At 33.0% G+C, this 72,089-nt stretch overlaps 5 protein-coding genes and 1 non-coding gene across 7 annotated transcripts; 2 read left to right on the top strand and 4 right to left on the bottom strand.

The window, feature by feature from the left end:
- Positions 1–5,737: 5,737 nt before the first annotated feature.
- Positions 5,738–8,099, bottom strand: LOC137926970 (uncharacterized protein PF3D7_1120000-like). The gene has a single exon (XM_068770730.1). It carries the CDS (start codon positions 7,962–7,964, stop codon positions 6,255–6,257), a length of 1,710 nt encoding a protein of 569 aa, XP_068626831.1. The 5' UTR covers positions 7,965–8,099; the 3' UTR covers positions 5,738–6,254.
- A 14,839-nt stretch (positions 8,100–22,938) lies between these two features.
- On the bottom strand, positions 22,939–24,464 carry LOC137926637 (heterogeneous nuclear ribonucleoprotein A3 homolog 1-like). The gene is made up of 2 exons (XM_068770304.1): positions 24,449–24,464; positions 22,939–23,309 (listed from the first exon to the last, which is right to left on the bottom strand). Exons 1-2 carry the CDS (start codon positions 24,462–24,464, stop codon positions 22,939–22,941), a joined length of 387 nt encoding a protein of 128 aa, XP_068626405.1.
- Positions 24,465–26,927: 2,463 nt separating this feature from the next.
- LOC137926636 (ATP-binding cassette sub-family A member 17-like) lies at positions 26,928–59,908 on the top strand. Its single transcript, XM_068770303.1, has 32 exons — positions 26,928–27,013; positions 27,901–28,133; positions 30,046–30,152; positions 30,952–31,125; positions 32,376–32,531; positions 34,146–34,362; positions 35,543–35,722; positions 36,897–37,060; positions 37,457–37,567; positions 37,946–38,069; positions 38,705–38,865; positions 39,357–39,530; positions 40,554–40,619; positions 40,806–40,941; positions 41,237–41,492; positions 42,903–42,991; positions 43,724–43,839; positions 45,524–45,628; positions 45,996–46,081; positions 46,963–47,038; positions 47,970–48,077; positions 48,806–48,958; positions 50,182–50,295; positions 51,401–51,557; positions 52,385–52,507; positions 53,245–53,439; positions 54,021–54,296; positions 54,801–55,051; positions 56,343–56,490; positions 57,049–57,259; positions 57,832–58,033; positions 59,579–59,908. Exons 1-32 carry the CDS (start codon positions 26,928–26,930, stop codon positions 59,906–59,908), a joined length of 5,085 nt encoding a protein of 1,694 aa, XP_068626404.1.
- On the bottom strand, positions 31,507–31,579 carry TRNAF-GAA (transfer RNA phenylalanine (anticodon GAA)). The gene has a single exon. It is a non-coding gene; the product is annotated as a tRNA-Phe (tRNA).
- Positions 59,909–61,737: 1,829 nt separating the features above from the next.
- On the bottom strand, positions 61,738–62,861 carry LOC137927016 (BLOC-1-related complex subunit 8 homolog). The gene is made up of 3 exons (XM_068770784.1): positions 62,697–62,861; positions 62,432–62,609; positions 61,738–62,147 (listed from the first exon to the last, which is right to left on the bottom strand). Exons 1-3 carry the CDS (start codon positions 62,746–62,748, stop codon positions 61,862–61,864), a joined length of 516 nt encoding a protein of 171 aa, XP_068626885.1. The 5' UTR covers positions 62,749–62,861; the 3' UTR covers positions 61,738–61,861.
- Positions 62,862–63,293: 432 nt separating this feature from the next.
- Positions 63,294–67,225, top strand: LOC137926883 (epidermal retinol dehydrogenase 2-like). Of its 2 annotated transcripts, none has more exons than XM_068770618.1 (5): positions 63,294–63,465; positions 63,681–63,884; positions 64,750–65,079; positions 65,488–65,732; positions 66,389–67,225. In XM_068770618.1, exons 2-5 carry the CDS (start codon positions 63,693–63,695, stop codon positions 66,579–66,581), a joined length of 960 nt encoding a protein of 319 aa, XP_068626719.1. In that variant the 5' UTR covers positions 63,294–63,465; positions 63,681–63,692; the 3' UTR covers positions 66,582–67,225. The 2 variants fall into 2 exon arrangements, with proteins under 2 accessions (XP_068626719.1, XP_068626718.1); XM_068770617.1 differs by having other exon boundaries at positions 63,461–63,543.
- The last annotated feature ends 4,864 nt before the right edge of the window (positions 67,226–72,089 follow it).

Below are 72,089 nucleotides of genomic sequence, written 5' to 3'. Positions count from 1 at the left end.
ATCAATGACCGATAAAGGGCTGTAGACTAATGCTAAATTCTAAATAATTAATTAAAATATTGTTTGCAACTGTTAGCGTTTTGCTCGTGGAAGGACGGCGTCACAGCAATGGAAGTACTCATAAAAAGTAATAAAACAGTTGTACGATTTATCAAAATGATAGCTAATGATGACACGGCATACATCTTTAATCTCAGTGTGTAATATTGAATATGTCTCTATTGTACATGTCTATATAGCTTTCTCGTTTTTATTATTTAAATTAAATTATACCACTAAATACCATCACGCTGTTTTAAGTGGTTTTCTGATTCCTACTGAATCACTATATACCAACGACGCTATACAAAACTAAACAGTTTTATATCTACTTTAAAAAGGCGGAATAAGTTAATTTAAATAATTGTAAAATTAATAAATGGGTTTACCTTATTTAATTGATGCAAAATTAATTAGTTTATATGTGTAAATAAAATAAAATAAAATAGAGAGAGAATTTTTATTTTATAAATTGTGCAGAAGTCGGCTGGAAAAATTACTTTTCGTTGTTAATAGACCATAATCTCCTAACGATGTCAATATCTACAAATGATCCGTATTTTTTTAATTGAAAATTCTGACCACAAAGAATTTTATTTTAGAACGAATTGTCGGAAAACTTCTTTTTCCCTGCTTATTATTTAATACAGCAACGAACGCATTTCCATCTGAGCTAACGTACAATAAACGTTTACCCTCATATCATATGCATGTCAAATATATATTTAATATTATATACATAGTCCGGCCTTAAATACTGTTACAATTTAATTAAAACTCTATTTTACATATTTCTTATATGAATTTATGTTGCTAAACATTTTCACGGCAAAGTAGGTTCAATATTTCTGTAATATAAACATGGACTAAGAAGATAAAATTAACCGAATAGCTGTAATAGAATTACACGAGAGACGTGAATATTCTGTGAGCTTCCCAAGCAACATCGTTTGAACTCTAGCTTTGAACGCGCAAAGATACTAGTTCAAATTTATATCAAAAGAAAGTGCGTTGTACAAAAGAAAAGTCAAGTTATCAGATAAATATGTAGTGTAACAATTATGTATCTATCTGCAAGTTAAAATCAACAAACTCGTTTTATTAACACCCATTATTTTTATTATTCGTAAACATTTTTATTCATAATCATTAGAATCTGGGCTTGGAACCATGCTGTGTAGTTTTACAGCATGGAGGTCTAAGAGTATCTGACGATGACGTCGAGTGGTTTTGTTGAGCCGGTACGTTTATTGAAGGTCCTGGAGGTCCTGGAGGTCTAATGGGATTGTAATTCAAAGGGAATGGCGGAGGCTGAGGAAAACCCGTGTCATTTGTCGACGCCACCGGAATGCCTAAAAATTTCAAAAATAATTAATTTCATTTGTTTTTCCGTCAGGATTCCTAATCTTTCAAATTGCATTAGTAATTATAGGATAAAAAAAAGTATTATAAAGTATGAAGTTGGAAATCGTCTGTCTACAACAAAATATAGAAATTAAAATATACGATGCACGCTATACCGTCTTATCTAGAGTTTAGATTGTTGTTGATACTTTGTCCTTGTCTTTGTCTTCTTATTATTCGGACACAAGCCTCGTTTGATCACCCACACGTGGGTCCAGTACGGATCTGATGATGTTACATAACTCTTGGGTTTTCATTCTAGGATTTGATTTTAAGTAGATGCAATATAATAGATATAAAGAACAACTTCACTTCATCACTATCTTCAATCTTCAAGCTGACACTGTTCACCATCATCATCATTTCAGCTACAGGACGTCCATTGATAGACATAGGCCTCCCTAAAGATTTGCAATAGGAAAGGTCGACAAGCTTAAAAATATATTTTTTTTTTTATTAAAAGCAAACTATGGCTTGCTACCAACCTGCGGTGAGATCAACAGCAACTGCCATAAGTATACCAAAAACAATACACTTTAAAAACATCTTGCCTTAGTTAGTTTTACGACTGTATTGCCGATAAATTTACATAAAACCATTTTTATACCTCGCCCCGACTGTTCTAAAACAGGTTAACAAAAAAATACTCTTTTAGAAGTCATGGTACAATCCATTTTACCAAGATCCGTAAATATGTTTGCGCCGTCTTAATTTCATTATTCATAAAGCATGTTATTGTTTGGCAAATGGTTTGAGGAAAAATTTTTATATTTATAAAGTTCATCAATGATTCTGTCGAATTGATATATATGCGACAATTGTCAATCGTATTCCATGTTTGATTATCGTGACTCTCTAGGTGTAGAATATACTATTTGTTTTTATAAGTACTCAAAGGGAAAATTGAAAATATAGTAATAGTATACATTTTTACTGATAATATTAAGCGCTTTTCTTGAAGAATATTGCGCACCGTTGGATACAAGTTAACAATAAGAGCTCTTCGACTGTCTAAAACTGTAGGAAAGATGTGCGTTCTTAAATGCGTTCAATTTTCTTTTCCTATTTGACCATTTTATGTTGTTGCTTATAATAAATTTTTAACGTCGTGTGACTTATAAAGGAACACATAGCTAAACTATTGTTTATATATTTCACGTATTCGTTTCTTTTTACATATAACAAGATTAGCGGTTTCTAACTTAGGTGACGGAATGAGTAAATACTCCTTTTAAATCGACCGACTGACACCACAGGCTATCACTGTTATCCCTGTAAAAACGAATGAAAATCTAAGCGACATAAAATCAAAGCAAGTCATATGAACGCTCGGTATTTTTTAATAATAAACTTAATTTTTCAGTAAGCATTGCTTCAATTATATTGTTATCAAGCGTTTTTTTCCTTGACAGATAACACCGGCTTTTGAAAACTAATCATAAAAACGAACAAAAAACGTTTATAAATAATCTCGTGTCAAGCAAATATAGGTTCTATTGCGCAAAACTTAAGGTTCTCTTGTCTAGTTTGTTTATATAACTATTAACGGTCGGTATGTAAGGAAAGCCAAGACAAGTGTTGGTTATTAGCGCGCGATAAGTCGAGCGATCACTATGCCGTCCAAAAGCTTCGCACTCGGTCTGCTCCTGCTCTGCTTGCTCCAGCTGACGACCAGTAAGTGTTCACTGACTACACGCTCACTGTCTGTCTTGTTTATCGAAGATAAATACCGCAAGCCTAATTTATTGAGGAATTGAGTCGTTTTTGGTACATATTATTGAATTACTAATAATTGAACTCACTACAAAATTTACCTAACAGTTCGAATACTGAATATATTTATAGGATTTATCGTTAAATGTGACGACACTAAATTTTCACTGCACATCTTGCATCCAACCTCTTCTAGGAGGGGGTATAAGATCCATCTCTCTCATGCGGGTTCAATACGTATATATTTATATACGTATATATTACATACGTATATATTATAAAGTTAATACCGAGAGAGAAAAAAAATATTATTATAAATCTTTTTATTTTACCTGTTAGCACACCAACATTGTAAACATTCCAAAAAACTAAGTACTTGTTGTGTGGAAAACCATGCAATACATGTGTTATCAATAATTTAAAAAAATTGTTCCCAGGCGCTCGTATATATCGATACAACGCAACCGGTCGAGCTAAAACCTCACCAGGTGAACCATTTCCATACGTTGCTGAGTACGGAGATCCCTATTTCGGGAAATCAATCCTAGGAGATCAAATCCCTACGTTTGTTAGGCCTGGATTTGGACCACCCGGAGCTGGCCACCAGGCGTTCGGAAGACCTGGATATGGTCATCCTGGATTTGGCGGGCCTGGGTTAGATAAACCTGTATAGGCTCCAGAGGTGGCTCAGCCAAATCTAATGCTCAATCTTCATCCGGTCAACAACAGTTGCAGTACATATTCTCTTAAATGAAATATTGCTTTAGATTTTATGTGATAATTAAAATGGTATAGAAATACGCACAGCGGGTACTTTATTTATTAATCTTTCCCCTTTGATTACACAAAATGAAACAATACTTTAGTTACATAAGAATTTTCTTACATCATTCCCATATAATTTAATTAAGGAAAACAAAATAATGAAACAAAGAGTAGTGCATAAAACGCGGTTCGTCGACAGACTATTTCGAAATCCGTCAACGAACTGAGGTTAGTGTTGGCTCATAGGTGCCGTAGTGCACGTATTAAAACCGATTGCACCGATTTCACAGGGATTGAAAATAGGTCTCGACGTCTCGCCGCACAAATGCGACGTGACTAGTAGAGTCACATTATTTAGATACTCTTGAATTCCAGAACTCCATAGCGGGCATATCTTGCCGGATTCGGCTAAGCTGGGATCAGCATTAGAGGCATTTAGGCGCTCACCCGGGAATGGTAGCTTCACACCAGCAGCCGCTCAAGTCCATGAACCAAATGTCCAATACTGCGGATTTCTTCGTACTCAGCAGTTTTATTATAGCAATCGGCCATCAATAGAATAACACTAACCTGCCTCACGACATTATAAATTAATGTCAAAATCTAATAACATATATAAAATTCTCGTGTCACGGTGTTCGAACTTGAACTCCGAAACGGCTTGACCGATTTTTACCAAATTTTACATGCGTTTTCAGTATGTCTGAGAATCGGCTACTATCTATTTTCCATACCCCTAAGTGATAAGGGTGGTCCACCCCTAAATTTTATTTTTAATTTTTTGGACAATTTTTTTGGTTTTTATTTTATTATGATACAGCATACAAAAATACATACAAACCTAAATTTTCACTTCTCTACGATCAACCCTTATCTTACATTTGTTAATTAAAAACTTTAATTTTTTTTGCAAAACAACGTTTGCGGGATCATTTAGTAATATATATTATTAGGTAGTAATAAGTAAATCACAAGAATATTTTATTAACATAAAGTTATCAATGAACAACATATCTCGGAGTGAGTGCTTTATCATATTGCTTATTGGGTGAAAACTGATTATAAATAAATAAAAAATTTAAAAAACTCCTTATTGTTACAAATTCATGCAGTGCTCGTTTTTCTAAAGTTTCACCTCTGATGGGCGCCCGAGAGGTCCAAACCTCAACTTGGTCGGTTGATATTACTTACCTAACATTACTACCACTCCTGAAGCGTTACAGTTCACCGAAATTAAAAAGAAATTAAATAATAGTTGTTTATTATTGTTTTTTTTTTTTTTATAATATTCGAGCTAATTGGCAAATGGGGAAAATCCTCATGGACACCTGGGAATGTTGCCCAGGTAGTGTCGGACTCTAACCGACTAAAAACCCCATTTGCCAATCTCCCCTCTTTTCAAGTTAGTCCATCGACATGGAGGTCGATGCCTTTTTTCTAGATCCTTCTATGTGTACATCTCCAGGTCAAGGTGTCTCCTCAAATCTTTACTTATTTGTTATACCTTACTTCTAGTATTAGCTGTGCTGGCCTTTGTTTTTTTTTTTTTTTTTTTTATTTCTTTTTTTTTTATTAAGTTTTATGACTATGGTTACGATAGTCGTTTTCCTTAGTTTTTGTTATAAATGTTATTTATATTGGTTCTTTTTTTTTTCTTTTTATTTATTTATTTATTTTTCTGGCCTTCTTTTTATTTTATTTTTTTATTAATATTATTTTTTTTTCTTATACTTATTACGTTTTGCTTATCACTAATCTGGTATATGTCACCTGTATATATTCTAATATATACAATTTACATATCTTTCTTGCTCATTTTAATTTCTACGCACAGCGTCCTCCACCACCCGGACGCAGTATTCGGTAAAATCTCTTCGTGTTGTTTCGCCTTATGGCCAATCTTTAAGCAAAATAAATGGATTACATTTTCCTCCGCGTCCGGGTCGCAGATACACGTTGGGTCTGTTTTACATCTAAGCCTACTTATATAGTAAGAGGAGAAACCACCTTGACCTGTCAACATTTGGACCAATGAAAGGTCCAATTTTAAATTTTTAACAGCTTTTTTCGTTTTTCTAGCGTTCGAGAGAAAATTTTTTGTTGATGTTTCCCTTTCCTCATTATCACCAGGGTAGAATTTTTTAGCGAGCAGCTTCCCTGACTCTTTCGAGCTCAATTGACTGCCGTTCGCTACAAGCATTTGGTCCCTTTCTAATTTATGTGTTTTATTAAGTGCCCTGTAAATTTCGTCGCATATGCTTTCCCGTTCTAGTTTCGTGCAGAACTCCATGTTGGCTTGTGTTATAATATACTTTATTTCCATTTGGACGCCTTTAACAGTAAGCTACACTACTCCTCGCCACCGCGTCCCATCTCTTCTTCACTGGACATTCAGAGTCGAACGCATTATGGTTACTGGTGTCCATCTTTGCTAAGCAACAGTTTCTACAACTGGGTCCATCACCTGATATCCAAGATGGACATTCTGACCTTAGGTGTGGACCAGAACAATGGCTACACAGACTCTCCGTAGATGTGCATATCTTTTTGCCATGGCCGAAACCGAGGCACTTTGTGCATTGGATCAGAGGAGACTGATCCTTGACTGTTCTTTTCTGAATGTCTATGTAGACGACGCCGGCAGCTATCAGATTTTGGTGGACTTTTGGCGAGACCTGCAAGACCACATGGTTCTCGTGAAGGTTTCTAGCTTTGCGTCTGTACTTTACAGTTGCTCTGTACTCCTCTTCCGGTATATGCGCAAGAGTGTCGCTGTTCTGTTTTTTTAGCGCTGTTATAATATCATCATCTGTGTTGTAAGCCAGGAGGTCTCTTATAATTACTAATGGATCTTTATTTTGGGCTTTTTGTGCTTGAAGGCTCTCGTTACTTTGCAATTTTTGGGTGACTTTTTTAAGATTTTGTTCCGAATTGCAGCTAACGACCACCTTTCCGTTTCTCGCTTTTCTCATGCGATCTATTTGGATTGCTTCTCCTTTGGCATTCACTGCTTTTCTTATCTTTTCCAATACTTCCTCACTGGTGTCTTTTCCTTCTGTGGAAGACACTATTATCGTGTGTTTGGGGTTTTGGGAAGGAGTATGCTGTGCGGCACTTTTACCAGCAAGGACTTCCGCATATGATACCGTTTTATTTCTCGTGGTGTTTATATCTTTGCGTATCTCTTCCTGGATATTCGTAAATTCTCTAATCTGGGACTTGATTTCCCTCAGCTGACTATTACATTCTCCCGAGCTTTCGTTTGTAGATAGCTTTTGTTCATTTTGGATTTTTTCCTGTATGGAAAGCATCTGTGTCATCTGTGTTTTCATTTCGTCAAGCCGTTTGCTTGTAGCTTCGGTCATACGCTTTTGTTGCTCGAACTCATGCCGCTGAATCTGTATAACTTCATCCAACTTCCTGTTGGTATTTTTTATTAGATCCTGGTGTTCTTCTGGTTCGAGGCTGTGGTCTTCCTCTACTTTATCGCCTCTGATCGGCTGATTTGAGGTCTTTTCTTTTTCTTTGGCAGAAGCACCACGCTCCGATTCCGCTTCCCTGACTAACTGCACAAGTCTTTCAACCGCATTCAGTACTTCTGCAACGATCTCTCTTTTTGTATTTCTAGAAGCTCCCAGCTGCATTTTTGCTTTTAAAGCACAGGCACGCGCTTCTGAGATTCTGCTTATATACTTTGTGCTAGGTTGTTTCGGTGAATTTCCTGTTTCTGCCGAAGGTCTTCTCCCTCCTATGCTTTTAGCCTGCGAGAGCGTTGTTTTTGATTTCACTTTAGAAGGATCTGAAGGAAAAGATTTCTCCGGGGAGTATGTTTGTTTGGCATCTGGAACTCCCGCTTCCCAGTCATTTATACTTTTCCTCACCTTTGTTGGTTTGTGGCTTTCAAGGTCAGTTTTACCCCTGGTTCTTTCAGTCACAACACCAAAGTCATATGTTTCGTCTAACTTCGACGGTCCTGCCGTCTCCGTCTGATTTGACTGGTCTGCAGATGCCACTTTATCCATTTTGCACGGTGTGCGATACATTTAGTCTAATCACTTAAAAGTGCTGTGTTAGACAATAGTACGAGCTCACTAGAGTCTCTTACTGTCGCTTTATATTTGGCTCAAAAAAGCCAGTCTTAACTAAAATAATTTGTCTGTGTTATAAAACACCTGTGTATAAAATGAGTCTTACAAATAGTAGCCTACCCAATTCTTACTTAAGATTATAGTATAACGTCAACAATATTCACTCTACCTGGAGTCGTTCAATTATGTACTTATTTTACACTAACCCTTTCAGGTAATAATTTTTTTTTTTTTTTACAACCAATCAATTTCTAAGACAATGTGTACTAAACTTCGATGACTCTATCTAGTAGCGCTCCCTAAGTTCTCTCCAACGAGCCCCAACACGATCCTTCAGACTAAAAGGTTCCGAGAATAACCCGGTTTTTAATTTCTGGTTTCAATCGGAGATTGCCGCCAAAAATGGTTAAAAAGCTATATCCCCCGAACCACCAGTCCGATTTCAACGTTCTTGGGCTCCTCGGATTGCCCCTCGTAAGCGCCCTAGAGATCTGTATGACTATCCGTTACCGAGATGTCCAATTTTTTATTTATTTTTTTTTTTTTTTTCACAAAAAAAAAAAAAAAACTTTTAGATGGCGGTTCAAATGTCAAATATAATCGTAGGTACTGTACGGGACTGAAACCCCAGCTTTCTATACGAAATAATTCCAGAGTTATCAAGGGTTGAACTTTGCAGTCTTGTAACCAAAATTGGTTTCAGTCACAACTTCGTCAATTTTTTAACTTAGGAGACCAAAATTAATGCCTGTTCCTATTAAATACTATTCTATAAAGTGAACTATTGCGTCTAATTTATTTTATTTACCTTTATTTGTAATTTATAGGAAAATGTGTTCAGATCTTAATATCTCCGGAACCTTACACCAAAAAATTTTGAAAATTTTTTCAAAAATAACTTAATTGTGTACTTTAACATAAATTAAAGAAAAATCTTAAAGTTATATTGGAATCTAAGAAATAATCTAAGTTTTTGATTTTTTCCGCTGGGGGGGTACTTTTCTTGATGAGAAAAATCTGTAATTTTGTATCTCTAATCTTCGGCGGAGCGCGCAGCTAAATTCACTTTAAAAACTGGGTGTCCTCGATCTAGTTTTCGAGTTATGACCCTCCAAATTTTAACAATTTAATAATTAATTTTTCCAAAACTATAAGTCCAAAAATTTTTTTTTATTATTAAAAATTGATGTATACACCTAGGTGTATTGTCATGTAAAATTTGACCGTCGACAAACTCTTCCTTCTGCTACCACGTGTTTTTTGTTGTTCGGTTTTCTGATCTTTGTGACGTCATCCAACGAGTTGCAAATTCCGAATTTCTTGCTTATTAAAAAGCTTCTTGAGACCTCCCGAACGGTGAACAAATAAGGAGTCTCCGAGTTCTGAGGCCCGAGTTATCACCGAAATAGTAAAAACTAACCTCAAAATTTCGCTTTAAACGTTCAAATCAATCCAAAAAATTGTGTCACGTTCTTGCACCAAACACCAACACTTAGATTGCGTTAAGATGCACACACGGACACTTGATTCGTCAAAATCGGATGACTAGAACCCGATATTTCGATTTTTTTAACGCGGAGCAGTTATTATTCGCTGCTAACGCCTCGAGATTTGGCGAGATACTAGTTGTTTATTATTAACAAAATAAATTTATAAATAAAGTGATCACTGTGAAATATATAATTTATTTTATGCATTTTTTGTTTATACCACGACGGGCAAGTATTTTTAGCAGAAAGTCAACAAAATATACTTGCCTAGTGAGAAAATTTGGGTTGCAATCCTTACATTTTAATAACAATAATATCGGTTTCATTACATGTTTTCGACTTCTGTTCTAACATCCGTTCTAAATTTAAACAGAGCACTCCCTGTTGAATTTTTTTCGTAACGGCTTTTTTACCCATTTTCAATCACTTTGTGTAAAGTGATCAATTTGTCGTAAGTTATATTCCTTTAATCCTATTTCTATTGTAATGCGATAAGCCAATAACTTTTGGTAGCACAAAGCTTGCAGGGATAGACAGTACACAATAATTAAATTAAATTTTGTAGTGATCTGAATTTTTAAAATATTTTAGTATGTTATCATAACATAATTTATTATTCACATATATATATATGTTGATGGTGATGGTTCAGTCACCTCAGCAACGGCATTTAAACTCTCGCTTAGAATGCAAACCGATTTTTGGTCATCGTATTATCGACAGGGAGCGTCTCCAAGAGAACGAAGGGTTGTATTGCGAAGGAGAAATGAGTGAAGTAAAAAAATGTGTATTTGATATAATCATATTTGTGTATTAATTACGGATTAGTTGAAGTAATTAATACTCCTATTTCAATGTTATTCTTCATTTGTCTTTTCGTGTAAATTTATATCAATATTTAGTTTTTATTAAAAACTTTACAACATGGAGGTCGAAGATTATCTGACGCTGACGACGAGTGGTGGTGAACAGCTTGTCCACCTTGTGAAGATCCCGAGGGTCCTAGGAATCCTGCAGGGTAGCTCGGTTCAGGGTGAAAACCAGAGTCAGCGGGCATCGCCACGGGAACGCCTCAAAAGGAAATGTCAATATTATTTAAAAATTATACGTGTAAATTGAACGTATTGAAAAGGTTGCCAATGTTTAATTAAAAAAGACAAAAAGTGAAATATGTCACGAAGTTAATAACTAGAATTCGCTTACTAATTCTACTTCAAATCAAGGACATAAAAAAGGTACTTTTAAAACCGCATTGTGTCTAAAGAGTGTCGAAATGATCTAATGTAAGCGGCACAGTGCGGATGCCGGAGTTTCAACTGTCCACGGGATGTGCCTTGGCAGACTTCCTGCGAGTTCCGTAAAAGGACAACAACCAAAGGGGTCCTACTCACTATAAGTTAGGATTACTACACAACTTTGATTTCCCGTCAAATCATTAACAAAAGTTAACGGCAGATAAATACCATTTATTCAACGCGGAAGACTACTTATTTTGTTGCATTGTTATGACGTTGTTCTTGTCTTTCTACTAGTCGGCACAAGTCACGTCTAGGAGACAGGATTCAGGCTCTTACTAAAACGTGCGTAGAGAAATATGCGAATAGAGAATGTAACATATTTCTCAAATTCGTCGTCCTAGGAAATAAGGGCTTCCTTACGGTTTAGAGAGAGTAGTCGATATAAAAAAAAAAGTACGCGTATTAAAAACAAGGCTAGCAACCTACCAGCGTTGAGTTCAATCATGCACACCATAAGAATACCAAGAACAACACACTTTAAAAACATCTTGACTTTTAAAGTTTTCCGTCTGTATTAGCGGCTTATTGACGTAAAACACATTTTAAACCTCGTCCAAATTGTTCCAAGTCACGTGATCAAAACAAATACACTTCTGGCAGTCACGGTCAAGTACACTAGACTATTTAATAAATTAGCAGTCTTAATACTATACGGTATAAGGTAGGTTATTGTTTGGCTTACGGCTAAAAGAAAATGTTTAATATTTATATAGTTCATCAACAATTTTGTCAAATTCGTACATAGTAACTAATTGCCAATGATATTTGATACTTGATTATTACGACATAGTGTAAGTTTACATTTTTTCTTTATAAGTAGATAAGGAAAAATATGAAATTCGTAGTGCTTTGATTATAATAATACTTGAAATACAATTAAAATCACTTGAAAAGACGAGAGAACAAAAGCTCGCGTAAATCTACGAGGACAATGTAATAATAATTTTTGATGATACATTTTTAAGTGCAATCACTTTCTTCTTTGTATTTAACTTTTTTATGTTGTATGTAATAAATTTTAAATGTTTATTTACCTAAAAATAAACACATAACAGAGCCTTCATCTATGTATTTCTCCTGTTCGTTTATTGGTGACAAAATGCGTAAATACACCTTCAAAATCGACCGATCAACAGGTTGCCACTTTTATTTGTGTAAAAACAGTTGAAACATAAACGCTCTGGATTTTTAATAGCAAATTCAAATTTTCAACAAGCCTTGCTCTAATTATATTGTTGTCAAGTGTCTTTTCCTTGCCTACCTGTCAAGGAAGATCAGCTTTTGAGAAGCACTTATAAAAACCAACTAAAATTTTTAATAGATAATCTCGTGTCACGCAAATATAAGTTCTATTGCACAAAAGTTAAAGTTCACTTATCTAGTTTGTTTACATAATTATTAACGCTCGGTATATAAGGCAAGACATTACAACTGTTGGTTATTAGCGCGCGATAAGTCGAGCGATCACTATGCTGTCCAAAAGCTTCGCACTCGGTTTGGTGCTGCTCTGCTTGCTCCAGCAGACGACCAGTAAGTGCTCACTTACACGCTCACTGTCCATCTAGTTCATCGCCAGTTATTACTGCATGCTTCATTTATTGCAGAATTGAGTCGTTTGTCGATAAATATTACTTATTAAAACATATTACAGACTATATCTAACAAGCCTAGTATTGAAAATATTTATAGATTTTTTCTTTAAATGTTACCTCAGTAAATTTTCACTGCACATATTTCGAACGTTGTTTGCAATAAGTGACTAACTTATATCAAAACAAACAAGATTTACATTTTTAATAAGTACATTACCCAAGTTTTCATTACATATAATCATAGGTCGAGAAACTTTAAAGTGATGAACGTATAGCTTATTATCAGAAAAAAGCTTCAACGCTTTTACAGCGATAGCTAATCGGCAAATTTTTATTTATACATATTTATTATCTGAAACTTGTTACCGCGTTCGTATGGTAAGTTTTCTAAATAATTAGACGAGAGTAGATTTATACGATATTTATTGAAAGTAGTTTTAAGAATAAGCCACAAGCGTATGTCATTAATCAGAATGGATTTAGAATTTCGAAATCTAGAATAATAATCACAGTTCTCTTCTCCTGTATTTTTCTTAAAAAAAAGATTTTTTATAAAAATGAATATTTTATGTGAAAATTAATATAAATTGCAGGCGTTCCAGTGTCTGACGGGTCATCGGGTGCAGACGCAACAAGTGACACTGACTACCAGCCCTCTCTTCCTTCTAACGATCCCAGCGCTGCGCAAACTCCAAATCCTTATGTCCCACCTAACGGCTACGAACCACCATGTTGTAAACCATGATTAAATTAGCTTAAGAAAACTGTTCTTTTTTACTATTTTATTTATCTCTAATAATCCTGAAATATACGTATTTCATTTATAGTATACAACCATTTATGTAAATATAGACATTTTTATACCAATCATCATAGTAATTGTCAAGAATTAGAGGTTATGTTTAAAGTGATGTAAATCTATATATATTGTACAGTAACGGGGTATCGGCAGTATTATCGTGGCGTGCCATGTATAACCGTGACCTTGGAACAATGCGATCAATGTGTTAATTAAACTATTTTTAGAAGTATCCATAAAAGTTTTTAATTGAGCATTTTACCATTACGAGATCTTCGGGTTTCTAAAACTGTAAAGCAGATATTTTCTTTTAACTGGAATCACTTTTTTCTTTGTATTTTATTTTTCTTATAATATTAGCTGCTTAATCTTTACACTGACCAAGTTCAGACCTGCATGAAGTACACCTTTTGGGCGGTGCAGCCAAATATCATCTGGAAGCTTTGGACTCAGTTAACTGAAGATTCCGTAGAATAATAAACAAGGAAAAGGTCTCAAATGGCAGACTGCACACCCTTGAGCATCGTCGTCGAGTTTCGAGCTTATCGGTTTTTTACAGGATGCACTTAGGAGAGTACTCGAAGGCTCCTTTAGAACTGACTGAGCCATCTATATTCATTTATCGGACTACTAGGTGCAGGCAAAAGTTTTATCCATGCCTTATTGTCATACCCAAAAGTCGAACATAACGGTTTAACAGGTCATTTTTGGTTAGAGTCGCCAAGATTTGGAATGACCTGCCTGGGTCTATTTTTCCTGATGAGTTGAACTCTAGAGCCTTTAAGAGTAGAGTGAACCGGTTTATTTTTGGTGGGCGTGTCCCACCTTCGTTTTGATCTACACTTTCCATCAGGTGAGATGGAATACAAACGTCTATTCTATTATAATTACATAAAAAATGTTTATTAGAAAATATATTACTGTACATAAAAATTCGCATCTACACGGCGTTTATTTAGTTATTTCCATAAGTAAAGAGAATAATATGATACATGGCGTTCCTAATAAAATGTGGTTTAACAGTCTTCAATTGAATTATGAAGCAGCCCTACTTATTAGCTAATATGAGATTTCTCATTTTTTACATTGCCTTTGGCCAGTTGGTTGGTTACTTGCAAATAAACCACACAAATAAAATTTAATTTAACTTTTGTTTACTATCTGTCTCTGATTTTGTACTACGAAAAGTTACTGACCTGTCGCATTCTAATAATTTGTCTATTATTAATCAGTATGACAAATCTCAGAGTGATCTATTTATACAGGATGATTGCAAGCTTCAACACTTTTTGTAGACAAATGAACTGTATATTTACCTCTTCAAATCTTTAACACCTATAACCAACCGTCCTATATATAAAATAACACATAATATTAATAAGTGAAATACGTTATTTCTATTTACGATAACTTTAGCGGATGTATACTAATCCAGCCTATAACTTTGGTATGACGAATGCAAAGTGAGGTATTTCATCTCAACAAATCCAAACATCGCTAATACTGATCTACCTAAAGTAGCAAATCAGAACCTAGGTGCAGTAGTCAAATGCCTCCCATATTTGAGTCACTTAGACCAGAAGTCGTCCAACCTTCAGTCGGAAACCTCGTGCGGCAGTCTACCTGATTTTATACGGCCTTTGTATTATATTTAGAACAGAACATAAGTTTAATTTTTCTTAGATTTAGACTACTTTAACTATCCAAGAAAATTTTAGAACAATATTCACATTAGACTTCATTGAAATTTTATGCAGGACACCTAATATGTATATATATTCCGGTGTTGGTTGTCGCTAAACATTTATAGATAAATTCTAATAATACATTAAATAAAAATCTTATGTTTCATATGTTAGTATCTTTTTACATATAACAAGTTTAGCGTTTGTTAACTTAGGTGATGAAATAAGTGAATACACGTTCTAAATCGACTGACTGACGGAAATTGAGATCGCCGAATGAAGTCATAGTCAGGACCAATAGGTTACTACTGTTATCCCTGTAAAAACAGATGAAACTCTATGCAATATAAAATCAAAGCAAGTTACATAAACGTTCTACGTTTTTTTAATAATAAATTTCAATTGTCGGTAAACATTAGCGGAATTATGTTGTTAACAAGTTTTTTTCCTTAACAGATAACTTCAACTTTTGGGAAGTAGTAAAAAAAAAAACTAAAACAAAAAATATTAATCCATAATCTCGTGTCACGCAAATATAGGTTCTATTGCACAAAAGTTAAAGTCCACTTATCAAGTTTGTTTACATAATTATTGACGCTCGGTATATAAGGCAAGACATTACAACTGTTGGTTATTAGCGCGCGATAAGTCGAGCGGTCACTATGCTGTCCAAAAGCTTCGCACTCGGTCTGCTCCTGCTCTGCTTGCTCCAGCTCACGACCAGTAAGTGCTCACTTACACGCTCACTGTCCATCTAGTTCATCGCCAGTTATTACTTACTGCATGCTTCATTTATTGCAGAATTGAGTCGTTTTCGATACATATTATATATTAAACTCATTGCAAACTTTATCTAACAAGTCTATCTATTCATAGAATTTATCTTTAAATGTCACCTCAGTAAAAGTTCTCTGCAAATCTTACATAATTGACTTCAACTTTTTACAAGCACATTACCTAAGTTTTCTTTCGCACATGGTGAACATCTATAAATATAGTTGTAACAGCTTTAAAGAGATAAATGTATAGCTCATTGTCAGCAATTTTTTTACTATTTTATACCGATAACCAATATTCCATTTTACTTTATTAAACTTATTTATTATCTGAAACTTGTTATTGCTCTCGTATATTAAATTCTCTGAGTAACTAACATTACATTAGAGAAGATGAAATTTATACAATATTTATTGTATACCGCTCTAACACACAGGCTTATGTAATAAATTAGAATGGATTTGGAACTTCAGAATCTGGTAAAATAACCATACTGTATTTCCTGTCTCCTGTACTTAAAACAAGGAATATTTTTTATGAAAAATTTATGATTTTATTGTGAAAAAAATTTTTTTAGGCGTTCCAGTGCTCGACGGCTCAAGTGCAGTGGCACCAGACGATCCCAACTACCGGCCTTCTCTACCTATTTACAACCCCAGCGCTACTCAAAATCCAAACACACGTCCCGCGTCCGACGATGACTTTAAACCACTTTGTTGTAAACCGATTTATGATTAAACTGGCCTAAAAATAACTTGTTTTCTTTGACATTACACTAATCCTGTTTACTTATGTTAGAACTTACATTAAATCGCTAAAATCACTCAGCAATAGTACATTTTAGAACACGATCTGATAATGGCAAGTGAATACAAAACAAAAACCCATTTGGAAAACTCACTTCAAGTTTTGTCAATACAGAGGAACTGAACTTTTCTAGTTTTAATTAAATTGGGCCCTTCGAGCAACCTTCTCCGGACATATACAATTAGTAACTGTTAATAATCTTATGTCAAATCAAATCCAAAACCAAAAATTTAAAATGACGTAATTCGAATTTTGAAAATACATTTTCCTACTACATTATACCATTGTTTTAGTTATTATATAATATCTTACACTATTGTTTTTTAGATATTGTGTACGATACATTTTCTTCAAGCTACACTTTCACCCCTTACTAGTACAGATGCGACATTGACTTATGTAAACATTAAATAAGTTAAAGGTCACGACTATACGTCTGCTTAGTCCTCTGCAACAGTTTAACTTTTAAAATATACCCAACTTATAGACTGTACGTGTTGTAAATATATCATTCCAGACCACTGATATGACGTCTATTAATCAAAAAGTAAACTTTGTATTTATTTATTTTCATTAAAAGGTAAATAAATGGTAGTAGTAAATGTAAATAGTATAATACTATCTTAAGAAAATACTTTAAAAAATGTTGTATTTAATTTTAGACAGCTCTGAATTCTAAACGATATCCAGATGACTTATTAATGATAAAGTTATACATAAAAATACTAGTTTGCAAAAAATTGTTAGCGCAAATAAGGAAAATGAGCAAAAACAGTTTTTTTCAGTTGATCACGTGAGTCAGGAATTTACATGAAAACTTTTACGCATTCATTTACCGACATAGGATTATTAACACTTACTAATTGTATATGTCAGGAGAAGGTTGCTCGAAGGGCCCAATTTAATTGAAACTAGAAAAGTTCAGTTCCTCTGTAATGTCAAAACTTGAAGCGAGTTTTCCAAATGGGTTTTTGTTTTGTATTCACTTGCCATTATTAGATCGTGTTCTAAAATTTACTATTGCTGAGTGATTTTAGCGATTTAATGTACGTTCTAACATAAGTAGACAGGATTAGTGTAATGTCAAAGAAAACAATATTTTTATTAATATCTTTTTTATTATTTTATTTATTATATTTTTATTTTTAGGCCAGTTTAATCATACATTGGTTTACAACAAGGTGGTGCAAAGTCATCGTCGGACGCGGAATATGTATTTGGATTTTGAGTAGCGCTGGGGTTGTAAGAAGGAAGAGAAGGCCTGTAGTTGGGATCGTCTGGTGCGACTGCACTTGCGCCGTCGGGCACTGGAACGCCTAAAATTTATTTTTCACATTTTATTATTTTTTCTTAAAAAAAATATTCCCTGTTTTAAGTACAGGAGACAGGAACTACAGTATAGTTATTATACCAGATTCTGAAGTTCCAAATCCATTGTAATTTATTACATAAGCCTGTGTGTTAGAGAGGTATACAATAAATATTGTATAAATTTCATCTTCTCTAATGTAATGTTAGTTATTCAGAGAATTTACTATATGAACGTAGTAACAAGTTCCAGATAATAAATAAGTTTAATAAAGTAAAATGGAATATTGGTTATAGATATAAAATAGTTAAAAAAAATTGCTGACAATGAACTATACATTTATCTCTTTAAAGCTGTTACAACTATATTTATAGATGTTTACCATGTGCGAAAGAAAACTTAGGTAATGTTCTTATAAAAAATTGAAGACAATTATGTAAGATATGCAAAGAACAATTATTAAGGTGACATTTAAAGATAAATTTTATAAATAGACTTGTTAGATAAAGTTTGCAATGAGTTTAATATATAATATGTATCGAAAACGACTCAATTCTGCAATAAATGAAGCATGCAGTAATAACTAGCGATGAACTAGATGGACAGTGAGTGTGTAAGTGGGCACTTACTGGTCGTCAGCTGGAGCAAGCAGAGCAGGAGCAGACCGAGTGCGAAGCTTTTGGACAGCATAGTGACCGCTCGACTTATCGCGCGCTAATAACTAACAGTTGTAATGTCTTGCCTTATATACCGACCGTTAATAATTATGTAAACAAACTTGATAAGTGAACTTTAACTTTTATGAAATAGAACCTATATTTGCGTGACACGAGATTATCGATTATTATTTTTTGTTTTATTTTTTTTTTGACTACTTCTCAAAAGTTAAAGTTATCTGTTAAGGAAAAAAAACTTGTTAATAACTTAATTCAGCTAATGTTTGCCGACGATTGAAATTTATTATTAATAAACCTAAAGAGTTTATGTAACTTTTGTTGATTTTCGTATTCACTTATTTTATCACCAAAGTTAGCGACCGCCAATCTTGTTATATGTAAAAAGATACTAACATATGAAACATAAGATTTAAGTTATTTCAAAGGTTTATCAATAAGGTTTTAGATTTTTATAATGTACTTTTTTTAATGTAATGTATTTATGTAATGTACTATTAGAATTTATCATATAAATGTTTAGCGACAACCAGCACCGGAATACATATTCATATTAGGTGTCCTGAATAAAATTTCAATGAAGTCTAATGTGAATATTGTTCTAAAACTTTCTTGGATAGTAAAAGTAGTTAAATCTTAGAAAAATTTAACTTATGTTCTGTTCTAAATATAATACAAAGGCCGTATAAAATCAGGTAGACTACCCCATGAGGTTTCCGACTGAAGGTTGGACGACTCCTGGTCTAAGTGACTCAAATATGGGAGGCATTTGACTACTGCACCTGGCTTTTGATTTGCTACTTTAGGTAGATCCGTATTAGCGATGTTTGGATTTGTTGAGATGAAATACCTCACTCTGCATTCGTCATACCAAAGTTATAGGCTGGATTAGTACATATCTGCTATAGTTAGCGTAAATAGAAATAACGTATTTCACTTATTGATATTATGTGTTATTTTATATATAGAATGATTGGTTATAGGTTTTAAAGATTTAAGGAGGTAAGTATACAGCTCATTTGTCAGCAGAAAGTGTTGAACCTTTCAATCACCTGTATAAAGAGATCACTATGAGATTTTTAATACTGATTTATAATAGAAAAACCATTAGAATGCGACAGGCCAGTAACTTTTGGTAGTACAAATTAAAAAAACAGATAGTACACAAAAGTTAAATTAAATATTATTTATATGTATCAGGTTTATTTTCCAGTAACCAACTGACTGGCCAAAGGTAATGTAAAAAATGAGAAATCTCATATTAGCTAATAAGTCGGGCTGCTTCATATATCAAAGCCAGAATTGAAGACTGTTAAACCACATTTTATTAGGAACGCCTCGTATCACCATATTATGCTCTTTACTTATGCAAATAACTAAATAAACGCCGTGTAGATGCGAATTTGTATGTACAGTAATATATTTTAATTATTACAGTTTTGTTCAACTATTGGGTATGTCAACAACGTATGGATAAAACTTTTGCCTGCACCTAGTAGTCCAATAAAGAAATGGAGATGGCTCAGTCAGTTCTAAAAGAGCCTTCGAGTACTCTCCTAAGTGCGTGCATCCTGTAAAAAACCGATAGCTAGCTATAGCTTTTCGTTGTTAATTATCCTACTGGATCTTCACTAAACTGAGTCAAAAGCTTCCAGATGATATTTAGCTGCACCGTCCAAGAGGTGTATTCCATGCAGGTCCGAACTTAGGCAGTGTAAAGATTAAGCAGCTAATGTTATAAGAAAAATAAAAAACAGAGAAAAAAGTGATTCCAATTAATAGAAAACATTTGCCTTACAGTTTTAGAAACCCGATGATCTCGTAATGGTAAAATGCTCAATTAAAAACTTTTATGGATACTTCTAAAAATAGTTTAATTAACACATTGATCGCATTGTTCTAAGGTCACGGTTATTCATGGCACTCCACGATAATACTGCCGATACCCCGTACAATATATACATATATTTGCATCACTTTAAACATAACCTCTAATTCTTGACAATTGCTATGATGATTGGTATAAAAATGTCTATATTTACACAAATGGTTGTATACTATAAATGAAATACAAATATTAGAGATAAATTAAATAGTAATAAAAGAGCAGTTTTCTTAAGCTAATTCAATCATGGTTTACAACATGGTGGTTCGTAACCGTTAGGTAGGATGTAAGGATTTGGAGTTTGCGTAGCGCTGGGATCGTTAGAAGGAAGAGAGGGCTGGTAGTCAGTGTCACTTGTGTTGTGAAACTTGCTTACTTGCTTACTACTTGTTATTGCGTTCGTATAGTAAACTCTCTGAGTAACTAACATTACATTAGAGAAGATGAAATTTATACAATATTTATTGTAAACCGCTCTAACACACAGGCTTATGTAATAAATTAGAATGGATTTGGAACTTCAGAATCTGGTATAATAACTATACTGTAGTTCCTGTCTCCTGTACTTAAAACAGGGAATATTTTTTTAAGAAAAACTAATAAAATGTGAAAAATAAACTTTAGGCGTTCCAGTGCCTGACGGCGCAAGTGCAGTCGCACCAGACGATCCCAACTACAGGCCTTCTCTTCCTTCTTACAACCCCAGCGCTACTCAAAATCCAAATACACGACCCCCGTCCGACGATGACTTTAAACCACTTTGTTGTAAACCGATGTATGATTAAACTGGCCTAAAAATAACTTGTTTTCTTTGACATTACACTAATCCTGTTTACTTATGTTAGAACGTACATTAAATCGATAAAATCACTTAGTAATAGTAAATTTTAGAAACGATCTGATAATGGCAAGTGACTACAAAATAAAAACCCATTTGGAAAACTAGCTTCAAGTTTTGACCATACAGAGGAACTGAACTTTTCTAGTTTCAATTAAATTAGGCCCTTCGAGCAACCTTCTCCGAACACATACAATTAGTAACTGTTAATAATCCTATGTCGGTAAATGAATGCGAAAAAGATTTAATAACGAACGCCAAAATTCTAAGTGTCAATTAGGTTAACAGGTCAAGTTTTGCTTCGATTATTTACACCGAGAGTAAAATTCTTGACTTTTCTTATTCGCGCCCATAATTTTTAACAAACTGTTATTATTATGAATAACTTTATTAGTAATAAGTTATCTGAATATCGTTTAGAATTCAGAGCTGTCTAAAATTAATTACAATATTATTTTAAGTATTTTTTTAAGATAATATTACACTATTTACATTTACTACTACTATTTATTTACCTTTTAATGAAAATAAATAAATAAAAAGTTTACTTTTTGATTAAAAGACGACATATCAGTGGTCTGGAATGTTAAACTTACAACACGTACAGTCTTTAAGTTGGGTATATTTTAAAAGTTAAACTGTTGCAGAGGACTAAGCAGACGTGTAGTCGTGACCTTTAACTTATTTAATGTTTACATAAGTCAATGTCGCATCTGTACTAATATGTATTTCTTATAACTATATTCGTTTAAATATTATTGGTTATTTATACGAATAAAAGTTTTAAAGGGGTGAAAGTGTAGCTTATTCGCTATCAGTTAATGTATGTATCGTACACATTATCCAAAAACCAATAATGTAAGATATTCTATAATAACTAAAACAAAGATATAATGTAGTAGGAAAATGTATTTTCAAAATTCGAATTACGTTATTTTCAATTTTTTATTGTTTATTATCTGTCCCTGCAGACTTACTACTGTCAGAAATTATTAACCGTCGCAATTCAAAAGAAAAAATAAATAGCTTCCCTTGCCGATCTGTGGTGTCCACTCCTCTTCAATCTTAAGGCTCCAGTAGCATGCCCACTTTTACTTTAACTTGCAAATTTACTGTACAATATCAGTTATTTTCAATTGCCTCTGGATCTTCTCATTACTGATAGGATCTCGAAAGCGCTGCCCTCTAAATGAAACTTTAATAAATTTCTCTTACACATTCGAGAGAATCTTGTGACAATATGCAATAATAGAAGAAAGAATCTTGTAATAATGAAAAATATTGCTTAGAAAAATATATGTTCAAAAAAAATTACACTTCAGTTGTTGGAAAATAGTCGAAATCTTTAATGGTATTTGTAGGATTCTTCCTCGGGCCGGTAGGTCTTGAGGTATGAACAACACGAAGAAGTAAATGAAGAATTTTCTGTGGAATTCCCCATTTTCATGCGCCGCTGACGATGACGTTATGTTGCTGCCATAATACCGATGAAAATAAAGAATTATATTTCTGTGGGATTCCCCTTTTCGATGCGCCGCTGACGATGAAGTAATGTTGCCCGTACCTATATAACATCACCTGGTCCGTACTTACTATGCAAGAATTTTAGAGTTTTACCACTAGTAACAAAAAACTACTAGTAAAATGGTAAATTATTGTGTTTAACACATTTATTTACAAACAATATAGATTTACATTCTTATTTATAGAAATTGTTAAAAAAAACCATCATATTATTCAATAAATAAATTTATGGTTGATTAGTTTTTCATCGTTCATTTGCCGTATGCGCCAGATTTCGCACTCGACTGAGCCGCACCGCCTGGGCCGGCGTTAATGCTGACACTCTTGGATATGCTGATAGATCCTCCAGGTATCTGACCGTAACCAGGATTTCCGCCGAAACCATATCCGGGACCTCCGCCGTAACCATTTCCGGGGCCACCGCCATATCCGTAACCAGGGCCACCGCCGAATCCTCGACCACCAAAACCTCGGCCTCCATATCCTCCACCGTAGCCTCCAAAGTCGGGCCCGTGGTGGTGATGATGGTGGTGATAGTTGTACGGATCACCTCCACCGTAGGATCTCGCCTGAGCGTTCGCTTCACTGAACCCAAATTGGGGTGACCGGATCACACGAGTTCCTGGGAAACATAATATTTATTATATTTCATTTTTTAACCTTTATTTATCATTTTAGGAAAATTTATAGACTATTAATACATAAATCTTTTATTTAGACTACATTTTTACTGATAACAAGCTTCCATTTATTCTTATCTACATAAGGAAGTACCGACAAAAATAATAAATACTCAGAATTTTAAGATAGATAACGATAGGTATAAAAAACATACAATGGAAAAAATTGAACCAATTATAATTAAAATGAATACAAGATTACAGTCTCAGCTCACAATGGTGTCCTTGTTCAGTGTGAATGAAAAATAAATTCACACACTTCGCCTCGCTGCCAAACTTAATGTCTAAATGACATATTATAATATCTATACGACATGTAGGAAAATGCCTAGCGGATGGGTGAGCTGATGTGACAGAAGGCTGGCCACTTGGCATACAGAACAGCTGCCACTTGGACCTTAAGTATCTAGAGTGGTGACCGGGAATCGACAAGCGTAACTTAAGACGTTCACTCATAAGGTGGACATACGATACTTTTATAAAGGCAGGCCACTTACACGATTCTGTTCGATATTTATAAGAGAGTTCAAGGTCTAGCAGTGGATCTTGATATGATAAAGACCTGTCTTTCGATTTTTGTTTTCTATAATATTCCAATTTCTTAATGTGATTTTTCTTTGGCGATTGTAATGTATGTATCATTAAACTATATCATTATTCTTTAACAATCGCAAAACATGGTTATTATAACAAAAGCTGTCCAATTTACGAAGTTTCTTGGTTTACTTATTATTTTGACAGACGACCTTATTAAGGTCGGAAAAAAAATATAAAGTGGGCAAGGTAGACACTATCAGCGAAGTTGCAGACGTCATACAGCTGATATTATGATATTAATGCAGGAAAAGTTTAAGCTTAAAATTTTCGCATTTACAGTAATAATCAAATTAAAAATATATATATAATTATTGTTAAAAAAAGGCATTTAATAACAATGTAAAATCCAAAAAAACACTTGAAAAAATATTAATGACAATTGGAATTGTTCCGAATATAAAGTTATATTTATATATAATTTCTAACTTCTATTAAAATATATAAATAACTAGAAATAAATTAATTAATACGAAAGCACACGTACCTGCATCCACTCCCATAAGAGCAAAGAGGACTACGATTCCATACAGACAAATTATTCGAAACATCTTGAATCTGTAGTGAACACAATTGTAATACAGTCTTTGATACAATTTGACTTCATTATATATATGACAACAACGTGTTACAATTGAAGGTGTATAGAGAATATTAGCACAATTCGAGCCTTTTGCGATAAACATAGATAACTAACGTATAGAGACATCAGAGAAAAAAACACTCTTTTTATATTTGGATTTTTTTATTAATTATCAAAGATATATATAAGAAAATAAATCTGTGCTATATACGTCCATTCCTGACATGGGCATCTCCCATAGATCTCCAATAAGACTAATTGGAGGCGAGCTACATCCAGCGTTCCCAAGACTTTGTCTAAGCTGCACTTACCGGTCCGTGGTCTTCTCTCCAAAACCACGTGACCCTAGCGGACATGGCCGATGGTGCCTCGTTACCACCATATAGATTTATATAATATTGCAGTGATTCAGGCCGAGGTTCCCTAGGAAGCCATACCGCTATCATACGCCCGCACGAGTTCCATTATTATTAACACTTTGACTAACATTATGCAAATATCTGGTCTAACTGGCTAAGGATGTCGCTGAAGGGTATTTCGCTCACGTCAAACGCTTTTAGAAGAAGAACAGAATTTCGAATAATGACGTCACACGGACCTCAGCCGATCGTCAATCTGGCTCGGCCCGCGTACCTCGAATCTTACCCAATTTTAACTTATGTCTACTGTAAAACAATTATCTACACACGTTTCCTTTACTTTATTATCTAATTGTTTTATTCATTTAAAACAAACTCGAGAGACTATAAATAGTATCATGATTTTTTTTTAAGAATTATAAAAATTGGTACACTTAACGGGCTATGAAAATAATAAAAACATACTATAGACGATAACATGAGTGTAAAACACTTAAATAAAATTAGAGGGAAATTACGTTTTTTACTCTGTGCATCAAAGACGCTCCGGTGAATGGGAATTACCTAACATTTAAAATAATATTTGTTTGTGACGTTGATTTAGGAAACAGAAGTATTTTAACACGTTCACTGCGGCTTGAGGCCGATTCAGCCTCATGGTAGACTTTGCACTGGTGCGGCGCGTAAAACTCGTGTTTTCTCTCTAGTGCGGCGGCTGTTTACACTCAACCGTATGAGATATGACAAAGACAAATATAGCTTTCTTTATGTCTGCGAAGCATTGACTCAATATTGTAAAAAAAAATGATTGAAACATGAGGCAGAAAAGGCCTCAACCGCACTACTAGGAAGTTCAGCTTGAGGCTGATTCGATCTCAGCCGCACCAGTTGAAAGTTCTTCAAAATTGGGCCCGCAGTGAACGTGTTAAGTAAATTTTACAGAAAAGGAATGTTTGAGATAATGAAGGTCGTTTTATTTTGTAGATAGTTCATGTGCGAGTGAATTTAGCAAATGAATAATTAAGATTAAAATTTTTAAACTAATCAACCTTATATTTCCGAAAAACATAGCAAAGACAAAAGTGTAGATTTCACATTTTAGGTAAAACAAAAGGATCAAGATTGAAGAAAATCGACAATTTTATTTGTAATTACCATATTATTTATTGTATAATTATTGTAAACCGAACTTTTCTTGTGGTGTAATGTTTAATGTTTTTATTGTTTTCCTGTTTCAGTTGCCTAAATTTAATGTCCCCCTGATAGTTTTTTTGGGATTTTCATCACTCCATAGGGGGGTGATGAAAATTCCAAAAAAATATATAGATTATAAATACTCTTTATACATATCTGTATTTCAATTTACTCAACCCTAACACAACAGCAGTCTACACATCACTGAATGCTTTCGAATTCAACCGCCCAAGAATGATTTAACATAAAATTATTGAAGCCTAGTGACCACCAATAAGTAGTGACCAACTCGGAAATGTTTTTTTTAACACAATGCCTGATATGTCAACATCAATAACAATAATAGCGTAACAACAAATCAGAAATCAACAAGATAACAATCACGTTTTTAGTCTCCTTTGTTCCACTAAACAATTCTCCCACCAATAAACAATTTATTTACACTCCTCCATACTGAAAAATTTTTTTTTACAATCATGCGTTTACACTAATGTAGCAATTTTTAACAATTACGATTTAATAATGCTATCACGCCGACATTATATTTAGAATTATTTCCGTTTCCTTCCTAGAACTATATCGTAATAATCCGGGGATAGAAAGAATATTGTGTTGTAAATAGGCGCGGAGTAAAGAAGTTTTTTCTAGCAAATGAGCCCATAAAAAACACCAGAGGAAAACATGTATTATAAACTAAACCTCATCGTTTTGACATTCATGAAAAACTATCAATCCAATGACTTTTAATTGTCAAACAGTTAAACATTAGAATAGTAATACGTTTTAATAACAGTTGATTGTTCTAAAATTTTAAGACTTGTACAATAAAAATGTCCATGGAACGCAGAAAAATACCACACAGTCGCATGCAGCGACACGTAAAACTCCTCGTTTGGAAGTCTTACCTACAGAGACAGTGAGTTAGAAAAGATGTTAATGAAATTTTTTACAATGCTTGTATTATTTCCAATAACAACTAAGTTTTGAACCCAATGGAATTAAACCATGATAGTTTTCAGTGGTAACTCAAAACATAAAAGAATAAGGAACGTGTATGAAATCACTTCGACAATCGTCGATTCAGCCCATAGACGCCCTTTACAAGGCACAGGTCTTCCTAAAGATATCTAAAATGCTATAATCACCAAACATGGCAGGCGGGTTGACGATTGCAGTGTGATATTAAGTTACGCAGAGGACTCCGCTGCACATCCTGTGGAAACACTTATGTCAGCAGTGGCAAACCTACCTAATTAATGCACAAAGTATGAATTATATAAGATTGTTCTGGGCTTCGAAACCGCGACCAAGGATTGCAAATCCCCGTCTACTACAGTTGGGCTACCACCGCTTTTCATTAATTTCTTGAGATAATTACTTCAATGTTCCTCGCAAAATTTTACTTCTTGTTATAAATTAAAGATATCCATCTTAGATATCAGTAACGTTTTTCCAAAAACCCATGACCCGATTTTTTCAGGTGGCTCCTTAGATTTCTCTTTAGATCTTTTTAAATAATATCCTATTAAAAAGCGTTTTGAGAAAAACTTGTTCTTACCTCTCATTTTTAATATAGCTTCCAAGTTTGTTTGTTGCTTCACCATTATTATCATAAGACTACATCCGATTTGTAGTTACATACATTCCACACTATACCATTCACAACTAGGTTATAACTATTCTTGGAACATACAAAATAACAAAAATATTTTGACAAATTTATGAAAATATATAAGAGCAATATCTAAACTAAAGTAGAAGGTGTAGGAATACCAATAGCTTAAAATAATTATCTATTCACAGGAGAAGATGGCCAATTTTAATGGCAGAAACATTATTCGCCGGAATAATTTTCCTGTCGTCAATATTCATCGCCAAGCCGGTATTCCTTGCTCCAATCCAAGCCGAACCCGATAGGCCGTTGAAGGCGAGAGACATACTCTCCTCACTACAGAATAACACCATCCTCGGTTACGCGCCTAACAAATCACCGTTTGATAAGATCATGAGAAGAACCAGAGATCTGTTAAATATTGGTAAGGTTTTTAAATGACGAATCTGAATCTTGATAAGTTCTTATATCTTAAACCGACGATTATTGCAATGTGCAACAACATGTGACAAATAGACTTTCGAGAGTTTCTAGTCAGGTTAGTTGATAGAATCATTCCGGACCTTCCTGTAATATGTAGACAAAATTTTGTCCAATAATACATTTTATAAATACATATTTAAATGTGCACTGACAATATCTCAAGGGTTCTTAGCGAAGTCTATTAGATGAATATACATATATTTGTTTCATTGCATCCAAGGTTCTTAATTGAAAAATTGTGCTGAACACTTTGTATTAAAAGGCTCCAAAGCAATAATGATTGTATACAGCTGTTTGCCGGTAAAATATATGTTGTATTAATACAGAATCTATATAAAAACTGTTTCACTTCTTGTGTAAGATGATTATTATTTGAAAGAATAAATATTTGTTTCATTGTATTCAAAGTTCTGAAATGGAAATATTGTGCTGAACACTCGTATTAAAAAGCATCAAAACGATTATGATTTTGTACAATTCTTCGCCATAAAACATTTATTAATACAGAACCCATTTAACCCTTTCACGACCACGGATTATGGATTATTTAAATATTTACGTAACCATTGTAAATTATTTTTTTGTTTTAATATTTCGGAAAGTACCTTTTTATTATTTTTTACTAGCAATATAGGATAACTAACACCGTTTGTTGTTTATTGTCATCGGAACGTTAGAGTTCTTTTGACGCGAATGATCTGCTGTTTGGAATAAATAATTAATATTGTAAAAGTGCTTTTCAAGTTTTTACAGTGTCAAATTATCATTACCTGGTAAGTAAATTGTTATTCTAAATATTCAGTAGTAATGTATTTATGTTGTATTCTGTGATAAATCGTTATAAAGATTATGGGACACGGACGTCCCTGTCGGCGTAAAGGGATACTTTTTATACGGAATTTCTTAACTTTTGGCCTGGTGATATACCAAAATGCTATCATTTTCTTACTCATATTTTTCTCAGAATATGTTTCGTAAGGGACGTGGAGTTTTTGAACTTCGAAAAAATAAAATTCTTCAAATTTTTGTGGGCGACAATAGCGATGAGGAAGATGACTTAGTGCTTGATGACGAAGACCAAAGACTTCTAGTACAGGATGATCACCAAGGGGTATTTGATGTCGAGGTTGAAGAGACGACGACTCTTCAACGGCAAGAATCACCTGAACCTTCAATGTCTCAAAAAAACAATCCATCTAATCACTAACCAATCATCTAACAACAGGAATTGTTTCGCCGAGTACCACAAATAACTTGCCCTATTATATTTATATTATTCATAAACAAGTAAAAAAAAGTACAGTAAGTAACAAATGTACATTATTTACAACAAAACAGACTTACCAACAAGTAAACCAAAATTTAGAGTTTATGTAGAAAGTAACCCTTAGCGACCATAGGGACATATTTGTCCCATAAATTTCCAAAAAAAAATGTAAAACTTTTTTGAATTTTTAGTATAAATTATGTTTTTAGGATGCCTATTAATTCATTACATCTAGCTAAATTAATTAAATAAGGTACCGTAACCTTATGGTCCTGAAAGGGTTAAAACTCTTTCCTACTTATACAGGATGATTATTAGAAACTAAAAATTGCGATACCAGTTTATCTTACACAATTTCATAGTAAACAAATCAAAGTTTTGTTGTGTCACTCAAAAGCTCGATCAACTTGTCGTTAAATTAGTGGAATAAGATTTCGTTTTAGTTATCCTTAACTAGTAGATTTTAATCGACAAAAAAGTTTTTATATGTGGAAATATTTTTCCAAAATCTTCATTAGGTATATCATATTCCTTTTCTATAATTTTATTTTAAATATATTATATGTGTTTAAATGTGTTTTTGCAGAAATGCTAGAAGGTAGTTCAGAAGACGATCTCAACACAAAATTGTACTACCGTTCAAGGGGTTCTACACTAAATAATCCTGTTATTTGGATTATTTGGAAGAAAAAAGTTAGTATAAAATTATTTACAACATATTTCTAGTTGCGAGGCATAGTTTCGTGAAGGCCCTGTTGATGAGCCACGCTTAGTCACTTAAGTCTGTCTGTTAATAAAGGCTGTCGTAAACAAGAAATTACTGCATTAATGAGACGGGACGACTTCTCTTATTTTAAAATGATGCGACAATAAAGCTAACAATAGATAAAAATAACATATCAAAGACAGAATATAAACGTATCATTAAATAAAAGCGATGCTATTCTCTTTATTATTATTTATTTTAAAAGTAATTTACAAAATAATAAAATAGTTTATAATTATTTAAAATAGGTAATTTGAAGGAATTTTAATATATATTTAAAAATTCTTATATAATGTGTAAATAAAATTCCAGTAACACTTGTTTAATATGATAAAATGGGTTATTGGTTTCCCTTAAAATTAATATTTTTAAAACGTTTATTTCTGTTTATATAATTAACGAATAAAAGTTTACAAATCTGAACTGGTCGCCACATGGAGTATTGTGATTAAATGCGTATCTATATGTAATTTTTTCATAATAATTAGTATTTACACTAGGTAATATATATGCAGAACCTACGTTCTTTATTCATTCCAATTGTCATATCAAACCAGCTCAAACTAACGAAACTTTTTTGCAAGATTAGCTTGTCGACTACTAACGCCATCTATCGGTACTTATTGAAGTTATAGTTTTTCGGACGTTATGTTGCTATGTATATTTACTTATGTATGTTACCTTGCTATGTATATTTATAGTTTCTATTTATCATTATAAACTTAGGAAAAATCCATGTGGAAGCTCAGCATAAAGAGCACAGAACGAGCGCGTTTAGAAGTGGAACCCGAAGAGATCTTCCTGCCAGACCATCACCTCAGCACCGGATTCCTAGCCGTCCAGACGGCGGTCAGCCACGCCATCCTCGAACAAGTGTCCACCACACCTCCGACATATGACGTAACTACAAATTTATATGCGATTTAAATAGACAAATATTTGTAATCAGTTAAAATAGACAGTTTTTTTTTTCTTAAAGTCTGTTGATAAGAAGATTAATGTAGTGAGAATTGTGTAGACTCTATATCTTTATATATTTCTACAATCTTATGCGATCGGCTCAAGCAGTTTATAAATAAGAATTAAATTTATAGTAAGTCAGGGGCTTAAAAGATCATTTACTAGACTCATAGTGATTATAATAACTATTACAAGCGGAAATTAATTAATAAACAATTAATAACAAGAGGAGAAAAATTGTAAAGTGCAATTAAAATATTTTTAAAAAATGAATATAAACAGAAAATTTTAAAAAGTAAAAGTAAAAAATGAAAAAAGATTTGCCGAAACCCGGGATCGAACCAGGGACCTTTAGATCTTCAGTCTAACGCTCTCCCAACTGAGCTATTTCGGCTGATGTTTAGAAGTTTAAATTTTGTATTAACCTTTATATATATTACACATAAATATAACTAAATGATACATTTTTGCAACATATGTATAATAACCAAGACATGTTTATAAACTTTATAAACATTTCATATCATTAAATGAGTATATGTCAAATAGTGACTATTACGAACGCTACTGTCGAAATATTACGATAGATGGCGACACGAAAAAGAACGATGAAAGTCTGCAACATGATGCTAAAGAAATTGGAATGTTTTATTTATTACAAAAGGCATAATTTGACATTACTTATGTGTAAAATAGTGAACAGTAACTTAATTGTCGAGGATTTTTTAATAATTAATTCATATCACACTCGTATAAAAAAATTTTTACGCCTATTAGTGGAGCTTTCCCAAGAGTATATATTTATATAATGCCAATATATCTGTCTCAGGTGACAATGTCATATATTCACTCGTCAATAGCGGATGTTATGCAACCCGTTTGGCCCTGAAATGTGCAAATCCAGCCGTTTACTAAAAGCACATATTAATTTACGAATCGACCGCAACGAACCTTATGCAAACACTAAGATGCTGCCGGCGTCATTACTAGAGTAATGTTAAATGAGATATGACGTTTTTGCCTTATTAGCTGATGAATTTGGAAATAGAATACATGTTTTAAAGTCAAATATTTCATTTTCCTTAAGAATATAGTTTAGTAATAACTTATTTAATTTTATAGCTTAATAATTTAAGCCTGCACATAATTTATAAGTCATAGAATATTAAGTACTGTTCCTCCATCAACAGATGTGTTTGGTTTCGATGCCCAAGTCTGCTCTGATGCAGCAACCGGCTGTAAAGAAAGCGCTAGCGGGAATACTCCTGTGTTTCACAATAGCTTTGCTGCCACCTGTTCTGGAAATTGAAGCGCTGGTTCTAAATGAAACTAATACACGGTTTAAGGTGATTCATTTGTTTTTAATAATCTTATATTGTAGTAATAATATAACAAGCTATATTTGCTGTTTTTATATCATGATTTACATTAAAAATGCTTTTTAAAAAAATTCAGGAATAGAAATATAAGATTTTGTTACCTATATTTTATGTAAACTTTTCAATGTCCTCGTGGGAAAATAATTCGTCTTTAAAAAGATTCTGATACACAATGATCTAATAGAAACACGGTAATGCTTTTATCGAATATTCGCATACATGCAAATTTTAATGACCTTCATAAAAAATATCGTACCTCTTTTTGTATGGAATAGTTAAAATATTGGAACCGCTTTAATACCACATACACTTTTGTTATTGCATTAATCGTGTATATTAAACTTGTCAGCGGGTGCAAGAGATCGCTTTAGCGAAATCCAATAACGTTACGTCGGTAATATGCTAATTGGTGACTTAAAGCTATGCTAGATAATTATTAACAATTAATTATTCTAGAACTCAATAAAACATTTATGTATATATATATATGTTTGACATCTCGTTGTCGAGTCTTCTTCATTGATGTTGATTCTACCATCTGCTGCCACAGTAAATATTTACACACAGAAATTATTTAATTTTTATGTCCATATTGTTTAATAAGTTTTATATGATTTTTTTTAAATAAGTTATTTTTTGTATTAAGCGCTGGTATCCCTCAAGCAAGCGCTTCCTTTGACGTCCACACCCTAAGTGCAAAGAAGGCCTGGTTAAGGTCGTGTTACACAAGGTGCTTAACAGGCTTACAACTTAAGGGCTTACAACCTTATTTTTTATGGCCGCTGCTATTTCTCCGTACTTATATACTTCCCCTGTCGTAGGTACACAGGGATAGCAGTTACAATAATAATTTACCCATGTCACCCCTAATGTCATCGATTAATTCCTCTTTTGTTAGCCACAACTTCTAGCATTCCATTTTATTCAACCCGTCCCTTTGGAAATCTATAGCGTAGACACTTGAACAGCAGTGCCAGCAAGCGTATCTTTAGGTCGATCACCGACTGGTAGACGGACGACTTAGAAACGTAGGGCGCAAGTCGCTTCTAACCGGTTCTATTGGAAGTCGATAAGAGAGGCCTATGTACAGCAGTGAACAACCTATGCTGGTGTCTCTGGGGGCGCCGCGGCGCTCACACAGCTTTTACTCTCACAGCTGAGAGCATCGTTTTGGAATCTATCGCCGCCTAATTTCTCAACAGAGATGTGCTGCAGCCATAAAAACAATGAGTGTTATTCTGCCGCCATAAAAAGAAATGCCGTAACTAATACAACACTGTAAGCTATACCTACTTATAAAATTGCTTGTTGGAATGTGAAAAAACTTTCTTGTTACGACGGCCAAGTTTATAGTTATAGCCGCGGGCGGGATCAGGCCTAGGGGGCGCTAGGGTTTTATTGCATACGGGCGCTACACGAGCTAGAGCCGCCTCTGAACCTATGGTTAAAATGATAATTACAATGATAATCTATTTTATTTTCTAACTTATTTGTAATAGTAGTATGTAAAAATGCCTGCCAAAGCCTGGAGAGTCTCAAGTTGAGTATACCTGTCTTTTAAAGTCAAGTTTCCGATTCCAGCGCGCGCTTAGAATCCGCTACGCGTCTTTCTCGTCGATCTACTTCGGCTGGATCATGTATGCGTACTTCACGGCGTTGCCAATATGCCTGCTGGCCGGGATCACCGTCACCCTGATTTTCCGTTGGGTTCATCTCCTCTTCGCTTTGTTCACCGTTCTGGCTTACAAAACCGTTCTTATCTTGCTTGCCTTCATCATGGCGATGTTTCATAATAAAGGTAAATATTTAAAGAACAACTATATTACATTGTTAAATGTCATATATCTTTAAATCTGGTTAAAATTATAATTATTTATTTTACTCTTTTTAACGCTTAGGCGGTTTTATCATCACTTAAAAATCCTTCACACTGTAAAAGGATTATTGTAGTTTTTGTTTAGCAAAATTTTTTAATTTAATCATCATCCTTTCACCCATAAGACGTCCAATGCTGGAAATGAACTTCACAGGGACTTCCAATGTTACAGATTGAAAGCGGCCTGCATTCAGCGTCTTCCATCAACCTTAAAAACATCTTCTGTGTTAAAATTGATAGTATCATAATTCATATATTACATAGGAGTATGTTGCAACGCTTACGCAGTTGCCTAGAAAAGGGCTATTATTTTTTATTAAACCTAGAGAAATGTAGCTTGTTTCATAGGTAATTTATTCTAGTGCACATTGCTATTTTAAATCCTATTGTATTATCTTACGAAAGAAAATTTTATACCATACCACTATAAAACTGAGGATTGGAAGTCGCAGGCTATCTTAGTTATGGCTTAGATCACTACATTTTTTTTTCAAAGAAAGGAAGAAAAACTGTTTGCTTGCCAATTCCTTTATAATTTTATAAACAAAGAATATTTGATATAAATAAAATTACTACATAAGTATAAAATTACAATATGTAGAGCTTCGATCGCAAGTAGTATTTTAAACTTTTACAGTTCGTTGGCATTAAGAATGAATTCCAAATTTAAAAGTCATGTTCACAGTGACCAGTTGAAGGTTTCAAACGCAACGGGTAATTAGGAACGATTTGAATGGTTATGCAGCGTGGCTAGCCCGACGGATATTGATTATCCACTATATGTATAACGTGAACGGGCTATAGGCTTTTATTTATAATGATGTCATCCGATAGATACAAGACAACCTCCTCCAAGACTTTCCGCGACCACGGCATGTCCACGGGTTTGTGATCGCCTCTCGGGAGGCTTTCGGCTCCAACAACTTAGGGCATCACGAGCGATGTTTCCCCTCGTAGCTTTTTCTCAGTTTAAACTAAAATAAATTAAAGCGATATTTAAACTTATATTCATTCTGTAAAGAAAGTATAATAATAGTAATTTCCAACGTCTAAGCCAGTGATGGGATATAAAAGATTTCAAGTTTATTTTGAAATTAAACAGCTTGGGTCGCCTGCACGTGGACGATGCTGTTCACGTTGATGCAGACAATCATATCGGAGTTGCTAGTGTACCACAAGTTCGACATAGAGAACAAGGCTTTCACCTTCCTCCTACAAGTGATCTTACCGCCTTTGGGTCTTGTGCATGCCTTCAATGAATTTGCCTTGCTGCAAAGTGGACGTAAGTTACTTTAAAGCAGATCATACATATTACTTTAAACACAAACATATACAAAATGTTGCAGTAATTTTTAAAACTGGTGCAATAAGTTAATGATAGGTCCACATTAAAGAATAGCTCCACTACTCTTGCTATAAAGTATTAACTTTTGCTTCTCGATACAAGCATTAAAATATACCGTATCACCACAAAAAATGTTATTGATTTTTAAGGATTTGTTGTATGAATAACATTCGGCTTTATGGAATTAGAAAATAGGTAATGTATTCTTTTATACAATAGGATTCCAAACGTCCCAAAATTTCCTTTTGCCAAAGTTTATTTGCTAAGGGTTAATCTGTGAAGGATTTCATATAAGATAGCACACCTTGCAAAGAGAGAACACATCACTGTTCACCTGCGGGCTATTTTAATGTTTTTATTTATTCATATGTATATATGGCCGATCTACCAAAAAAAAAATCACTTGCTCACTCTGTGATATCGTAAAAGGTGATTAATAGGACAATATCCTTCACCAGTCCCATTCTCGGATGCAGAAGAATGGCAATTGGTCAGAGATAGATTAAACCCGGTCATTAAATAGTCAACGCCAATCGGGCAGCGATCAAGTAACTCGACCGTCAGCTATGTCGTTATTAACAGCCCGAAGCGACTACAGAGGTCCATAGGAGCTAAATGATCCTAAAAGTTTTGTAGAAGGACGCGGCGATCCACCGCTTAACAATATCCCAAGAAAATCTTTAATATGACAGTGATCAATGGAGGAGATTTCCCAGTAATGGGGGTTACAACACGAGGAGGATGTTAATGGCAAATATGAATAACACCTCCATTTGAATTAAGTATAACAAAAATCCTTATTGGAACTGTAGCTACGTTTTGAACAGTGTGTGCAAATCAGTTGTAGATATTTAGATTACATACTCTTTAAAAATTAAATCCGCATTTCTATTTTATCGTTCAATGGTATTATTAAAACTATGTAGCAATTGTTACATTTTTATTTAAACTTGAAAATATAAATCTGCCACCAGACACCGAGCATAAAAACAAAACATTATAACATAAAGAAATAATTGTAACGGAAACATTAGAATGTTACATAAACATAATAATAAATGTATGTATAATAAGTAATACTTATGTAATGAGTTTTTCTTCATTGCGTCAGGTGAATTCGACAATCTACAATCATTGGCTTACCCCATCGTGTCGTGGGTGTTCTTGATTATATTCTACTATTCGATATTGATGCTGTTGCAAAGAACTCTTGGATCCGACAGGGCAATTGGTGGCCAAGTTTCGTGGAAATCTATTATATTTAAGAAATCTGCGGTAAGTAGTTTCTTGCTATAAACTGTAAAATAATATTTTGCGAAATTGCAACATGATTTATCATCACCATCATCATTATAACAATAGGATGTTCACTGTTGCACAAAGATTATATTACAAATTATTACAAAGATATAGATTTGCAATGGGACCGGTTGGAAGCAATATGCATCCACCCTCTTCCTTCTTAACATTTTTAAGGTCGTCGAAAGACTTGCCGGTCCATGGTGTTCACTCCAGAACCCCAAGATCCTAGCTGTCATCTATTCTATCTCATTCCATCAACTCCAATTTGACTTATAATAACTGATGATATGTGATATAGGTTACAAAGATGCGATGAAAAAAGAATAGGTTCGACTATCAATAATTCGTCTAAGTTTAAAAATGTTATAGGATCTAAACAAATTGCATCGTATCGAGGCTCTTTCTGGGAACGAAAGAGACCAACTCCAAGAAGTCGATGACCTGGTTGCTAAAGCTATAAGTTTTCGAAACGTTTCGAAGGTATGAACAATTAATTTTAGATACTAACTTTTATTTTACATGCATAACATTATCTCAATACTGCTACGGAAACAGCTAAAAATATTATAAATAGCAATTTGACTAAAATAATTTCGTTTAAAAGAATTCCATTAACACTACAGTTTAAAATACTGACATCTATTGGTATAATTTTAAATTAAATATTTTTATTATAGCGCCATCTAGGCACGCTATTAATATTAAAACTATTAAATTTTGTCTTTGCAATATTTAATATAGCAAAGACAAAATTTAATAGCTAACTAGCTCAGTTTTTTACTGTTAAAAAGCTATTTAAGTTATAGCATTTTAATATAAAATATTACTCATTATGCTAATATTACCGTTTTTTTTAAGTGCATCATGGGAAATTACGTTTTGAGCAATTTAACGTTCGACATTTACCGCGGCGAGTTTACAATGCTATTCGCAGATCGCGTCCATCAGAAAATGATACTCACTATAGAAGATTTAATCACCGGTAATAATGATTATAATAACTACATTTTTTTTAGGTCCTTGTTTTTTAAGCTTTTATGAGTTTTATCTCAGTATTGGTCGTAGCTCTTTTAAAAAAATATTTTCATGGTCTTACTGTAAGCTACAGGTAAGTTTTTCGTTTTCAAAGACTATCCATGTCGAAAATTACGTTTTTTTTCGCGGAATAGAAACGTAAAACGCAACTTTTAGTTCCATATTTTTAAAGTTTTTGATATCAAGACTGTTTTTATTTTCAGTTCATAATTATGTCGCTCAATTACGGATTTAATATTTTATCCATAATTATGTTGTTGAATTATTTGTTTGATTTGAGTAATGTTTTTTTTATTTAATTTATTATTACGAAATTAATGTGTAGCTGTATCCACTCCTAATGATACCCATAGTCTTTGGTTTGATGTCAAATTTTATGTTTAGTTATAATAACTTCGCAACTGTCGCTGTAGGATTTAATTTCATTTCTTAATGAGATATCCTTTAATAGCCATCCACCTCCCCCAGAGTAGTCCAATAGTTTGCCTTGCGATGAGAAGGTCCTCTGTCAACCTTACGGGCGGACGTCCTTTGACTTTACATATATACGATAAATAAATTTATTAATAATAAACTTATCAGGTCTAACATATGCTGAAAGGGGCTCTATCACGGTGCTCGGTCACCAGCTCAGGCCGAACACGAGTTTCATGAACCATCCGTACATGACCGGCTTCTGTCATCGGAACGAATTCCTCCTCCAAGACCTCACTGTAGAGGAACACCTCATTCTTTACCTTGAAGTAAGATTTTTACTCCTTTGATGATCATATTTCATAATCATCACTATCATTTTTCTCATCAATTGAACCTTAGAACGTGCAATGCTGAACAAATTTTTCGATAAGCTTAACTATATCATCTGTCCATCTATTGGGTGAACGTCCTCTATTGCGCCGATAGGATTTTCCACTCTAAAACTTTAAGGCCCCCGTCCTATTCTTATTTACTACTTCAAAAAAGCCTTTAGGTCTCCTACAAGATGCATCGATTTCCCTCTAAATTGCATCTTTGCATGGGGAGAGGCGCAATCGCAATCTACTACGGTCCCTCGCTGTGCGCTTAGCGAGATGATTCCTTTCGTGTTGTCGTCCTACCAAAGAGTGATATTTATGACAAGCGCAGATATTTCGATGCTCAGAAATTAACTATAATGAAATTCTGAAGAAGTGGGCAATGCAAATATTGAATATGTGTGAGAATTCTTGTTTAAACCTTACATTTTGTTGAATAGATTTGTCTGTGGTACGAGTCCAGTGAAACTGTCACAGACTACGGTCAGGTGCGTTTGCCAAAACTATTAAGTGAAAGCGACCTCGAGAGAGTGAAAAATAAGAAGGTTAAAGAGCTGGATATGTACTACCAGGCGCAGTTATGTTGGGCCATAGCGCTACTCTTGGAGCCGAGGGTGAGTAACTTTATTTTCTTTTAGCCACTTCAGTGTATAATCTGTAGAGATATTCTAATTACAAAATAGAGTCATAATACTGTTTATCTGATTCCTACATTTGCGCGAATTACTGCAATTGACCGAGTTTACTAAACGAATTTATAAATATTAAAATTGAATATCACTTCCGAAAATATTAGTGTCAATTTCAATCGTGTAATTTTGTATATTATATATAACAGTGCACCATCAAATTACTTATTTCAAATTTCCGCGTGACCACTTTACGTTAATGTATTGCATTTAATTGAAAGCTCTTCGATTGTTTTGGCAGTGTGACTGAACGCAAGAGCCGGGCTTAAGACTTGTTTAACATTTCCTTTCGAAGTTGCCCTAGAGTCGCAAACCTTGGCCCTTATGTTTGCTAATTATTTATTTATTATTCATTATTTTAGCCGGAGGACATCCACAGCTGGACATAGGCCACCTTCATTTATTTATTTTAGGAACGGTAGGAAGCATCATACATCTAGCGTCTTTCGACGGCCTTAACCTTTTCTAGGAGCGCCGTCGCGCTCCTATCGCTTGTAAAAATGCTAGCGTCGCGATAGCGCTCCTTTTGATAATCCAGTTTTGGCGCGCGTAGGTGTGTAAAAAGCACAGCACGGTTTTTGTGTAGGAAAACACACTTGTGAATAAATCTTGTTCATTCTCAATATACTTTTTTATAATTTCCTTGTCAATAAATATTCACTCTTTTTGTTTATGATCATAGTATAAAATCTTCTGAATAGAATATTGTAAAAATTATGAATATTGGTGTACTATAAAGGAAATGGTGTAGATTTTTCTTGTTCATATAAATTATCTACAGTAAAATATGTTTGGCACTAAAAGGGCTAACAAGCACGTCTGTTCACGACCAACGATCTTGTCGATCCGTGGTCACTACACCAGAACATTATTCTCAATCTGTTCTGCGCGATATTGTGTTGGTCTGTTTACTAATATATGATTATAATATTCATGAACGCATTTCAGATTATTATTGTGGACAGTAGCACCTCGATGCCTTTGTTCGACGCGGTAATTAAAGACAAGATAATGGTAAAATTTTTGACAGATTACTATGGTTTATGTACTTTAAGATATTTTTTTTTATTTTGATTTATTTTCTTGTCGCATTTGAAATTTATAATATGTTACAATGTTACACGCAACAACAAACATGACAAAAATAAATTTAACCAAGTAACGCCTACAAACATCTACAAATTACTACTTACATTGCAGCGCTACAAGAAGTACATCACGATTGTGAAGTTCTGTTTCTCAAGCATTAAGTTGGAGTTTGCTGACCGTGTTTTTTTGTTCGACAACAAAATTCTAATTTTCGGAGGCACTCCCGCCTACCTGTTCTTTAAATACGGTATGATTTTTTTATTTAAAATCAATTAACACGCTTATATAAAGCTTAAACTTTATAAAGCTTTATAAAACTTACCTTTGGTCAAATATAAATACGTAAGATTTCTATAAATGGACTTGTTGCTTCTAAAAAGGCACAATCGTTGATTTTTTTAGAGCGATTTTTTATGAAATTGTGTTGCCATACGTTTGTATTAATAAACGTATTTTTAACAACCGTTACCAAGCCTTTGTACAGAGAAAGCAAGTCATCAGGATTTTCTTCTACAACTTTGTTTGTTTTTTTTTTATGACAGGTCGGGAATATAGGTTGAGATTGACGTTCAACTGCGGCAGCCTGGAGAATGAAGCGATGCCAGAGATTCTGGGCAAAGCTCACGAGGCGGGGGCTAAGGTTCGCGCTCACCTCGGTTCTTTGCTGATCCTGCGCGTGCCCGCGTTTCCCACCGCCAAGGTCGCGGCTCTGGTGAAAGATTTCACCGAAAAATCTGAAATATACGGTATCACCTCCATGAATATCAGCGTACCAGATTCTCAGGAAGTTTACAATAGGTATTCTATTTTAGTTACTACGTCACTAGTACGTTTCTAATCAATGTAAACATAAACAGGTGTCATAAGCGTCGTTTCCCTAACGACCCCGAGGGTCATGACCTCAATCATGCAGTGAACGGCATAAGAATATTTATGTAGAAAGTTGTGAGGATTTGGTCGGACCAGCGCATATAACTACGCTTCCTTGTTCCCTTATTGTCGACTTTGTTATTTACAATGAGTTTTGGAGGTCGTCGCCAGAGGTTCAAGTACAGATTTGTTAGACCTGTATACTGATTCACAGATATTCCCGAGTCAATAACAAAAAGTTGAAATAGCGAACCTGTATAAGTATAGTAACCTGTGTAGTAGTAAATTATTTCAACATTCTCGAGGAGCAGCAAATTTTATGCTTAGTGCGTAGTGAGCGACAATCCGTGCAGAAGTCTTCGGCCTTTGCACCTAATTCTTCCATGAAGAATCCACTTCGACTTATAAAAAATATACGAATCTTTTTACTAAAAACTTATATACTAAAAACTTATGGTATATCGTATAATGAAACGAGGATAGTTGACGCAGACTTATTTAACACTACGCGTAATGTATGTTTCATAAATCAACAATAAAATATAACAGCTCGATATTTCCAATGCGGGGGTCGTGAGCCTACAAGTAGCGTACTTAAAAGAGTGACATTGAATATTGAACATAGAACAGCGTCTTTCTTGCCTACTTAATAATTAAATATTAAGCTGGCAAGAAAGTCGCTACCAGCTAAATTTAAGCTATCAGCTCCATTTCGTAGAATCTGTAAAAGGCAAAGAATCACGTTCCATCTATGGCTTATTTAACAGAAACTAGAATCAAATTAAGGCATCCTTTTATGGCATTTTCCTTATTTAAAATTAAGATACGATGGTTTGAACGTCGTCGATCTATTTGTTATTATTTTCACAAATATTTTTACACAGATGTTGGTGCGATGAAGATAGTTGGAAGAAGAAAATTACAGATTGACTTTTTTGGTTTTTGCGCCTCATTTTGCTTTTTTAATTTTATATTATGGATCAGTATTTTAAAGATTAGTGTAGGTGCCTTTGATTTATATTTAGGTTCAATATTTCCGAAATTTTTTTTACTCACGTTTTTGCATGTTACAATGTCCTAAGTCTCTAGGTCTATTTTAACGACATCCTAACAATGTCCAGTTTATAAAATTACGTTTCGTGCGACCATTTTCTCATCCTTACTCCATATTGTCATCGCATCATTTTGATTAATAACAATAAATAGGTTTAAACGTAACTATCTAATCGAGAGCTTTTATTAGCTTTTATTTGACTTGTATTAAACTGCTTTTATTAAGATTATTTTAAAACAAAACAATATGTTACTTATTAATTCACATAATTTCTTTTGAATAAGGGCTATTCACGATTCCAAACCAAGACCGCGCTTGGAAGAGGCTATGCTCTTGCAGAACATATCCAAAAGTGCTCTGGTTCAAGTCGCAGGCAAGTATTTCATTTATTACATAAATTGACTCATTCTCCGTTGACTTCTGATTGTTTGACAGCTAGATTTCTCGAAAATATATTTAGGTCGCGAAAAATGCGTTGTTTTTAATACAAATTGTAAAATGACCATTTCGTTAGAAACTGGATAGAAAGAGATGTTCTTCCCTTAATAGTTTGAATGATTTTTTTCTAGAATCTCTTTGTCTCAGAAATGGAGTTGTATTATTTTGAATGGTATTTGAAAATTGTCTTATATTAATAATTTTATGCTCAAACATGTTTATCTGAAGAATAGTTTTCCAACGAAAACCTAGATGGCACTGAATATAATTCATATGTTCGGTAGTGGGTGGCAAATGGAAGGATTATGAAGCACCTAAAACATTTTACCTTAACTAAAATGTTTATTTTTTTTATTGTGACTTATATAAACAATTAAAAATTTAAATATGTATTGAGTAAGGTGTAAGTAATAAAATAATACTTACTCCTTACGTAATACATATTTAAATTAAACAAATAAAAAACTAATAAGGAGGCGATAATTCATTAAAGGTTGTGGAACCAATGATCTAATGGTAAGCGATCGACTGCATTGCAACAGAAGTTATTTGCAATGTAAAAGTATCTGTCAATAAAACAGCCTAGTATGCTCTAGCACTGTATTTATATAAAAGCTGTTTAAATTTTTTTTATCGCCAGCATTATTATTACTTGGTGGGATTGCAGAATTTCCCTTTTGGAAAAGAAAACGAAAGGCAGGCTGCGGTGGATCACAGATAAAAGTATTTGCAAGGAAATTTTTCACATTTTACGTCTACTACAAAATCTACCTTATAATGATGGTAACGTATGAATATTTTATAGCGCCTCTTAGTTAATTATGAGCTTACATTTTTTATTTAATTTTTACTTTTGTATATATTGATAGTATAGGACTTGAGAAAACTCGCAAAACTGGATTATACTAGGTCACATATTGAGAGAAGTAGATGCCAAGTAAACAAAATCTAGCATAATTGGCGGCAAAATCTGCAGACGGTTGTCTGATGACATTTGAGGTGCAGAACCATTGTGGCCATGCTTGGCTCGATACAGGGGTAGATGGTAGCAATTGGGGAAATCATGCGCGATTGCAAGTTGCATTATATAGATCAAAATTATTATAAAACTGCAATTTAATAATTTTTTTTAAATTTAAAACTAGTACATATATCAACATGACTAAAGAAATAAAAAAAATAATAATAACCAAAAAAAACATAGGTATATATAAAAAGTACAATAGGCGCTATTATCACTAGCGATTTCTTACATATAACAATAGAAAAATAGAAGAATGACAAGTTGAATAATCGACTAATTTTTACCACCGTAACAATCTAGTTTATAATATAAATAAACACATATGTTTAATAAACTTTTTAATTTACAAACAAGGGTTTTAAGATACCGATTTTCAAATCTTTAAAAAGTTCAAAGATTATTATAACATGTTTAGATAAAAATTGATCTGTAAGTTTTTCGACCCAACTATTCAAATAATTTTTCGTAATAATATTTATGTTTTAGTGTAAGATTTTGTTTTATTCTGGTCATTTTTTAACATATTTTAGAGTCTGGTTTTGTCCACTTTTCATTCCCGAGTCATTTATAAAGAAACTTGACTTGGTTTTGTCACACATTACTTATCTATTTACATCTGTTATATTCCGTCCGTTTCCAAAACATCTTAAAATAAAGAATAAAATATAAATAATGTGTGTAGCTTATAAGTGAACATAAAGCTTAAAAGCTATAACAAAGTGATCTCTTTGAAATATGCTCCATTAATTTATTTTCCTATAAGAAAAACAGGCCATCACTGACAGACAGTAAACAATAATTGTTTTTAAAATATAGTAATTCCAATTTTAATAACGCTTTTTCTTACCACATTATCATTACGTTATTTATTGTTTCTGAAACCATCAATTTTTGGAAAAGACATACCTTACAAAAAATCTCAGTTATACGTGGTAACCCTTTAAAGCTTTTTACGTCTTTAGCCTATAAGCCTGTAATAAAGTTTCAATTTCATTCAAAATATTGTTACGTACTGTGGGTTCTGACTCGAAATGAAACACCACTGGTTCACAAGGAGTCCTTTATTCACAAATCAGATGGTCACCCTGCTTTAACACAAAGTATACTTTCGATTAGTCCAAACTTCGCTCTCAAATCGCTCAAGAAATCATTGTCCAAATAACTTACCAAATCGTCACTTTGTATCATTGATAGTAGATCTTGATGAACTGGAAAAACAACACTGAACTGTCGACATGGGGAGTACACCTGTTTATACTACGGAGTAGGTTCCAGTGAGTTCGCAATAATACTTCGTTAGAATTTCCGAGAACCGTAAACAAAAATCTATAAATAGCTTCAAGGTCACGCGTATTTATGGCACTTCTTGATCCTAGGGTTCCGTGGTCACTGTTTAGAGGTTTCTATAAATCGTGCTTTGTAACAATATGCTTAAAAAAACAGATGGTGTCCGCGATCCTTGCCGGAATTACAATAGGAATATCGCAGTCCAATTTACTGGTGCACCTGGAGGAGGACCACGCTACAGGCAGGATACTTCACGGTGAAGTGAGTAATGAATTTTTAAGGCAATTAGTAATGATAAATTGTTAGTGATTACTACGAGACATGCATTCTTATAGAAGAAGGTTTTTCGTACAAGAGAATCCCTAATAGGTAATGCCGATTCGCCGTAGATTGATTTGTAAGGAGTATTGCGGTGTTTTAAAACATTATGCTATTGAGCATTAATTCCTAAGATGATCTTGGTGCACACCCAGGGGCCCACAGGAGAATCAACGGGGTCTGCGATGTTGCCACAAAAAAATAGGAGTTCATATTTCGTGAGCTACTTTTTCTCACATATGTAGGTATTTGTTTGTAGTTTAATCATTATTAATTAGCCTTTCAAAATTTATATTCAATTTATCAACAGCTTTTGACTGTGGAATCAACCGATAAAAACACAACGCTGGTACTACACCTCGATAATTCAAGCGCTGCTATTTCTGTAGCTAACAGGTTTGTTTATATATTTATTTACGACAGCTATTTAAACTTATCATATTTTTATTAAATAAAATGAATATTTAAACGTAGCATAATACATTTTATGCAATGAGAAATTTACACGCGGAATTTTTATAACTTGGACGTAAATTGTATAAGGAAACTGTAACTTTTCATATGGAAATAAAGACAAGTTGAAAAGCTCGGAAAAGCCAATGTTTTTCTTTATTACTACTGATACCGCTGTACAGTATATTAGATATGCGGCTAGACGGAGGGCAGTATCTGCCATATTCACTACTCCATTCCGCAGTTTCTTTCTATCCCTTCTTACATCTGCTGCCAAAAAGTAGTTTTCAACTTTGAGAGTACTTAAGTCTATTTACAGTGATAATGAAGCAGAATCTATTTGCTTTATCTACTTATCTGTTATAATGTTAACTTTGTTTTACTTTATTTATTTATTTATTTACTTTTCGAAAGGTTTATAATTGACACGAAAAACAAGTATGTTATATATTTCTTATGAATTCAGGCGTTATTTGCGGAAGTCCATCATAAGTAAGAAAAGGACCAATATAGAGCTATTTCCGCCATGCAGCAGTAGTCGTGAACACAGAGTCTAAGCTCTGTGTTTAGCACTAATCGGTGTAACATTACTCCTGAGGATGGCCCGTGGAGAAGTGAAACACGTGTTGAGTTATTGAACGGTGGTAGTTGTGTAATTCGCATTGTTTGTCACATGCGCATTTATCAGCGGGCTGGCGAGCGGTGCGCTTCATTGCACGACTACTGCTACATAGCGAAAGTGGCTTTATATTGGTTCTTTTCTTTCTTATTATATATTTCTTTTATTTAAATTAAAAAAATATTTATTACTATGTGTATTTCAGTTATGTCCTGTCGGAAACACATTCAACGGCCCAGGAGATCGAAAAAATTCAATACACGGCTCTAGCGAAACAAGAGGTATAAAAAACTCTACTACTTACCAAATTAAAACTATATATAGATAATAATTTTATATCTAGATATAGATAAATAATTTCCTTCCTTAATCTGTATATATTTATCTATTTATTTACTTGCCCTTTTTACAAATCCCTTTAAGAGTTCTCTACCAAGTGGTGGTGTAAATACAATAAGTCGTCAGGTGACCATATGTTTATAAAGAAGTTAATAAGTTATACATATATATGGTTTTTTATACACTATATATAAAGACGTATATATGTGTGCGTTATTAGATAGTTATGACGATTCTTTCGCCAACAGGTCTCGTTCTTTCTTTTTAAACATTTACTAGTTTGATTACTAATCCTGAGGAGAAGTCCATTCCAAAGCAAAATACTTTGGATGGAAAAGGAAGAATGAACAAAGTCCGATTTGTGCGAAGGACAATGCAATAAAGGATTATTTGACGATCGTAGACTGTCATGGTTTGAATCAAGGTATTGCTGGCATGGAGTTACCTCCATGCCTCCTCATACTTGCAATACCTTGTAGGAAGGCGAAGTATTAGAGATAAGTAAAGAATAGAGGGTAGATAAAACACGTATATTTATCCGCTCGCTGATGTGCATCCATTTGAGATCCAATCGACGAGCAGAGAAGTGGTCTAATTTCCGTATGTTAAAAACAAATATAGACAGAAATACATTACTGTTTATAGAACCTATAATTTCATCAGCATTTCAGCCGTAGAACATCCACCAGTTGGAAACGGCCTGTATCCATCGTCCGGTGATCTTAGCATTGTCGTTTGTCCACTTTGTGTCCCCATCATCACACCAGCTGATAGCCCATTGCAAGGCATAGACCCTAAAGACTCTCCTAAATATTGCCGCAATCACCGGTCTTATTAGGAATTCAACATTTTCATGATAACTTTAATCGTTAGAGCTTAACGGAATACTTGGTGACGCGTGCGATAGACTCGCCTCAAATGTTCGTCTCACTGTTCGCCTACGGCATCGATGTCTCGACCAACAAAAATGGTAACCTGAGTGTAAGCATTCCTCTCATTGTATTTTTGTAAATCTATTTATTAGGGGAAAAGAAAACTTAACAACATAATATTTCTATTGCTAGTAACATGGTTACAGGATATTATATTTATTAAATGTTAAAAAAATTTAAAAACAGAACAGCATGTTCCACCACAAGTGTTTGATATTCAAATTTTTACAAAATTAGAACTACCTTAGTCACTAAAGAGGATACCTAAAAAGAAATATTATATTCGCACACTTATTTAATACTTAATAACATTTGTGTGCTAAGTGTATGTGCTATGCTGTAAACAATTTTGTAAAAGATAGCACCTCAGGAATAATTTATTTGCCTCGTAGCTATTTCAATGTTCACTAAATTAGTGTTTTGTATTATATAAGATAGCAGAACTCTTTATGTATATATATACACATAGATACATAGATTCCCTTTATGTATATATATATATATATACAGGTTTGCTGAGTCTTTCGCCTGTTCTCTCGGGTCCGAGGCGTACATCATCGTAGGCTAAATAAAGTTTTTTTTTTAATTTTAGTGGGGAAAGTAATTTGCCTTGTAAGCCAGAGTGTAAAGACGCCGTGTATAACAAATAAGTCTTATTTACTACATTCTACATGTAAGTAATATAATGGATACTACTCTAGTATCCATTATATTACTTACATGTAAAAATTAACAAATGAAAAACGAAACCTCTGAAAATATTATGCTTGTTTGTAGGTGCGCGTATTGTACAGCCCTTTACATCAGGATTCGTGGACGGCGCCCCGCGCGATTGCACGCGCCTACATGGCCCTTATACGCCACTACACCGGAATCCTTGACGCTACTATACAAGTAACAGATGATCCTTTAGGACTGGACCTCACCAAAGTTAGTCAACAAAAATACAACCAAAATCAAAATGTCCATGTCTTTACAGCCATCATCATTTCAACGATATAACGTTTACCTCTGGAATTCATGCTATGAACAATTGTTGGAAATTACTAAACTGTTCGACTAGCATCATTAGCTTAATATTCAAAATTGAGTCTAATAATGTAATAGGATCCTACTAATATAAACCGTGATCGCTAAAAATATGTTGAACACAATTTTACATTTGCAACATGTCAGTTTATAGGTACAGTCCGAAGACGTTTGAAAATCAAACAACACACACTGTAATGGATGAATCTACAATTACCACGTTGTATTTCTTAGTAATTTGACATTTCTTTTTTTTCTTTTTGCGTTGACATTTTTTAAATTCATATTTCGAATGTTTATATATGTCGAACTGTAACATATATATTACCTGAAGAGCAAATACATCGAGTAATTTATTCAATTAATGCCAACACTATCGCAACCTAAACGGATCGTTAAAACATGTGTTATTTAACTGTGCGGTGAAATCTTACAATTAGGAACTTTACTAAAAGCTTCTTGGTTTGGGTTAAACTTTAGTCCAGTATGTTGCTAAGAAAGGCTTTCAATTGTTAGTACTCTCACGAATATAATATCATGCCTGCAATAATTTTATGTAGTCATTAATTAATATCTTATAACTAACGCGCGATATGTTTTTGTTTCTTTTTGGACCTCTACTTTGACCTACGCTCGGCTTAGGGTTCCAGAGATAACGTGTCGAGTCAGTACATAGATGGAAGTGTTTTATACTACATGTATAGATTATATGCAGGAATAAATAACATGAATGATTTAAATTTAACCTTTAGTATTATTCAATCAGAATTAACTGCTTGTTAGTATAATTTAGGTTATCGCTTTCTTAAGTTAAATTCACACGGCCACATTTTTAACAAGTTTCTATTTCTTTACAACAATATATCCACCTTCGTTATCGGCAACCTTTTGCCATCTAGTATACAAATTTTCAATGTCGGAGCGGTATAAATTAGTTTATCTGTAACATATGACGACAGAAACGATATTACTTTCCGGTCCCCCTAATATATAACTACAATTGATGATTAAATCTTATATAGAAAATACAACACTTTTACTATAATAAATTACAATAATAAAAACCTTTTTTGTTGTTTCTCGTTATTCTTCTGTAGTGTAAGTTTGAGTTTAACGCTTTTCAGTGGTTGATTTACGCGGGTGAACCTCCTCTGCTAACGCAACTGTTGCTCACTCTTACCATTCTGCACATCACTCACATGCCCTCAAAAGAACATGGCTTGATAAGGCATATGCAGGTAATAGTGAAGTAAAAATTTTGTTTTTAATTTGTTTTTGACACTGCTAATTAGCAACAGAAATTATTCTTATATTCTCGCAAGGTATCAATACCTTTTTTGGTTTTTTAAAAATCACCAGTAATAAAATTATAACACTTACCTTATCGACTCTTTGCTTCTTTGAATGCTTTTTCGACATAAGTTACGTAAAGAAGATTGGCCTTTATATGTTCCTTTTCAAATTTGACAGTCTCCAAAGCTCACATAATTCATATCCATTTATAGATATTTATAGGGCAAGACATTTCTCTGCCTCTAGCGCCATTTTGTCGATACTTAATAATGACATTTTTTGACTTTCACAGATACAAACGTTCTTGATTCTACGAAATTTCCTTAACAAACATATGTTTAGATAATTATATGGCCGGGTTACAAAGTTTTCTTATCAAATCAAAATTGTGGAAATTTAGCTTTGTGTCTTGTTATAAAAGCCGTCTGCATAACCGCGAATTCCAACTTACCTATACAGCAAACCAATCATGGTCACGACTTGCCGTTTTGGCGTATGTGTGTATCCAAAAACAATAGGATTCAAGAAATAGATATTTATAACGTTAAAATAGCTCAATTTAAGAGCTCTGAATTATAACATATATTTATAAAGTTTAGTTTTCAAATGATCACTTCAAAAGTAAAATAACTTTTAATTGCATGAAGCGTTCACTTATAGAAAGTCATATATCTTGTTCTATTTCTAGTGTATGCTTTCTCAAATCATAGTTTTAATATCAACTTAGTGTACCTAATGAAAAGACAGTTTTTGATGCGCGTCAAGGAATTTTCGAATTTAACACATTAGTCCAGTTAGTGAGAAACAATAAACGAAAAAAATCATTTTATAAATGCTTAAGATCGCTTTCAGTAATGATTATGGTGCTACCGAAACCGCTAACCGCGCCATAGGTATGCGCGCCGGGACGTGGTGAAGTATCGGGAGCTCCGTTATGCGCTAATCCCTCCCGTACCTCGCCGCGCTTTCCTAAAACACGGCACAGCTGCTTCGGTAGCTATATATTATTACTTTTTCTTATCGTTTACTTATCTATTTGATGTTTCACAGCAACACGCTTTGAACTTTTCACCCGTGTGTTACTGGTTCTCGATGTTCATCTGTGACTTCGTTTTATATGTGTTCCTCGTCTGCTTGATGACAGCCATCATCATCGCCATCATTTACTTGGTGACTCCGTCTCCATTTTTTCAGTATGAGGATTTTGGTTAGTGAAATATACCCTATCTTGTGTATATCTTTTAAATCGGCGGACATTGTCCCGTTAGTTAACACCATAGATTATGTTTACTATTATTTTTTCATTTTAACGCACACATTATCAACTTCATAATCAACATTTCAACTGCTGGACATCCTTCTCACCATAGATTGGAAACAATTTCCAGCGTCTTTCGACGACCTCATCAAAGTCGTCTGTGAACCTTAAAGCTCCAGTGGCCACCTTTTCTGTACTATGGGCCTGCTGACTTCATCTTGTCAATCCGCAGTACTATGTCATTTCATTCATATACAAATGATCTCCTGATCCGATGTCGTAGAGAAATCTAGGACATAACCGTAACTTACACAGTTTTTATTAATTAATCACACATTGGGAGACAAATAGATTTATAAATATATTTCTAGCTGTTTTTAATCTGTATCTATAATAACGTGTTTCATTAAAATGGCTGAATACGACCATCAAATATAAATAATAACTACAGATCATTCTTAATCGTATTCATTATCAGTGAACTTATTGAAATTAGTAATATCTAGATGTTTTATGGATCGGTTGAATGGTAGTGAGGTTAATAGCTTGCAACGCGATATTGTGAGAAATTACAACAATGTGCACATAAAACTTCGTGAAAAAATCGATACACCTGTTAAATATTAAAACAATTTCACATACAGAGACAAAGAGTTGGACTCAAGACAAAGGGTATCTTTCTGAGCTAGAATTACATATTCAATAAATTACGCTATTTGTCTCTCCGTTGTTATATAAAACATTGTTTGTTAAAATTATTTGACGTGACCTTCCAGCGATTCTTCCACTTTTGCTGACCGTTTACGGTGCGGGTTGCATTCCACAAGCGTATCTCTTCAGCCTTGGTCCCCAGGCCGCGCTGAATTCAATGATTTTTATTATAGTCAACATAATGTTAGGTAAGTGAAGTAATAAGTTTACAATCTATGTTATTTCATCATAATATCTAATATGCGTCATCAAAAGGAATAAAATAAAGCAACATAACGTCATGAATTATAAACCTATTTTGTATTGGTTTCAAAGCTTTGCAATCGTCTCTCGCAACGAATTTTAGATTTCCTAGAAGAACCACAAGGTGAGTCTCAAAGCTGCATGATACTCCTAAATAATGATTTACTGATTTCTAGCTTTGTTTATCTGACAATACAATATGAAATAACATACGTTTCTGTAACTGACATACATATTTTTAGGTTAGAAATATGGAGAAACCAGTATGACAGAGAATATAGTTCTTTAAAAAACTCTCGATATCAGCATAGTGATTACTCTTTTATAAGTATATTTTCATTTATATTGGCATTGAGAGTTGAGAATAAGCTTTTTGTTCCTGTCTTTCAAGCGACAACTATACCATTTTTTTCTTTTATTTTGGCCTGGCCTATACTGCTGTCCAAGTGGCAATTACAGATTTCACGAGTTTTACCAGGCAGGACGCAGAGGGCACTTAGCTAAAAATCTCTTTTAAGGTAGCGAAGATCGGGAGCTCGGTTTGGGCTTGTGCCACCCGACGCGCCGGTGTCTTTATACAAACCTTACAAGACTTTCTACCCAAAAATAATTATTTTATAACAATTAAGCGATTTTAAAACACAGTTGATTAGTTTTAAATAAATTATGACATTGTCTCAAGGTGAAACGGCAATCATCGCTAAAATCCATTACGGCTACGCCTGGAATTATGCCATGCACTTCATGAGCTTTTCGCCGCAATTCAATATGGCGTATGCTTACTCCAAAATAAAAAAGATATTCCTCTACAACATGGAGTGCGTCATATTCAAAACGAAGAATCTTTGCTCGTCAAAAACTTTACATAAATGCTGTGGTAAGAGTTATTCATTTAGTTTGGTTCATTAATTAGTTCATAAAGCCACAAATTTTTCGAGCATTTTTTTCTAAAGTACAAAGTACTAAAGTAAAGTACCAAATTTGACATGCATATTTCTTATTATGTATGCAACCTTTTTAATTGTCATCGTAACCAGCTAGATACAAGTAGTGTATCCGAAGAGGATTTATTGAGGAGGAGGAGGCTTTATACAACACTTGGCCGTTGTTCAAGCTGTGTAATAATTTTGTAATATTCCTACTATTGCTATACAAAAATAGTTTCAATTGGTAAGTCTAAACAGCAGGCTTGTAGGTTAGTGGATGTTGGACATCTTTCGATTTACCCTATGATTATAGATGCATATATGGATTCCTCTCGATATTTTTATCCACCGGTTGTAAACATAAAGTATGTGAACGCTTGCAAAAGAATCTGTGACCAACAAACAAGAATCGCAATCCTTGGGAAACCGATGGATTACCACGCGTGTTGGCCTTTATTGTTATATAATATAAATTTAATATCATAATTTAGAACTCGATAATTCAATTATAAAATATATAAAATCCTTGCAGAGAAATGTGGTGTCCTCCAGAAATGTTTTAAAAGGCAATCATACCTTTTCGACATTGAGACCGGCATCGTGATGGAACTAGTTGCTATTGCCACCACGTCTTGTATGTTCATGACGGTGCTGCTGCTCTGGGAGTACAGATTCATACAGTGCCTTTGGATATCTTGTACTAAGAGAATGCGTAATGTCAAGTATATGCCTCATCCGGAGGCATTAGCAGTGCAGAGGGAAAAGGAGGAGGCTATAGAGAAACAGAAGATCATACGTTCGCAAAAGAGTTGGTATTTTTTAGTTCAAAAATACATATTGTTTAGAACCTATGACACATTTGTGTATGTTAGTTTTCCTTAAAGTTTGCGTCAAACTTCTTGAAATTTCACAACGAATGCGACGGTGTCTCAAAACTAGCTAGCTATCAAAATCGCGTGTTGGGCAACTACGGCAGTTTTAAGCGAGTACCCGGTTGGTCCAAGCGAGTTAGTAGCACGATCAGTTCGTTGTGATGTTTAACAAGTACAAACAATATTAAAGATAGAATCAATGCAGGAACTTGAAATGCGTCACGGGATTAACTCAATGGTGAATTTGCTAAAATGTAATTTAAAAAAATGTTATCGTAGTATGTATTTCATCACAATTGCCAATTTATTGTCAATATAGAATTACTTATTTTATAGAAATGATGATACCTCAGATATTTATTTATTATAAGGTGGATTAAATGCATCGTTTTGTTTAAAAGTGATCTAAACTGATCTAAAAGTAAGGATTATTTTTTTAGATTTAATGGTTAATACTTTTGGAGAATACTTACTAGCAGTGGATGTGGAGAAAGACAACGCTGGAGAGAATTCTCTTTCTATAATTCGCCACCTACACTTGGGTATCGACAAGGGTGAAGTGAAGGCTCTCTCTGGCTCCCTACTTCACGGAAGGAGAGAACTTTGTGAACTGTTAGCCGGATATAAAATACCCAGTAAGGGTAAACTGTGGGCAATGTCGCGTTGGGAAGTGGGAAAAGATCCGCATAAGGTATAATATTAATTTCTGTATCTGTATTGTTATCAGGGTTAACATTTAGTCGGTCCAACTTTTTTTGTTGTCTTAATTAACCACAGGCTGGTAACCCTAGCTTTGGACGTCAGAATACACATGATGCAATCAGGTTCTAACTGATTCTTTAAGAGAATCTTTGGGGGAGGGTTATGCCCAGCAGTGAATTTCTACGCTTGATATGCTGATGATACACCTGTTTTAAAAGAATTTACTCGAGAATATTAGAAATTTATGGTCTTTTGTCTCAAATTGGTTCACGTTATTTCATTATTTGTTAACATTAGCGATATTATGACGTAAAAGTGACCAATCCGATAACATTTCATGGGATTACATATAAAAAGATCATCGAGTGGAGGCCATGAGCCGGCAGGCGCGGCGTAGGTAGGCGAATCGACGACATGGTAAACGTCGAAGGAAATCGCTAAAAGCGGGCAGCGCAAAAACGATCATCGAGGCGATTTTTGGGGGAGGTATATGCCTTACATTGGGCGTCCATCGACTGAAAAAGAAGAACATATATAAAAATGAATAAATACTTGTCGAACTATCCTAATTATAAACAGATTACATTGTTAAAGTTGACGAAAAATGCTGGATATAAGCCGCTTGCAATTTGTCATACTGGAAACTTTATAGGAAGTAGGCGATGTCCAACAATGGACCTCCTACAGCTGAAATGATGATGGTAATACAAACGTCAGTGAAAGTTTCGATTTCTGGGAGCCATACATTTTGTATGATGTGCACAAGACTATCGCTGGTCAACACTCAATTAGAGGTCAATGTCTAAATTAAATAGGTTATAAAGCACACCAATAGTTTTTACAAAATATACATAACAACATTTCAAAAGTAAAATAAATTTATATGTTCAAAATTTATGTATATATATATATATATATATATATATATATATATATATGTATGTATATCATATTATTTGTATTTAATTTTTTTTTCCTATTTTTAGAGTACATTTATGCACAGATTAAAATATTTATTTTGACTAGTTATACACTTTTATTTTTTTCTTATGTGTTCCTTTAAATGGTCTTTAATGGTCCCGCGACTCACCTCGTTATCCATATTTATTAATACTCAGAGACAGTGGAAAAAATTAAGTGAACCGGCATATCGATGGACAAAAAAATTCTAAAAAAACAGCCACCGACGAATTGGTTTAAATAAAATTCCCTCTCTAATTGTATCTAAGGAAACATGTCTAATACAAACTAATGTAACGTAATTATCATTCCGTGTACAGTACGCCAGCCAAGTTGCGCTTTGTTTAGATAGAAACCCTCTACCGCCTTGGATGACAGTGTTTGAAGCACTCAAATTAATAGCAATACTGCGCGGTGTGCCAAACAAACACGTCAAAAGTGAAGTTATGATTTACATTGATTCACTCGGTAAGTGTTTGACAAATGTCTTCTTTTCTTGCAGACGGTTCATTGACCGTGTTGGCAAAAAACGATTTCGGAAACCGTTTCAATTTACTGTCGGTACGATACGATCGTCAGAGAATCGAAAATTAGAAATACTCAACTGCAACTTTTTCTTTGATAAATAATTTACTGTTCAGGCTGCATTCTTATGGAATAAGTTCACTGAGACCAGTAAAGCTTCACCGCTTGTTACTACTATCGTGTAGTACTGTGATCGATAAGTAAAGCTGAAATTGTCATATAAAACTCTTGGACGTTAGGAAGTCAGGTAAATTATTTCCTAGGTTGGTAGGACTGTCAATAATATTTTCCAAGCATCTGTTTGATAAAAGTTTTAATATTAGTTGGTTCAACCCAAACCATTTACAAGGAAGTTTTTGTCTGAAACTCTACTACTACTCTACTAGTCATCTCTGTACCACCTTGCGTTGTCAGGTAGAGACTGACTGACCTAAAGGCACTAAGTGTGCTATTACATAAGCTGTATAAAGAGTGAGAATATAAAAGAGTAAATGTTTTCAGATTTACGCGACCATGCAGGCACGGTCATTGAAGAATTACAAATCAGTGATCGCGGCAAAGTGCATTTCGCAGCGGCAGTGGTCGGAGCGCCGCCTGTTCTCGTCCTGGACGAATTCACCGCCTACCAGAAGTATTCCGTTCGGCGAGCCATGTATTTTATCCTTCGTCAACTGAGACAGCGGGGTCATGCTATTTTCATTAGTTCTAGTAGGTATGTTTAACGTATAACCAGAGTATTAGCAAATTTTATTCTACTTTTTCTATGGGCTATGTACCTAAGGATGGCTATGGAACAAAAACAAAGATTAGGGGAATCCCGTCGACACGTGCTTTATCAAATGGTGACGTGGAGCGGATGCAAGGCTTCAGTAATGAAGATGATGAGGTCTGATGTTGTCCTCTCTCGTCATTTTAATAACCATTTTCAGTTTGCTAATTAAAAATAGTAGATGTAAAAGATAAATAAATTAATAGTTTTAGAAAATATGACGATAATTCATAAAACTAAGATGCAATTGGCAAATCGTAATTTTCATCTAATTAAAAGCTGATATATTGTAGTAATGTCTACAGTAAGTTCTATGCTGAACTTACTTAAATAAGACATGCAATTTCAGTCATATATTTTTTTTAACAACAGTTTATTATTTTCGTTAGTAAAAACCCTTGTCATCAGCGTGGCCGGTTACCTGTCGGATCATACACCGAATCGCTTTTTTTATTTTTGCCTAACTTAGAATAAAAAAGGAGTTGAATAAGTTACTCTCCGATTTTTTTCTTCAGTGTTGAAAGCCACTTACCAATGACCAGCCGGCTGGCCATCCTCGTGAACGGTATCATCTACGACATGGACAACGTAGACAATCTAGTGGACCGGTATAGTAAAAACGGATACACCGTCGTCCTCCATCTCAAGGACGAAGTTCGCCTTGAGGAAATGCTTTATCGATACTTCAAGTTCTTTGTCATAAATGACACGTCCGAAGTAAGTTTTTTATTGTTCTAAATTTAACTATTGTTTTAACCATGAGTCGACTAAAAGATAATTTCTGAACAATAAATATGTATTGGCAGTTTTAAGTAACAAAACCTAAGGTTCTGTCACTATGACAGTTATGAACAGTGTTGCTGTCTAAAAAATGAAACGTTCAATTTTCCGATATATATGTATAGGTTGCGTATATTTGCGATATGGTAATGCCTAGAATTAAAAAGTTTAGGTTACTAGTTATAGGTTCAATACATTCTATATAGGTAAGCCCAAGAAATTTCCTACTATACATGACACGAGAAATGTGTTGATATCGGCTCGCTATATATTAAGACAGAAAGCATGTGTTGTCATTGTTAAATCAATAACGATTTATTCATGAATTTATAGATACGTCAAAGTTACTTGCAGTAAAGAAACTAAAATGATTTACTTTGTTAAATGTACTCATATATACAGTGACATCTCTCGTATTTAATTCCAAATTACGTACCAATATTGTTTTTTAGTCATTGACAGATACTAATACCCCGGTAAACGAAGCATAGGACGTCCGCTTACAGCGTGGAAACACGACACTTTTTTATCAGTATGTTTAGTGAAGGGGTCAAATAACCCATTTTGAACTTATGAATTGATAACATAAAAAACACTATAAGCAATGGATCACAAAAACTTATTTTTTGCGTTTGTTATAGAAATGGTCAATATATTATTTTGTTTAATAATAATAAGTTTAATTTTTATAACTTTCCCGTCAGACATATTTCATACATTAAAAACAGGAAACGTTATCGGGTCTTTTGACCCACTATGGTAGAAATAGGTACCTGGCAAGTGTCGATATGATTATGGTCGGATATGATTGTTGGTCGTTGGAAGGTGCTAGTTGTAAACCGCTTTCTACAGGTCCTACTGAAAATTTGAAGATACCTATGTCCAGCATAGAATATCCTATGGCTGAAGTAATGATTAGCTCGCTGGCATTTACAGCATAACCGAGTTTGAGGTGGTAGAACGCTGATGGAGCTTGGCTTAGTTTTTCTATTTACTCAGGCTCAGGTAGTATTATATGTTACAATCAGATTCGAAGGTCAGTAGTTCTAGGTCATTCAGGTCTAATAGCCTCCGAAAGACAAACTTAACGGGAGCTATCGATTCATTCGCTTTCCAATTCATGCTCGATAGCTGCCCAGGAAAAGCTACATGCTTATTGCAAAACTCTTTGAACGGTGGTCCTCCGAAGAGGACACGTTTTGTGCAAAGACGACTCCTTTCGAACTAATGTTCGACACACCACTCGCCTTTAAGAACGCCGCTGCAACAGACTCCTAACAATCAGCGCCTCAACCAACGGTGTGCCATTTAAAACGCCGACTGTTAGAACATTCTATGACTTTTACTTACTACTACTTCACACAATAGTGTTTTGTTTCGATTAAAAGAAGCAACCTTCTCTACTCCTAGTCTGGTTATAACCAAGTAGTTAATTTCTATAGATCTTTTGAGAATTACCAGCCACTTAACACCCTTTTGCAGGTTCTTGTAAACGTTCAGATATTAGACGAGGAGCTCACCTGGATGACCATATTCGAGAAGTTGGAGCTACTCGTTGCGGAGAACAAAACGGTGTATTCATACATCGTAACCGCTATACCTATAGACTACGTATACAACTGGATCGTTGTCAACGAGACACGGTACGCCGTGAAAGAGCGTGAAACGTTTTCGTTCATAAGGAATCTCTTCGCGCCTCGGCCTAAGATAAGACCCTCGCCGGATACGCTTAGGAAGCTAATCCCTCTGGAGCCGAAGTATAATATTACTAAACTGAAGGAACTCCCGTGGTCGGTTATATTCCATAGATAAAAAATATAGTCAATTTACTACTTGTCAGTATAAATTGTTAATGCTGATTTATATTCAGAATGCTTCATAAATCGACGTCGAGTCTGTTAAAATAGCAGGAAGTGGTTAACTCCAGATAATTTATTTAAAAAATCTGCAAAACTATTTTTTTCCAGTAAATTTGGACGTTAATAATTTTGAGCACATGATTCATGTTTAATCTTCAAACTTGATGTGTATCTCGGAAAAATTAGTACAAATACTCAGCAATTAATATATAGGGTCGGGATTTTTCGTCAAATAACCAAAAACATGCGATATGATACCAATTTTTATGCGCTATGATCATTTGTCTCTTTCTTTCATTTGAAGAACGGTTGAGAGCAAAAAAAATTCTCTAAAATTATAATTTTAAATTAGATCTTTGATACATGAATTTGTCTACGGTTTTCAAAAGGTTTCCAGTAATAAAAATAGAATGAAAGATCCTGGAATGCCTACTATTAAATTGCTTGTTTGATAGTAATATGTCACAAATTTTTTAATGATTTTCTGGACCTAACCAATATTATCCAATTTCTTGTCGTTTATTTATGAAACATCTTGAATGCATTCATGTTAGCAAGCATTAGTATTTTGCGTAAGCTTATAATTAATTTTAAGCTGTTTATTTCCAGCAAGGAAAGAAAAAATAGCAATAGTTAATTATCTTATATAAATAAAGTTTATTGCATATTTAATTTGACGTTTTTTTATTTAATTCTTACTGACTAGATAAACATAAGATGGAACAGTGCAAGTGATGTTAAGATATATTATGGTAATGAAAATGTTTATTATTTAATAAACATTTCTTAACATTTAATGTAATGTTAAAAAATCAGCAAGTATTAAGAAAAAAGGGCATTGTTTGGTGCAATAAATGTTATATCTTAACTATTGCAATCCTCAAATAAATAAGAAAAAATGTATGACAGTGTTAAGCCAATGCAATTATTTTGAGAAGGGCATGACAAATGTAAATAATTGCACCACAAAAGCATAATTTATACATAACCACAGATACATAATAAAAAAGCAAAAACTTTACATATTAAAGCTCCACCAATAAAAGTAATTCCCTGTGGATACACCAGTTAGATAAAATTATAAACATCTGCATATACACAAAATTAAACTCATTTGGTAACTTTACCTAAAGTTACCATCTAGTTAATATTGAATTTCGTCATCAATTTGATTTTAAAATCAGTAAAGTCCCATTTTTGATTACACACAATCATATCTGTAGAGCGAGTGATTAAATAGGTAAAGCAATTTTGTTACTGGCACTGCAAAACAATAATATGGATATGATTTCTTTTTGAGACTTGACCATAATTATAAGATGGATTTTCATGTTTTGTTTATTGAATTGTCACCATTTAAACATGATTTTGGAATTTGAACATTCTTAAGTCATGTCCATATTAATGTTCATGTTTAAAATAATTTTTGCTATATCACTTCACCTATTTATATCACCAAGTATCACAGAAAAATGTTCTGTAGCTTAATTTGCTCTGAAGTTCTTTTTTAGTATATTTTAGATTACTGAGATCCATAATCAGTCAGGCAAAACTACACATTTTTAACAGTAGAAACCCTTAAAACACTCAAGCACACAATTTTGACCTGTACAAGAGTAAAGCTGTTGAAAATAGAACTTGTAACTAAATCTATAACTCCTTACAAAACAAATGTTTAAAATGCAACTTTAAAAAGTTTTAGACAATGGCATATTTTTACAGAATCTATTAAAATAAACTATCATTAATGTCCAAATGTAGGACTTTAACTTAACCTCTAAACCTTTGGCAATTGTCTTAGTTTCTTCTTATTAATCACATCTAAATATTTTTTATAGGTCCAAAAAGAGAAACATTTAAATTGATACAATAATTACTACTAACAAACCTAATTTTTGTTGAATTACTAATGTAATGTAGTATGAGACCTCTGCAATTCATTGTTTGAACCTCGGGCATGTGCCATAATATTTTCTAACCGATTAGTTGTTTCACGGACCATAGAGAAATCAGAGAGATCTGGCAAATCTAAAACTATGTGGGCAGAGAGACGTTTATAGACAGAATTTGTATCTTTTTTATTTCTTCTATTTTCCTCATATTTCAATTGTTGCTTAAGGTAAATTGACTGTTTCAGCATTTCCTGAATATTCTTGAAACTGGTTGCAGCTCCATCCATTGACTTGACAGCACTGAAATTGATATTAATTAAAGATTCTTAACTAAAAAGAGACTTAACTAAAACAGGGAAAATGAAGGCAAATAATTTTTTTTTTTATAATGATGTTTCTAAAAGGTCAATTGATATTGCCATTACAGATTTATCAGAAAATTAGCAAGTAAAAGCTATTCTACTGTCTATTGTTATGCTTCAATATCGGAATATTAAAACAAAAGGTTAATTTTAGTCAAAATTGTACATAAGGAAATTTCATAAAAACTTGTTTAAACAAAATAATGTTATTTAATTTCTTACCTTAACGCATACTCAACGTCGTAACATCTTCCCTGTAGTTCATGTTGTAATTGAGTAACCTCCACTCGTCTCTCTACCATTGGTGGTAGTGCTTTTCTTACATGTTCTTGCAGTCTGTATAGAGCGAGAGACGGTTCATTGGCTACTATATGCATATTTTCCGAAATTCTTTCAGCAGCTGAAATTGTTTTGTTACTTACATTAGTCAACATTTAATTATTTAACATGAAATATTTTTCATTAGCGTATATTTTCTTTCTCTTACCTTTTCTGGCTTTTGTTTCCAATTCTGAATCACCTTGGTAAACAAATGCCATTTTTATTATATTTTAGAAGCAAACGTTAACATAAGACAATTAAATGATGGTATAAGTAAAAGGTGTTATAATTTATTTTTTATTTTGTAAATAAATATTCAAAGATATCTGAATTTGACATATTCTTGACAATATTGATACTCATAGTTTACATACAAGCGTACCAACATAGCAACAAAAAATAAAAAAGTTGTTACAAATAAGAAATACAAAATTATTTGTTATTTAGTCATACAAGTAAAATACGTTCTATCTTAAAAATTTTAATCAAATTTATTTTGCTAACATTGTATTAAGGTTATGGCGTAATTATCATAAATATCCAAATTATAAATTTTAAGTGAATTCCCTTCTCATCATGTGTTTGTTTGGAAAAAATGTAGTCTTTATTATTACATACTTATGCAATCTGAAAATGTAATGTTAAGACATTTAATTCTAAAGATATTTGTTATATTTGACTGAACAAGTACTCAGTAAAACTTACTTTGGTACTATTGACACTTGACATTTATATTTTGTTGTAATAACTGACATTGATTAGGTTGTGTTTAGGTAGTGATAACAGTCTGGGACGGTTACTAAGATTAACATTGAAATTTTGTTGTCCTTATCAAATAAACCTTAGCTGATAACAGACATGTTAGCAGCCGTTGTGATGCAACCGAGTTCCGGCCGATAATACTAAAGTTCATATAAAATTTATACGCAGACAAGGTAGTTATATTCTTTTTATAATTAATAACGATCGTGCCTCGAAATATTAAGTTGAAAATGGCAATATTATTAAAAATTGTAAGTAAAGCGTCTTGTTCTTTATTAATCAGATCCAGTGTTGCAAAAAATGTACACAACGATTATGTATATACACCATTTTATAACTCAATCAATCATAAAATGCAATTAATATTTTTTGTGATTTATACTTCCAGGTAATACAACTAATGGGGAATACTATTGGAACTGTATTCAACCCTATGTTTCCTATAAAAATGCTTCTAAGGTCATATTCATTATGTATTTTGGTGGTAGATGTGGTATGGGTCGTTGTTAATACAAATTACGCAATATTACAAGCTATTTACGGATTTTTCAACCCTCCACAATTGAAATCATTGCACCTTGAGACTGCTCTGGTAAGCATTATTTTCTTTTCTAATTTTCTCTAATATTTGACTAATATTTATGTGACTATGAGATTTAGTCTCATTAAAGGTTAATAAACTTGAATAGATATATTAGTGATAAGATCTAAAGTACGAAATTGAATTGTGTGAAGGTAGTAAGTAACCCAATAGCTTTAAAGTTGTGTTGAATGAGTTTTCTATTATCTATAATGCAATAATATAAATTGTTACCATTGTTATCAGAGAATAAAATTTATCATAGCAAACAACTGGAAACTTTAAAAAATCTATTAATTGTTTATGTCGATGTTGAATGATTGTATGAATCACTGACTTTGTCTGAGAAGTTAAAATATATGTTAAAGGTCAAAGTACAAAGCGAACTAAATCATGGATAAGACATTTGTAATGCCTATACATTATGATAGTCTGTATAAAAAGTTAAAAATAGACACTTAAATTGGATTGGATTTCCTTACTTAAATTGGATCCACACAACCAAAAAATATATGGTACAGAATCGGAATATTAAAAAAGAAATGCAATGATATCTATCTGAAACAGTTCACTGCTGCCATGAATAATGTCTTTACAATCCTGGAATTTTAAGGATCTGGCAAAAGTTAATAGTAAATATGCCACGAATCTTCAGTCTTATTGAAAATCTATGGGGGCAGGCCCATATCCTTCATGGAGGTCCTACAAACAAAAACAATAATGAAACAAACGATAAATGCTATGTAAGCTCTATGTGCTATAATTTATCAGATTATTGACACATAAGTGGGTTTAATAAGAAATGAACCCTTTGTTATAAATAGTTCTCTGTAATCAATATATGTTAACAAAATTAGATTGTGTAATAAAATTTCAGATAATTGGATCTGGAAGAGGAGTAGGGCGTCAAATAGCAATTCAGCTAGCTGATCAGGGTGCTATAGTTCTCTGTGTTGATAAAAATGTGACTAACAATGAGGACACTGTAAAATATATTAAAAGCAGGGGTGGAACAGCTTATATTTATGAATGTGATATAATACGAAAAGAGAATGTCACCACAATGTCGGAACAAGTGAAAGACGATGTTGGGTTTGTCAGCATGTTGTTTTATTGTTGTGGTATTCCGAGTCCTCGGTCACTGATGACTGAACCACCACAAGATATACATGAAACATTAGATTTAACATTGACATCATACTTTTGGGTGAGAATTTTTTTTATAACAATATTTACTTTTCTATAATTTAGTGTGATTAGATCATTAAGATGGATATGCGGATACAGATATATAAAATAAAATACGTAATGGCTTGATAAAATCCCATACTTTTTTTTGGTGATCTTTGGGAGAGGCCTTGCAGAGGGTGTGGATTAGCTGATATAACAATGATGATGAATAATTAACAAAAATATATTTTCAGCCTACCTGCACCAACGTATACCAGGAGTACCTTGTCCTCTTGTTTAGTTTTCCTTAAAGTCCTTTCCAAATTATGCTAAAATTTCAACTTAGATAAACATATATTCAATATCTAATAATAAATCTTATACTTATAAAAAAATTGAACTAGTGTTTTTTTAAGAATTAAAATCATTGTGTGTATTGTTTCAGCTTATTGAACAATTCATGCCAGAAATGAAAGCAAGAAACCATGGACATATAGTAGCGCTGACTTCTGTAGCCGGTTTGAGCTACATTAAGGATCAAATGCCTCTGAGTGTGGCGCAGTTTGCAGTCCAGGGTCTTGCTGAATCACTTATGGAGCACTTGAGAATTAATAAGACTAATGGGGTTTATGTAACACTGACTCATATATACCCTTTTATTGTGGAAGAAAGCTCTAATTTAAGATTAAGGTAAGTTATACTTAATATGGTTTTACCATTTAAGTGGTTTAATTTTATTATTATTTTGAAATTAGATGTAATTCATGCTCTTCGTAAATTACTCCTTGTAAAGCTTTATAATCTCTACAATTATAAACACATAATGCAGATAACAATGTAAACATTGCTCCAAGTTTATTACCTAGTTGTACTGCATAGTGGCTTATCATTCCCTCAGTTTGGTATCTTACATTCATTGTCATTGTTACAATTGGCTGAGGTCCATAACTAAGTGACATTTTTGCTGTCTTCTAACTAAAACCTATAGGAAATCTATGGAAGAGGTCTATGTCCAGCAGTGAATCCTGTAGCTGAAATGATGATGCTGATACTGTCTTTAACTTGAAACTTAGTTTGTTTTTGGGATTCCTTTTGGTGGCAGAAAACTGATCATTTCAAATGTACAGAGCCAAGCTCCATGGAAAAAAGGTTGTTTGTTTTTGTTCTCCAGTTTTAAAGACAAAGATCAGACAGACAGATATAGTCTATCTAGCTAACCAAATTTAATGATGCACATGCATAGGAACCATGTTTAATCGTGATAGCTTCTTATTAAAGAGACTTACCGCTAATTATGTAATGTATTTATTAACATTAATGTATGTGATTCCTTTTCTTACTTACAGAATATCAAGTTATTTTGGCACAATTACACCAGAAAAGGCCGCCAAGTCAATTTTGGACAGTGTACGTCGCAACTATCCCGAGGCATCTGTTCCTAAGCATTTACTTTATCTTGGTCATATCCTTAGAATACTTCCTAGAAAAGCGACAGTATTAATAAGGGATCTACTGGACACAGGTGTCGATTTCGCTTAAGCCCTTTCCGAATTAAAAATATTTAGAATAATTTATAGATAACTGTTACTGTAAGAACAAGTGCACAGTTCTGATAATTTTATGTGATAATAGAGGCTGGAAGATAACACCAAAATTATTATGAAATTCTGACAAATCTGTTCTCTAAATAATTTAAAAAGTTTTTATTAAAAAGATTGAGGCTCTGAAAAAAAAGTTTTGATTGTCTTTTTAATAACCTTAATAATAGTACTAAAGTGTTGTTTTATATATTTACAGATATTTTCATAAATAAATATTTATCTAATTTGAAACTTTTACAGAGACTGAATCTAAAGTTTTAGTAAATGTTTTTGTTAATTTTATGCATTAATAATAATGGTAGATAAATTTTGACACATCTTGGAGTGCTGCATCATTGACTGATTTTAGATATAATATAGTAAATTTTATTTCTTGACTGCAGTATAGTGGAATAAAAATATTTATATATTATTAAAGCTACAATTGAAATTGTGCTACTAATGTATTAAATTATTTTTAAATACTGTATTAAATATTTGTAAAGAATGACTATCGTCGTTTTTTCCTAACTAATATACTTTATCTAGAATTTATGTGCAATGTGATATTTAATTTTCATAACAGGTGGATCTAAAAATTATTTACGGACTTTTAAATTTTTGAAAGTTTATTACTTTATCTGTGACATGTCATTTATCTTTTAATTTTTCTTATTAATAATTTCTATTGTTACCCTGAATTTGGTTTTTGCTTAATATCTCTTAAAAACGAATTTCTTAAGTAACTATTTGGAGCATAACTGTAAATAATTTTCTTAATAAAATCTTAGTTATGTTCATGTTATGACATCACATAAAAAAAGTATAAAAAAATCGCTCCATCTATTTCGATCCCTGGTGATATTGTAATAAAGCTATCTTCTAAGAAATAATAATATTAAATGTTTTTTTAATCAAGAACTACTAATAACAACATTATTATTGGTCTGTGACCTGTGTATGTATTTATAAATTAGAATATGGTTTTACAAAAAATTTATAAAAACTTTTTTAGATAAATCTTTGTTTATCACTTAAAAAAAAAATAAAAAAAACTTTGCTGATTTAAAAAAAAGCCCCAAATAAATATGAGAGGTAAAAACAAAACAGAGTATTTCTAACCGAATTTTTAATATTTGTTAAAGTATTGTAGCTTGAATGTTACAGCATAATAGTAGCTTTAAATATTAATAAATCAATTCATATGCTTCCTTTTTTTATTTTTGTCATTTAGTCATTACCATGTTAAATCAATTGTTTTACGATAAAGTCCGATTTGCGTTTATTTCTTACTCATGAATTAATTTTTTTTTAAATTCGTAATTAAAATCCGATGTTAATTATTTCTTGTTCGTTTTACTTATTTATTACATTTATTAAGTATTTTTATTTTATAAGAGTGAATAGAGTCAATGACACTGAATTCTTTACTGTTAGAAATTACATCTTTTTTATTAACATTTTTGTTACATTACATACCTATTTACATATTGACATTGGAATTTGATTAGTTGATTTATGACAACTAATCACCATAAGCTCAAGGCCACTCGGAGAGCAATGAAATGAATTCAAATCAGTTTTTAAATTTGAATTCATTCGTAGCGTTCATGTAAGAAAGCTACAACCGCGTTTTAATTTTATAACTTTTTATTAACATTAATACAAAGCTTCAACCGATAGAAATAATTTCAGTTCTTCCGTGGGTACTTTCTGTATGGCCTTTTCGATTGCAGATTTGCAGTTAGCACATTTTGTAGCATTGAAACTATATTTCCTTGAACTGGTTTTTTAATTTTATAGAACAAGATGAATTTCAAATCAGGGCTGCACGGCGGATATCCTAAAATATTTCCAGCAAAATATCTGGGAAGTTCGTAGCGCAGAGTGTGGGCGCAATGTTATTGCGGAATATCGGGGACCGAACAATCATCCTCACGCAGATTCTCATAGAATATTCGCATATTTTTGAAACGATGTTAACGCATTTAAACTCAATAAACAAAACTGTGTTAAAGCCGTTAGTGTTATAGACTATTTGAAAATGATTAATTGGTTAACGGGGTTTTATGTATTTCGAAGTCGTCAAATCTGCGCGGATATCTCGTTCGGTAAAAACATAAAAGGTAAATTAAAATGTTAAGTATTTGTATATATAAATAAAGGAATTTTTAAAAGAGGATACTGGCATTTCGTACATTAAAACTTTTTTTAGGCGAAACTATGTGAGAGCTCTGAGTATTTGTACTGGCAATATATATTATTTAACCTGTCAATGTATCTTTGCATTGTGTTTTCTCGCTATGTCGATAGTGGCGCCACCCTAATGTTTTACGTTTTCGTAATTTGTTACAGTGTTTTGTAATACAAAAAACAAAAACTTTTAAAAACATTGTGGTGTATGTGTATTTATTTTATTTAGTTTTTATATGTTTTTTGAACAAATAGTGTGAATTTTTAGGCGTTTCAGCAACAGTGTGAAAGTAAGTTACTAATGACATATTTTAGCGCAGTGTGATACAAACAGTCGATCGATAAAAAATAATTGTTTTAATTATTAAATAAGTTTTTAAACAATCTAAACTAAGACTCCTAATAAATTAAATATCCGGCTATTGTTTCAAACATTTTCATTTTCCTCTGCATTCACTACAGGAGCTTTCGATGTGCTTTTGAGCTTTGAAACATTGACAATTTTACTTTTTAAGTAAAACATGTTCTAAGGTATATAAAATATATTACTAATTAATATAATTTATATTTCTTAAGATAATTTACATTCTTCATTCAAATGTGATGCTTCAAAGTACAGTCTATCTGATTTATAATTAATAAACACTTTCGAGATCATAAAATTTATTTGGCTTTTGTAAGTATTATTTTTTTTGGAACAATAATTCTATGAATACTATATCCATGAGGGATAATTTAAGAAATAAAAAAAAATCAAATATACATTATTTATTTTTGAAATTATCAAACTACCAATATAGTGTTATATTTAATAATACAATGATCAGAAAATTTAAATGTAGGTCAGCTTTTAACATAACAAAATATAAAATACCACTTTCAAAGTGGTATTTTATATTTTTACTTTACTAACTGTGGTTTTATACTTTATTTATTATTACTGATGAAATGAGCTTCTATATACTAATTTAAAATTCCCATATTAATAATTATATCTTGTTTTTAATGCTCATTTAATCTCAGATGTACAGAATTAAAGCAAAATTTCATAATTAACATGTTTTTGATATTTGGGTTGTTGAATTACAAAAAATAATAACATTATACTGAAATAAACTATTTAAATATTATATACCATTGCACAAGTGTTTTGAGGTAAAGCAGTCTGACCAAGATGATGTAAGTTGCCTCCCAGTGAAAAAATCTGATCATAAGTTGAATAATCATTAGTTAAAGCAACCTTAAGTTGATTATATTCATCATGAATATACCTTGCCTCTTGGTAATGTAGTACAGTTGTTTATTTCTGTTTTAAAAATTTAAAGGATTATTTTTTACTTCTGGCTAGACACATATATTATTGTAATGTATGGTGGTAAATTTATTAGTTTACTCCTCATTGAACATATACTATATTGCATAAAGATAAGGATTAATTATACAGAACAAACAACATTGACATCATAGCTTGTTCAAGCTCTCTTCAACTCTAAAGAAAAGAGACTTTGTTACTAATGTCAGATTATTTAAGACATTGGGACTTGTTTTTGAGAGAAAATTATAGTATACTAATTGAAGGCAAAGGGATTATTTATGTATTTTGTAATAAATAGGTATCCATACATATACATGAAGGTATTAAAGTAATGTATTGGCCAGCCACACAACTCCCGTCTTATGTTTTACAAAAAATACCTTTAATATAAACTTATGATAATTTATTTCTTATGTACTGTTTTCAATGATGATTGTTTACAATGGTATTGTTGTTCAGTTATGGTCAATTATTTTTATATTTTTAGGAGTCATAGAGGTTTTATATATCAAGTTGGTATCCCTAACATGGTTAATTAATCTCATTATATACAAAAAAGTAAAGCTCATAAGAAAGTAATTGTTTTGTTGGTATGAGCTTTTTATTACTATTGATACATGGTTACAGTATTATTTGATGTGATGTTAATTACATAATTATTTTTATTCAGTTCGGTATCCTACTATCATAGGCTGTGCCTCTATCAAAAAGTTATATTTAGTGATATTTTATTTAAAGGAATATACAAGGCAGGAATTTAAAATGAACACTATTCAAATATAATAGTATAACTAAATTTAAAATACAAACCTATGTTTATACCTTTGTATGTATTTTTATATTTAGAAAACATTTTTAAAGGATTTTTTTAAAGAATCCTGTTTATATGCATGTCTTATATGACAGCTAGGTTATATTGAATATTTCTGGTACTATGTTACTATTCTGTTTTAATTGGATTTATATGTGTATTTATTTTAAAATCGATATAAATATTTAATGAAAAGTCAATGATATGTCAATAATAATATATAATAGTAATAATAGTCAATGTCAATAATATACTCATATGTTTGAAAATCGTAAGTATAAGAGGAAATGTAATGATTATTATAAGACAGTTTAAAAATTGCAATCTTAAATTCGCAAGATAAATAAAATGGAATTAAGATGTGGAATGTCGCTCTTGCGGCGTTGTCCACGGCTCGTGAGCTGTCTCGTTTTTCATTTTTAGACATCCCGGCGATTGTAACAAGACACGGAGATAATAAAAAGTGTTTTTTCAATTCTGTTGGCATTTCGAATTTAGTATAAACGTAATTTATCTTAAACCACAGGAAGCTTAGTTGCATGGAAGGTTTACTTTAGTTTTGTCTTTTCCATTTTAATGGTCTTAAATTACGTATTTTTGGAATTTACAGAATACATAATTTATATAAATTACAAATTATTTACAACGCATTGTATACTACAAAATAACATAAAGAAAGGGTGCGCAATACGTTATATGTCTGCAACTCCATATAAAAGACATAAATATTGCACAAAAATTATTTTGGATTTAAAGATTTAATATGTTTTTCGTGAATTGGATTGTATAAATTTGAAATGGATCAATATATAAACATACATCGTCCATTTTAACTAACTATTAGGTCAAATAAAATATGAGAAATTAATTATTGGATTATGAGAGGTATTATAATGAATTTGTAGACTACAAACATTAGCGTTGTTTTTCGTGCGACCTTATACGGACGCTTTGATCAATGCGTAACTGTACAATAATTGCCAAACTATCTTATCATTCTATAGTATCTTTACGGATCGTTAATTCTTTGATCAGTTTCGAAGCTTCGCTTACATTGTGCTTCGTATACAAACATAACACGATATTTTAGTTTATATATAGTTTCAAATATAACGATGTCAATATAAAATGAAGATGGAAAAAAAAAG

Source organism: Battus philenor, unplaced genomic scaffold (genome assembly GCF_028537555.1).
Source record: "Battus philenor isolate CCGP_79_NKW_IND1 unplaced genomic scaffold, ilBatPhil1.0.hap1 SCAF_3, whole genome shotgun sequence".
Taxonomy (NCBI): Eukaryota; Metazoa; Arthropoda; class Insecta; order Lepidoptera; family Papilionidae; genus Battus; species Battus philenor.
This window is presented reverse-complemented; position numbering and strand designations above follow the sequence as displayed.

Bases quoted from the DNA above. Each gene is read 5' to 3' on its own strand.
- LOC137926970 (XM_068770730.1), bottom strand. From the start codon at position 7,964: ATGTATCGCACACCGTGCAAAATGGATAAAGTGGCATCTGCAGACCAG.
- LOC137926636 (XM_068770303.1), top strand. From the start codon at position 26,928: ATGTCCATGGAACGCAGAAAAATACCACACAGTCGCATGCAGCGACAC. The intron at 39,531-40,553 runs GTGAGTAACTTT...AACGCATTTCAG, and splicing joins CGCTACTCTTGGAGCCGAGG to ATTATTATTGTGGACAGTAG. The intron at 50,296-51,400 runs GTAATAGTGAAG...GATGTTTCACAG, and splicing joins GCTTGATAAGGCATATGCAG to CAACACGCTTTGAACTTTTC.
- LOC137927016 (XM_068770784.1), bottom strand. From the start codon at position 62,748: ATGGCATTTGTTTACCAAGGTGATTCAGAATTGGAAACAAAAGCCAGA. The intron at 62,610-62,696 runs GTAAGAGAAAGA...AAACAATTTCAG, and splicing joins GGAAACAAAAGCCAGAAAAG to CTGCTGAAAGAATTTCGGAA. The intron at 62,148-62,431 runs GTAAGAAATTAA...TATCAATTTCAG, and splicing joins GACGTTGAGTATGCGTTAAG to TGCTGTCAAGTCAATGGATG.
- LOC137926883 (XM_068770617.1), top strand. From the start codon at position 63,523: ATGGCAATATTATTAAAAATT. The intron at 63,544-63,680 runs GTAAGTAAAGCG...TTATACTTCCAG, and splicing joins TGGCAATATTATTAAAAATT to GTAATACAACTAATGGGGAA. The intron at 63,885-64,749 runs GTAAGCATTATT...ATAAAATTTCAG, and splicing joins TGCACCTTGAGACTGCTCTG to ATAATTGGATCTGGAAGAGG.